Genomic DNA, 72,089 nt, shown 5'->3' with positions numbered 1-72,089 from the left:
AGCTAACGGCATCGAGCGTGAACCCGCAACTTTCTATTCATCCATTAATCACCTCGGGGAGGGACGAAAAATGAGAGAACAAAGAACAGAGAGGCGTAAGTTGAGAGAAAAGTAAGAAAAAGGGTTTTGAGAGAAAAACCGAGCTTGAGTGCTAGAGTGACGTGAGAATCACAAATGAGAAAAGGGTGGGAAACAGTGCCCAGGGAAACTGGCCCCCTCGTGATCTGAGGTCCCCCGTCGTCATTAACGCGTCTGTGTGTCGTGTTTCTTGTTTTATTTACTTTAACCTTTGTTTTAGGTCTCTTCCGAGCGTGTCTCGTTGTGTTTTAGGTCGTGTAGCTTTGTTTGAGTCCTCCCCGCTGTGTCCGGTTGTAGGCTCGATACCCCGGTTGGAAAAACCCTTACTTAATTTCAAAAATCGCTTATGCTCAGAATGTTGTGCCATTCTCTACATTCGATTGTGTTCCAGCTCCGGCTGGTTTCACCTCCATAGTCTGTCTTGTCAGATTGGGCTGTTTGTTCGGAATTTGCTATGTGCAGAATGAGCCGAATGCTGTGTTATGGGCTGTATGCAGTTTAATCCCCAACAGGGTGAGGGCTGTGTGTCCAGAATCAGGCAGTGGGTTGCTTGGGTTATTTTGCTGTTGGCTGTTCAGTTATTTGATTATTACAGTGCAAGTGTTCAATTTGCAGACAACCAATCAATTTCATTTACATTGAGGTGTAATATGGTATGATGCGATGCAAAGTTTGAAATGTAAAGACATACGGATGTAAACACTTTTCAGATAAAAGGCATGTTTCATTTCATCATCTTTTCAAATGTACAAGTTTTGGAAACAAAAATCTGCCTGCGGCAGTACAAGGTAATCTAACTACCAACGAAAGGAAAAGTACAAGAAAAAAGAAAAATAAGCAAAAATCTACATCCATGACAAGCACTCCCGGGGGGGGGGGGGAGGGGCATCAGCCTGTCCTAGTCCTCTTCCTGGACGAAGGTTAGGAGCGTCATTAGCGTCGTCGTCAGAGCCCGAGCTAGAACCGCCTCCGGTCTCCCCCTCCGATGACTCGGACTCCGCCTCTACCTCTGCCTCTGACTCCTCGTCATCATCATCATCCGGGACTGGAGCTCGCGAGCTACTCCCGACATGAGTGCGCCCCGCTTTGGAGCAGGGGAATACTCGGACCTCCTCATCTCTCCCTCGGGCAGGGATGGGAGGTCGAGCTGGAGCACCTCCTGCCATAGGAATCTGGAAAGGAGGCTGAAAAGGTACACAAAAGGGAAATGCATCTGTATGCCGTGGGCAGTTTAACAGTGCAGAATGCAGTGCATGAGTACAGTGTGTGTATGCCGTGAGCAGTTTATCAGTGCAGAATGCAGTGTATGAATACCGTGAGCAGTTTATCAGTGCAAAGTAAAGTGCAGAATGCAGTGTATGCAGTGTATCAGATGCTGTGAGATCAGTGTATCAGGTGTTGTGCCGTGCATCAGTTTATGTAAAGCAGTGTATGAATGGTTTGAGGCCAGTGTCAGAAGAACATACCGGTATGCTGTAGAGGGCTAGGAGGTCAAATGTCCGCTGAAGCATCCCCATCATCGAGGCATTCATCGCCAACGACTGACGGGTGTACTCAGAAGAAGCCTGCAAAAGTATCAGACGCATCAATATTCTGTGGAATATCAAATAAACTGAAATGAAATGACTGTACAAAATGCAGTAATACATACCGGAGGCAAGTCAGCGACGTCGATGAACTCATGACCAGCTGGTGGAGGGGCAAAGGGGACCTGATAGGTCAACCCACCCTGCCCTCGGAAAGTCAGTGCAGCAGGCAGGGCGGGCCAGCCAGCTCCCCATCCTCCCTGAACTCCGCCCCTGCCACGGACTCGGGCCCTCCTCGCAGCCCCTACTCCAACTCCTGCTTCGGCCTCAGCTGCCGATGCCACAGGCCTGGCCCCCTCTGCTCGACAGCCGCCGCTCAGAGGTCGCATCAGGTATGTCTGCACATACTCCCGGTAGTCGTCGATGCCTCTGAAGCCGGCCTCCTCCCAGCCAATGGTGTAATCGTCCATCTGCTCGGTCGTGAGCCTCTCGGTCTCCCTCATGTCCGCAGGAGGGTGAATTAGGACTATCTGCTCAGATAACCCCAGGGTCTGGCGTAGGAAACGCTCACCCAGGTACCAAGCCCGACAGACCGGGCCTTCCAACAAGATCCGGAAACGCGAGGTCTCCTCGGCACCAGCAAACCGACCTCGCGTCGCCGCCGGCAACGGAGCCCACGGCCGCCAAGTGATCTGAAAGTGACAGACAGTTTGTTATCTACTGTTTTTGAAATATGCAGTGGAAAGGAGAAGCTTAAATGAACTGCAAGTAAAGCATACCTCAGCAGGGGTAATGGTGTCGAAGTATCGGCGGAAAAAGCTGAATGTCTCTCGTGGCCTCCGGGTGTATCTCCCGTCAAAGCGCCGTGAGAAGGGGACGACCAGGGGAGTCTCTGTGACTAGTACGGGAGCAAGCCTAGGAAAGTAGGCGTAAACCCACAACTGCAAGATAAATACCAGTGCATTTATCAGATAAAGCAGAATACAGAATAAAGCAGAAATAGCAGCGTCGTGTGTTGTGCAGTGTATTGTGTACAGTGTACAGTGTGAGCAGTGTGCAGTCAGTGTGAAGCAGAATGTATGTGTGTGCCGTGTGTACAGTATACAGCAAATATAAAGCAGACTACAGTGTGTGCAGTGTACAGAGTACAGAAAATATAGGGCAGAAATAAAAAGCGGAGAAGAAGTGTACCTCCCAAGCCCGCCAGTAGCCTCCGAGCAACTGGCCGCTGCCGCGCGAAGCCGAGCTCATGTATCCATAAAGGGTGGCCAGGGCGGCGCCACCCCAATCATAGTGCAAAATGTCCCTGACGTCCACCAGTGCGCTGAGTAAGCAGAGAGGCACGGTGTTCGTCCGGTCGGCGAAGATAGTAGTCCCAAACAGGAACATAAGGAAGCCGCGCGCATACCTCACCGCGTCCTCCTGAGTCATCTCCGCCTCCTCCTCCAACGCGGGCTGGACCCTAAACTGTACCTCGAACCAGGAGTACCGCACGAAGCCTGGACGAGCAAGAGGTGGGGCCTCCCCCAGTAAATGGACCTGAGCGGCGGTCCACTCATCCATGTCGATATCAAAGGGGATCGGATCACCCCCTACCCCGATGCCAGTAAGCATCGAGAAATCGTAAGGGGTCATCGTCATGTCCCCTGCAGCGGAAAAGTGAAACGAATCGGTGGTGTCCTACCATCTCTCCGCCAGAGCGGCAAGGAGAGGTCTGCAGGAAGAAAGCCTAGAGAGTCCTCGGCAGAAGGCGCTAAAGCCCGCTCGATCCACTATACGACGGACCGCGTCAGGGAGCTCGTCGTACCACTCCCGAGCGCCAGTGTTCCCATACCCGCGGATGGTATGGGAATCCTCCTGTAAACAGAAAATAACAATTGCAAGACAACATTCAAAATGCAGTTTTGAAAAAGCAGATGCAGCATGCGTGCAAGTTTGACAGATTCAGACAAATACCGGGTGCCGGTTTGCTTACAGTGAACTACAGCGTGTGATGTGTCAGCGTGTTTGGGTGGTTCTGAGCAGATAAAGCATGTGTGCAAGTTTGTCAGATTTAAACAAATACCGGGTGCCAGTGTGCTTACAGTGAAATACGTGTGATGCGTCGACGTGTTCGGGTGTTTCAGAACAGATATAGCATGTGTACAAATTTAACAGATTCAGACGAATACTGGGTGCCAGTGTGTATGCAGTGAAATACAGTGAGTGCAGTGTGTTTGAGTGATTTGGGGCTAGTGTAGTGTGTGTGCATGTGTCAGTCTCAAGCAGATATCAGTTGTATGTATGTCTACAGTCAACTACGGTGTATAGCATGTCAGATTCAAGCAGTTAAAGAGTACAACTAACTATGGCAGTTTTGTATCCTACATTGCGGAAAGTAAAGCAGAAGAAAGAGAGTTACCTCGGAAACGCTGAAGGAAAGGTGGGAGGTAGGCTCGCGCAGTAGTAGCTCAGGCGCCACGTGCCTCTCGAAGCTCCGGAACTGACGCAGGCCGTCGGGGGGCAGAACATGGATCGCCGGTCGGTAGGTCGCCGGGTAGAACGGGCGCTCGCTCAACGGTAGGAGCTCGACCCCGGGATCCATCTCGTGGTCCGGGGGAGTCCCGCCACGTGGAATGTCGTCCGCCATGTCAAGAGTAATAAGAAAATGGCCGGAAGAAGGAAAACCGGGCTAGAATACGAAGAGTCAACTGAAAGGTCAATTCCCGAGAAGGCCGAAAATGATCGAAAGGGCCGGGATGTGAAAAGGCACGGAAATCAAGAGGAAAGCAAGGGGAACAAACCCCGAAAAGGCAGGAACGCCAAACGAGGCACCGAAACAAAGATGTGTTCGGTTGAAAATGTCCGAAACGCGAAGGGAATCGCGAATCCGACGACAAAACGGGCGTAGAACACGAAGAAACGGGTGAAAAATGAGAGAAAAACACTCTAGAGAGAGAGAGTGAGAGTTTTCGGCGGTGGAGGAAGTGAGAAAATAGGGTTTGAAACCCTATTTTAAAACACCCGAAGTGAAATCTCGAAACTGCCCCGACTCAGCAACTTTATGCCAGTCGGCAATATTTTGTGCCGGCCGGCATTATTTTGTGCCGATGGATTTATTTCACAGCCGGTGGACAGCCGGTGGCCTCCCCTTCCGGCCGGTGGTGTTCCCACAGCCTTGTTTAGGCTATATGAGAAGTTTTTGGTCTTCATAGCTCAAGAAAGTGCAAGAAAGTGCATCTCCGACGCTCAACCGGCCTCCGTTGTGACCTCGGGTCGTGTCTTCTGTGCGTGGCACTCGAATTCGTGCAAGGTGTATTCTTTTTGTATCCTTTTAAATTCAAAAGTTGCCCCGTGTGCATTGCACGCGTTCATCGCACTACTTCGGTGCATCACATCGCGCTGTCATGCGCCTCACAGTTGCATTGTTATGCACATACTACATGCGTTGTAACACGCACCCCTTGCATTGTCATGCACAACTCTCATGCATTGTCATTGCATTTTTATTCCATGCATTGTCATGCATTCCGAAACACGTGCGTTGTTGCGCATTTAAGTCTATTTACATTCCGTGTGGCACGCGTGTCACACTTGGCATCATTTTACATTTCGTGTGGCATGCGTGTCACACTTAGCGTCATTTTACATTCCGTGTGGCATACGTGTCGCACTGAGCATCATTTTGCATCTTGTGAGGCATGTGTGTCTCATTTATATCATTTCGCATCCTATGGGGCATGCGTGTTTCATTTTGTGTCATTTTCATCGGCCTGTGCGCCTCGTTTACATAGAACATGCATTCACTCGCACTATCTTGTGCACTTACACTTTGTATCTCACTAGCACTATCTTGTGCATCTTGTGGTTGTATCTCACTCGCACTATTTTGTGCATTGCATTTCAATCGCGCTGTTTAGCGTATCGCACTGTTTAGTGCATTTCAAATCAATCGCACTGTTTAGCGTATCGCACTATTTAGTGCATTTCAATCGCGCTGTTTAGCGTATCGCACTGTTTAGTGCATTTCAAATCACTCGCGTTGTTTAGTGTATCGCACTGTTTAGTGCATTTCAAATCACTCGCGCTGTTTAGCGTATCGCACTGTTTAGTGCATTTCAATCGCGCTATTTTGCGTATCGCACTATTTTGTGCAACTACATTCGCGCTATTTTGCGCACCTCAATCGCACTGTTTTGTGCAGTTTATCATTCGCGCTATTTTGCGCATTGCACTGTTTTGTGCAGTTTACTTTCGTGCCATTTTGCGCATCGCACTGTTTTGTGCAGTTTACATTTCGCGCTATTTCGTGCACCTCAATCGCACTTTCTTGTGCATTTCAAATCAATCGCACTTTCTTGTGCATTTCAAATCACGTGCACTGTCTTGTGCATTTCAAATCACTCGCGCTTTCTTGCGCATCGCACTGTTTTGTGCAGTTTATCACTCGCGCTCCCTTGCGCATCGCACTGTTTTATGCATCGCATTTCAATCGCACTGTTTAGCGCATCGCACTGTTTTGTGCATCGCATATCACTCGCGCTGTTTAGCGCATCGCACTGTTTTGTGCATTTCAAAATCAATCGCGCTGTTTAGCGCATCGCACTATTTTGTGCATCGCAAATCAATCGCGTTTTTTAGCGCATCGCACTGTCTTGTGCATTTCAAAATCACTCGCGCTATTTTGCGCACCGCATCGCACTGTTTTGTGCACCTTACTTGCATCTCGCATGCATCCTCTTGTGCTATCTTGCGCATCTCACTTGTACTTGTTAGTACATTGCATTGTTTTGAATACAAACCGGCTTCGCGTAGTGTATAAGTCCAATTTTCAAAATTTTGCATTCCGTGTGACATGCGTGTCACACTTGTATCATTCTTGCATCTTATGAGGCATGCGTGTCTCATTTGTTTAATTTTGCATTCTGTGTGGCATACGTGTCACACTTGTATCATTTTGCATCTTATGAGGCACGCGTGTCTCATTTGTTTCATTTTGCATTCTGTGTGACATGCGTGTCACACTTGTATCATTCTTGCATCTTATGAGGCATGCGTGTCTCATTTGTTTAATTTTGCATTCTGTGTGGCATACGTGTCACACTTGTATCATTTTGCATCTTATGAGGCACGCGTGTCTCATTTGTTTCATTTTGCATTTCGTGTGGCATACGTGTCACACTTGTATCATTTTGCATCTTATGAGGCACGCGTGTCTCATTTGTATCATCTTGCATCATGCTTCATTTGCATCGGCATGCGTGTCACATTTCTACTGGTATGTGTGTTGTCATTAGCATTAGCATGCGTGCCTCATTCTTGCATTGTTGTGCATGTTTACGCGGTCTGGCGAGACCTTAAACACGCGCGCTGGTCTGGCGAGACCTTAAACACGCACGGTCTAGGAGACCTTAAATCCTTTGGAGGTGTGAAACCTTCGGTGCATTGTCATGCATACATTTTGCATCCCGGTCTAGGAGACCCTAAATCCTCTGAAGGTGCAATTCCTTTGGTGTTTGTCGTGCCCGAATGACTTTCGGTGGTCTGGTAAAGCCACCTGCCTATGTTTGCGTTGAGTTCCTAGAAGACCAACTGGGACGGTGGAAACTAGAGTTCGAACGGCTAATGCCTAGAACGTAAAGGTTCGGGAGTTCCGAGACTAAAGTCTGGTTTAAATACCCAGAGGTGTATCCTCGGCTTGAAATCTGTATGGAAGCCCCATAGATTGAGGCAGCATGTCAGCGCCTCAGTCCTGGATACTGAACCAACCTAGTATATCGCCCTGTTGGTAAGATAGGGAAAGTTGCAATCATAGTCGTTGCATCATAGTGCATTGTCATGCATTTTCATTATAGCTTGCATGCATCCATTGCATTTTCCCCAGTAGATCGCATCATACTGCATTGTCATGCATTTTGTAAATATCCATTCCATTGCATATTTGTAAATACTGCATCGTAGTTTGCATTCATTCGTTGCATCACCTTCCATCTATGGCTTGCGCCTTTCCATGATTGAGCTTGGTCTGGTATGTGCCCTTACTTTTCACGTTAAAGCACAGTTCTGCATGTGTACGCGCCTATTCCACGTTGGTATGCTGGTTTGAGGGTTACAGCACCTTTTCTGTGTTAGACATGGCTCGTATGCGTACATGCCTTTCCTAGGCAAGATTTGGTTTGGCCCGCGTGCCATATCCATTGCATTGTAGTTTGCATGCATTCATTGCATCACCTTCCATCAATGGCTTGCGCCTTTCCATGATTGAGCTTGGTCTGGTATGTGCCCATACTTCTCGTGTCGAAGCATAGTTCAGTGGACCGTTCTATGTTAGACGTGGCTTGTATGCGTACATGCTTTGCCTAGGCAAGATTTGGTTTGACCCGCGTGCCATATCCATTACCCCCTCCCCAGCATTTTCATTTATATATTACATTGTAGTGTAATTTTTGCATCTGGCATTAGGATTATTGTCCTTTCTCCAGCGGGTTGTTTCCCCACTTATGTCAATCCCCCCCAATACTTGTTCTTGTGTCTGTCTACAATGCTCATAGTCCAGTTGACCGTTCTATGGTAGACAGACTTGTTACCTCCATCAATCTATTTGACATAGGTGTGGTCTCGAACCACTCGTGATTGGATTGTGATTCAATTGCTTTGCATGTAATTTGCATTGTTTCAATTACATTGCATCTTCATTTGCATTGTTTATACGTTGTTTTGTATATATTGCATATCATTTTGCATCCATTCTTGCATTGTCATGTATGTTGCTAACGACATTGTACCTGTTAAGTTTGTTTTCTTTTCAGGCACGATATTGTATGTACGGTTCATTTGAGGCTGGTGCAACCAGACGAGCCGCACAGGTATTATATCCTCCGAGTGAGACGTATTGAGAATTGCATAATTCTCTTACATCCTTTCTGCATTATAGTGTAGTTTGGTGTATGCTGGCTTAAAACTGTCGCATGTTTGCTTCATTACAGTTTTCTTTGCATGATCATAAGTTATGTCCGACTCTGTGCATTGTCTTGCATTTTGCCCCTGCCATCGGGCGCATACCTTGATTGTCTTGCATGTTTGTCTAAGTCTTCGGCCTTGTCAAAAATGGGTCGTCTCTGGGCTTTGACATTCACTCCCGTCATTGTTATGACTTTCGAGTTCTGTCAAAGAGGGGCAACTGTAGACACCCCATTTTTGACAGTCCTCAAGACTTGGACGTCACCGTTTGAACACTCGGTGATCATCCATGTTTGTGTTCGTTTGGAGTTCCCAGAGGCCTCGGCTACGTGCCTTGCCTCAGGATCTCCGAACTCGACCGTTTAGTGTCTGGTTTTGCACCAAACACTGACATCTTGCCTTTGAGAGGTAGGGTAGGGCTTGTAGACCATCCCCACCCACCACCGGCAGTGGCTAGAGGCCACCGGCTGGTTTTTGCTTCCATCGGCACTATAGTTCGCCGGTCGGCATATTTTATTGCTGGTCGGCACTTTTTAGTGCCGGTCGGCACTCAATTTTGCCAAGATGGCATTTTTGGCCGGCCGACTACTGTGCATCTGCTTTTGCAGATATTTTAAGACAGCTGTCTTGCTTTTGCTCCCCTCCATACGTGTATGGAGGGATCTCCCTCTTATGAAGCTTGTCTTGTAAGCTTTACAAGACAAAAGCTTCTATATAGAGAGGGGCTCTCTCTTATTTTTCATGCTTATATTTCCATAATATAACATGATTTTAAATTGGTTTTGGTACTCCATGCATGCTTAGCATAGTTGCAATGTAATGCCTTGTGATCTCTTAACATGTCTTAGGTTGTGTGCCTTTGTTTCTAGCATGTTTTAGGCTTACATTTGTGAAGATTTTGTGCTTATCTTGACATGTTTTAGGTCTGTCCATAAGTGTTTGGGTTGATCTTGGCATGCTTAGTATAGCCCCTTTGCATGTTTGGCTTGTTGGTCTTAAGTGCATAAGTGTGTAGCATGCATCGCTTGTATAATTTTCAATGGTTTGGAATCATTTTCCATGCTATTCCGGTCCCTTAAACATGCTTGCTTGATTGCCTTGAATGCCTCTTTAATGCTTTGGAAGCATGTGTTGCATGCTCCATGTTTTGACTATTATGCATGCCTCTAAATTTGAGCCACTTAGATGCCATCTAAGTAGTCCTTTAGCCTTGTTTTAACATGCTAAAAATTTGTTTTTTAGTTGTTTAATGCATGCCGTGATTGTTATGCTAAATGTGCTTCAAAGCTTCATGACTTGCCTCAAGTATTTGGACCATGCTTGCATGCATTTGCCTATCTTGTTTAACATGATTTGGGCATCATTTTATAGCATGATTTTAGAGCTCATGTTGCATGCTAATTGTCCATGAAATCTCTTTTCGAGTGTGCTTGAATGTTGCTTGTTTAATGCTTGAGGCTTGGACCATAACATGTGTATGTGTGCATGTGTGTTTAGCCTCCATTTTGGGGCATTTTGGCCACTGTTTTAGGACTATTTGGGGCTGCCTAATTCATGCTTAAGTCCATCCTCTATTTGGTTTGCATTCTTACCTTGCATGTTTGCTTGTATGCTTTGCATAAGTACATTGCATTGTTCATGTTGCATGAATGATAACATGCTTAGGTTGCATTCCATCAACATGCATTCCTTGCCCCTTGATTTGGTGATAGGGATTGGGACTTTGGTTTGATTTGGTTTGCACGCATTTGAAATCAAAGTTGCATACTTGGTTCTTTGGGCCATCATGCATGGAAATGCGTGATTGGTGGTCCGAGAATCGAGACACATGCCCCTTTGAGTCATTACCATGATAAGGGACATGATTGGTGCATATATGCCTTGAATTGTGCTGTCATGCTTTGCCTTGCCCTCTGTTGCTGTCATTTGCAGATTCTGCAGGAACACTCTGCCGACCGGCAGTGTAAAGTGCCGACCGGCAATAATTTCTCTGCCGACAGCTTCATTTTGTGCCGGTGGCCACATCCCACTGCCGGTGGAAATTCCATGCAGCCGATGATGTCTCCCAATATCCAAGGAAGCAGTCCTGAGGTTTTGGCAGCCTCCAGAGGAGTGAAGGAAGGAAAACAGAGGCAGCTCATGCATGGCGGCGCATTTCCCGAGGCGATTTACTATTTTCTTAGCTTAATTTAATTTGCTTAATTAATTAGGCAATTTGTAATATTTAATTAGCTTGCGTAGTTAATTAATTTGTAATATTTATTTGGTCCCTCTGAGTGAGGGCAAATCTGTAATAAGTGTGTGTGAGTGGAGTTTATGTCTTCCAATCCCCACTTCTTTCTTCCCTTTTATTTACCTGCTTATGATGGTAGATTAGGGCATCTTTAAAATTAGCGTACCTTATGCTATGCATGCGTGCATTCATGCATTTTTATTGCATACATTAGGCTCGGTACATCATGCTAACTGCATTTGTACTTCAATTCCAATTTGAATACGTGCATCGATTAATCGTATTTTACACGCCATGTTTAGGGTTAGCCGAGCCTATCTAATTGCATCCTGTATGTGTTGCATTAGACAATTTAACATGAACTAGGACACGCATGTTCGCTAACTAGTTTATTATTTTGGCACGGAGTACGATGTAAGTATTTACGCTTTAGCATCTCGCATGCGTGTGAGTGTTGCCATGACAGTATGCTTGCCATGCGGCTAAATGCTTATGTGTTAAACTGCTTACATGCCTGTGGGTGGAGGTTAGGTTGTTTGAGTTGGAAAAACTCGTTGAAATTCGCATTTTAGCCTACTTGCGAGTAGCAAATCCAAAACATTTTCCAAAACAAACGGATATGAAATGCTTATTTCCAAATTAGGAAATCTAGGCTATACTTGTTTGCTGCGCGCATAACATAGTAATTCTAGGTTAATAAATGGAATAAGAACACATAAACGTTTTCAAAATTGGATATCATGGTTAGTAGAGGCCGGTCTTCGGACCGGGCGAAAGGGGGTGCTCATAGCTGACCTTCCCCGATCGTACCCAAGCTCCCGAGCCGAGACAACTCCGGTGATGACAGACATGTGGCCTTCGGCACCGAGTCAGGGTTTCCTAAATTCCCCCAATTTAAAATATTTAGGTGGCGACTCTGTATCTGGCAAAGTAGTCCATGTTTGGCACTACTTTTTCAAAAATCTGTTTCTCAAAACGATTTGCCAGATTTGGACTCTTTGGTTCAGATTAAGAACCGTGACGCAAATCGAGAGTCCGAACTGTAGCAGGGTTCCCTTGCGGACTTGTTACAATACCGGAATGCTGTAGAGGGCCAGGAGATCAAAGGTCCGCTGTAGCATCCCCATCATGGAGGCATTCATCTCCAATGACTGTCGGGTGTACTCAGAAGAAGCCTTCAAAAGTATTAGATGCATCAATATTCTGTGGAATATCAAATAAACTGAAATGAAATGGCTGTACAAAAATGCAGTAATACATACCGGAGGCAAGTCGGGGACACCGACAAACTCGTGATCAGCCGGCGGAGGGGCGAAGGGGATCTGATAGGTCGCCCCACCCTGCCCTCGGAAAGTCAATGAAGTGGGCAGAACAGGCCAACCGGTCCCCCGTCCTCCCTGAACTCCGCCCCTGCCACGGACTCGAGCCCTCTTCGAAGCTCCAGCTCCAGCTCCCGCTCCTGTCCTAACTGCTGGCGCCACGGGCCTGGCTCCCTCAGCTCGACGGTCACCGCTCAGAGACCGCATAATGTACGTCTGCACGTACTTTCTATAGTCGCTGATGCCTCTGAAGCGGGTCGCCTCCCAGCCGATTGAATAATTGGCCATCTGCTCGGTAGTGAGCCTCTCGGTCTCCCTCATATCCTCAGGAGGGTGAATCGGGACTATCTGCTCCGGTAACCCTAGGGTCTGGCGTAGGAAACGCTCACCCAGGTACCAAGCCCGACAAACCGGGCCCTCCAGTAAGATCCGAAAACGCAAGGTCTCCATAGCACCGGCTAATCGGTCCCGAATCGTCGCCGGCAACGGAGCCCAAGGCTGCCAAATGATCTGAAAGTGACATACAGTTTGTTATCTACTGTTATTGAAATAGGCAGTGGAAAGGTGAAGCTTAAATGAACTGCAAGTAAAACATACCTCTGCGGGGGTGATGGTGTCGAAGAAGCGGCGGAAGAAGCTAAATGTCTCTTGTGGCCTCCGGGTGCATCTCCCGTCAAAGCGACGCGAAAAAGGGACGACCGGAGGAGTCTCCGTCTCCGGTACAGGAGCGAGCCTAGGAAAGTAGGCATAAACCCACAACTGCAAGGTAAACACCAGTGCATTTATCAGATAAAGCAAAATATAGAGTAAAAGCAGAAATAGTAGAGCCATATGTTGTGCAGTGTATTGTGCAGAGTGCGCAGTGTGAGCAGTGTACAGTCAGTGTAAAGCAGAGTATGCGTGTGCCGTGTGTACAGTATACAGCAAGTATAAAGCAGACTACAGTGTGTGCAGTGTATAGAGTACAGAAAATATAGGACAGAAATGAAAGGCAGAAAAAGAAATGTACCTCCCAAACACGCCAATAGCCCCCGAGCAACTGTCCGCTGCCGCGAGAAGCTGAGCTCATATATCCGTAGAGAGTGGCCAGAGCGACACTACCCCAGTCGTAATGCAAGATGTCTCTGACGTCCACCAGTGCGCTGAGCAGGCAGAGAGGCACGGTGTTCGCCCGGTCGGTGAAAATGGTCGTCCCAAACAAGAACATGAGGAAGCCGCGTGCGTATCTCTCCACGGCCTCCGGAGTCATCGGGGCTGCATCAACAAGGGTGGGCTGGACCCTGAATTGCACCTCGAACCAGGAATATCAGACGTAGCCAGGACGCGCGAGAGGTGGCACCTCACCAAGCAGATAGATCTGAGCGGCAGTCCACTCGTCCATGTCAGTATCAAAGGGGATCGGATCACCCCCTACCCCGATGCCTGTGAGCATCGAGAAATCATAGGGAGTCATCGTCATGTCTCCCGTCGCAGACAAATGGAACGAGTCGGTGGTGTCCCACCACCTCTCCACTAGAGCGGCGAGCAAGGGCCTGCAGGTCGTGAGTCTGGATAGTCCCCTGCAGAAAGCGCCGAAGCCCGCCTGGTCGACTATGCGACGGACCGCATTGGGAAGCTCGGCATACCAGTCCCGAGCGTCTGGGTTCCCATACCCACGGATGGTATGGGAATCCCCTTGTAAACAGAAAATAACAATTGCAAGGAAACATTCAAAATGCAGTTCTAAGAAGCATATAGATGTAGCATGTGTGCAAGTTTAACAGATTCAAACAAATACCGGGTGCCGGTGTACTTACAGTGAACTACAACGTGTGATGCGTCAGCGTGTTCGGGTGGTTCAGAGTAGATGTAGTACGTGTGCATTTTTCAGACTCAAACAAATACTGGGTGCCGGTGTGCTTACAGTGAACTACAGCGTGTGATGCGTCAGCGTGTTTGGGTGGTTCAGAGCAGATGTAGCATGTGTGCATATTTTCAGACTCAAGCAAATACCGGGTGCCGGTGTACTTACAGTGAACTACAGCGTATGATGCGTCAGCGTGTTTGGGTGGTTCAGAGCAGATGTAGCATGTGTGCATATTTTCAGACTCAAGCAAATACCGGGTGCCGGTGTGCTTACAGTGAACTACAACGTGTGATGCGTCAGCGTGTTCGGGTGGTTCAGTACAGTATAGCATGTGTGTATATTTTCAGACTCAAGTAAATATTGGGTACCAGTGGGTATGCAGTGAAATACAGTGAGCGCCCTGTGTTCGGGTGATTCAGGGCTACTGCAGTGTGTGTGCATGTGTCAGTCTCAAGCAGGTATCAGTTGTACGAATGTTTACAATCAACTACAGTATACAGGGTATCTGAGCTAAAGCAGTTAAAGAGCACAACTAGCTACGACAGTTTTGTATCCTACATTGCAGAAAGTAAAGCAGAGAAAAGAGAGTTACCTCGGAAGCGCCGAAGGACAGGTGAGAGGTAGGCTCACGCAGTAATAGCTCGGGTGGCACGTGCCTCTCGAAGCTCTGAAACTGGCGAAGTCCGTCAGGGGACAGAACATGAATCGCCGGCCGGTAGGTCGCCGGGTCGAACGGGCGCTCGCTCAAAGGTAGGAGCTCGACCCCGGGATCCATCTCGTGATCCGGGGGAGTCCCACCACGTGGAATATCGTCGGCCATGTCAAGAATGGTGAGAAAATAGCCGGAGGGAGGAAAACCGGGCTAGAATATGGAAAGTTAATCGAAAAGTCAACCTCTGAGAAGGTCGAAAATGGCCGAAAAGGCCGGGTTGTGAAAAGGGTACGGAAATCAAGAGGAAAGTGAGGGGAACAAACCCCAAAAAGGTGGGAATGGCAAAAGAGGCACCAAAACAAAGATTTGTTCGGTTGAAAATGTCTGAAACGCGAAGAAAATCGCGAATTCGACGATGAAACGGGCGTAGAACGCGAAGAAACGGAGAAAAGAAGAGAGGAAAACACTCTAGAGAGAGAGGGTGTGGAATTTCGGTGAAGGAGGAAGTGAGAAATAGGGTTTAGAAACCCTATTTTAAAACACCCATGGTGAAATGTCGAATCTGCCCCGACTCAGGAACTTTTTGCCGGTCGGCAACATTTTGTGCCGGCCGGCAGAATATTGTGCCGATGGAATTGAATGATGGTCGGTGGACGGCCGGTGATACATTTTGATGGCCGGTGGGCATCCGGTGACCTCCTACAGTGGTTTTGGAGCCTCCTACACCATTGTCTGAGTTATGTGTGGGGTCCAGGGCCTTTAGTGCTCAAAACAGTGCAAAACAGTGCATTTCCGTCGCTCAACCGGCCTCCGTTGTGACCTTGGATCATGTCTTCCATGCGTGGCACTCGAATTCGTGCAAGGTGTATCCTTTTTATATCCTTTTTGCTTTTACAAAAGCTCAAAAGTTGCCCCATGTGTATCACATATCAATCGCACTGTTTTGTGCATTTCAAATCAATCGCACTATTTTGTGCATTTCAAATCAATCGCACTATCTTGTGCATTTCAAATCAATCGCACTGTTTTGTGCATTTCAAATCAATTGCACTATTTTGTGCATTTCAAATCAATCGCACTGCTTGTGTATTTCAAATCAATCGCACTGTTTTGTGCATTTCAAATCAATCGCACTGTTTTGTGCATTTCAAGTCAATCGCACTGTCTTGTGCATTTCAAATCAATCGCACTGTTTTGTGCATTTCAAGTCGATCGCACTGTCTTGTGCATTTCAAACCATGGCACTGTTTTGTGCATTTGCATTGTCTAACGCATCGCGCTGTTTTGCGCATCTCATTGCATTTTGCATATCTGTTCATTTCATTGCTTGCGTAGACCGCATGTTAAATTCATTACTTGCGTAGACCGCATGACAATTTCATTACCTGCGTAGACCGCATGTTCTGATTGCGTAGACCGCATGATTGTTCAATTTCATTACTTGCGTAGACCGCATGTATTGTTTGCGTAGACCGGATAATTGTTCAATTCCATTACCTGCGTAGACCGCATGTATTGCTTGCGTAGACCGCATGATTGTTCAATTTGATTACCTGCGTAGACCGCATGTTTTGATTGCGTAGACCGCATGATAATTTCATTACTTGCGTAGACCGCATGATAATTTCATTACTTGCGTAGACCGCATGTATTGTTTGCGTAGACCGCATAATTGTTCAATTTCATTACCTGCGTAGACCGCATGTATTGCTTGCGTAGACCGCATAATTGTTCAATTTCATTACTTGCGTAGACCGCATGTATTGTTTGTGTAGACCGCATAATTGTTCAATTTCATTACTTGCGTAGACCGCATGTATTGTTTGCGTAGACCGCATAATTGTTCAATTTCATTACCTTCGTAGACCGCATGTATTGCTTGCGTAGACCGCATAATTGTTCAATTTCATTACTTGCGTAGACCGCATGTATTGTTTGCGTAGACCGCATAATTGTTCAATTCCATTACTTGCGTAGACCGCATGTATTGTTTGCGTAGACCGCATAATTGTTCAATTTCATTACCTGCGTTGACCGCATGTTTTGATTGCGTAGAACGCATGATTGTTCAATTTCATTACTTGCGTAGACCGCATGTATTGTTTGCGTAGACCGCATAATTGTTCAATTCCATTACCTGCGTAGACCGCATGTATTGCTTGCGTAGACCGCATGATTGTTCAATTTCATTACCTGCGTAGACCGCATGATAATTTCATTACTTGCGTAGACCGCATGATAATTTCATTACTTGCGTAGACCGCATGTATTGTTTGCGTAGACCGCATAGTTGTTCAATTTCATTACCTGCGTAGACCGCATGTATTGCTTGCGTAGACCGCATAATTGTTCAATTTCATTACTTGCTTAGACCGCATGTATTGTTTACGTAGACCGCATAATTGTTCAATTTCATTACTTGCGCAGACCGCATGTATTGTTTGCGTAGACCGCATAATTGTTCAATTCCATTACCCGCGTAGACCGCATGTATTGCTTGCGTAGACCGCATAATTGTTCAATTCCATTACCTGCATAGACCGCATGTATTGCTTGCGTAGACCGCATAATTGTTCAATTCCATTACTTGCATAGACCGCATGTATTGCTTGCGTAGACCGCATGCTTGAAACCAATTCCATTACCTGCGTAGACCGCATGTTCTGCTTGCGTAGACCACATGCTCATGATCAATTTCACTAATTGCGTAGACCGCATGCTCATGATCAATTTCCTTGCCCGCGTAGACCGCGTGCTCCACTTACATGTCTGTGCTTACACAGCATTGTTATGCTTCCCACTTGCTTTGCGCTGTCACGCATTTTCAAAATACGTTAACAAACATTGTACTTGTTAAGTTTGTTTTCTTTTCAGGCACAATATTGTATGTACGGTTCATTTGAGGTTGGAGCGACTAGACGAACCGCACAGGTATTAACACGGTCTAGGAGACGTTAAATCCTTGGAAGGTGCAAATCCTTCGGTGTTTGTCGTGCCCGAACGACTTTCGATAGGTTGCATTATACATGTATTTTAAAGCCGCGTGTTGTGACGCATTCCATGCATTTTATACATCATTTGCATTTCAAAAACAAAAAAAAAAACATGCGTTGTTACGCATCATCGTAAATAGTTGCATTGTCATGCATCATTAGAATTTAGTGTACATTGCATTGTAGCTTGCATGCATTCACTGCATCACCTTCCATCTATGGCTTGCGCCTTTCCATGATTGAGCTTGGTCTGGTATGTGCGCATACTTTTCACGTCGAAACATAGTTCAGTGGACCGTTCTATGTTAGACGCGGCTTGTACGCGTACATGCCTTTCCTAGGCAAGATTTGGTTTGGCCGGAGTGGCATTTCCATTGCATTTTAGATCGCATGCATCCACCGCATTACCTCTGCTGACGGCCTGCACCTTTCCATGATTGAGCTTGGTCTAGTATGTGCCCATACTTTTCACGTCGAAACATAGTTCAGTGGACCGTTCTATGTTAGCCGCGGCTCGTTTGTGTACATGCCTTTCCTAGGCAAGATTTGGTTTGGCCCGTGTGCCATATATTGCATTGCAGTTTGCATGCATTCATTGCATCGCCCCCCCACCTATGGCTTGCGCCTTTCCATGTTGAGCTTGGTCTGGTATGTGCCCATACTTCTTGTGTCGAAGCATAATTCAGTGGACCGTTCTATGTTAGACGTGGCTTGTATGTGTACATGCCTTGCCTAGGCAAGATTTGGTTTGGCCCGCGTGCCATATCCATTGCCATCTCCCCAGCATATCCATACATATATTACATTGTAGTGTAATTATCGCATCCGGCATTAGGATCGCAGTCCTTTCTTCAGCGGGTCGTTTCCCCACTTGTGTCAATTCCCCCCCAATACTTGTTCTTGTGTCTACCTACGTTACTCATAGTTCAGTTGACCGTTCTATGGTAGGCGGACTTGTTACCTCCATCAATCTATTTGACATAGGTGTGGTTTTGAACCGCTCATGATTGGATCATGATTCAATTGCTTTGCATATAGTTTGCATTGTTTCAATTACATTGCATCTTCATTTCAATTATTTATACATTGTTTTGTATATATTGCATATCATTTTGCATCCATTTTTGCATTGTTGTGCATATTGCTAACAATATTGTACCTGTTAAGTCTGTTTTCTTTGCAGGCACGATATTGTATGTACGGTTCATTTAAGGCTGGTGCAACCAGACGAGCCGCACAGGTATTGTATCCTCCGAGTGAGAAGTATCGACAATTGCATAATTCTCTTACATCCTTTCTGGATTGTAGTGTAGTATGCTGTATGCTAGCTTAAAGTTGTCGCATGTATGCTTCATTACATCTTTCTTTGCATGATCATAAGTTATGCTTGGCTTCGTGCATTGTCTTGCATTGTGCCCCTGCCTTCGAGTGCATACCTTGTTTGTCTTGCATGTTTGTCTGAGTCTTCGGCCTTGTCAAAAATGGGTCGTCTCTAGGCTTTGACATTCACTCCCGTCATCATTATGACTTTCGAGTTCTGTCAAAGAGGGGCAACTGTAGACACCCCACTTTTGACCGTCCTCAAGACTTGGACGTTACCGTTGGACCATTTGGTGATTATCCATGTTTGTGTTCGTTTGGAGTTCCCGGAGGTCTCGGCTATGCGCCTTGCCTCAGGATCTCCGAACTTGACTGTTCGGTGTCTGGTTTTGCACCAAACACTTGCATTTTGCCTTCGAGGGGCAGGGAATGCCTTGTGAGGCATCCCCACACACCACCGGCCATGGCCAGAGGCCACCGGCTGGTTTTTGCTGCCATCGGCAATGTATATTGCCGGTCGGCACTCCCTTTTGCTAAAATGGCATTTTTGAGCAGCCGACTACTGTTCATCTGCTTTTGCAGATATTTTGTTACAGCTGTCTTGCATTTGGCTCCCCTCCATACATGTGTATGGAGGGATCTCTCTCTTTAGAAGCTTGTCTTGTAAGCTTTACAAGACAAAAAGCTCTATAAGAGGAGCCCTTCTCTCCCTTGCTTAGGGTTAGACACTTTAGAGAGTTTAGACAGCCATATTAGGGTTTTGAGTTCTAGGGTTAGGATCCATACACATTCTATCTCTATACCTCTCTCTTTTTACCTTTGTGTGTGTTTAATTGTGTTTTAGTCCATACTATTGCACACAAACACCTAGTGTTTCACCTTCCTTTGGCTACTGAGGTTCTAAGGGGCTGGTTTTGGTGTTTTGGAGCTGGATTCAAGCCAAGGAGGGCTGTTGGAGCATCATTTGTGAAGGTGATCTATAAGGGTGAGAAACTTCCCTTTTATTCCTCATTTTTGCATCGCTTTTCTACCTATCTTGGAGCTATTTTCGTGCTTATTGTATAAGACAAAAAAGTTATGCTTTTTAGCCCTCTTGATTGTTTATTAAGAGTGTTTTGTGGTTTGGGTTTGTTTGACCCCTCCTACGCCTTGTAAGGCTCCTTTTTGTGCTATTTTTGTGCAAGTTTCGAGACTTTGGTGTTTGGGCCTCTTCACCATTGAAATCTTGAGGGATTTCAGTGGTGGAGATGGTGCCTTGAAGTCTCCAAAAGGGGAAGGCCACCCCCTCTCCTTGTTGTCCTTGAAAGGGACCCTTTTTGGCCTCTTGAGGGAGCATCATGTTAGAGTGTGTATTGATCATGTCTTGGCTGTTTTTCATGCTTATTATGCCATGATATAACCTTGTTGTGCGTTGGTTTTGGTACACCATGCATGCTTAGCATACCTAACTTGTAATGCCACTTTATTGCCTTAACATGCCTTAGGTTGTAAACCTTTGTTCAAGCTTGTTTTAGGTCTAGTTTTGTGAAGCTTCTATGCTTATTTTACCATGCTAGAGGTCTGTCCATAGTTGTTTGGGTAGGCCATGGCATGCATTGTATAGCCCCTTTGCATTTTTGGCTTGTTGGCCTTAAGTATGTGAATGTGTAGCATGCATCCTTGCCTTAATTTAGTGGGTTGGGACCATTTGTCATGTAATTTCAGTCCCTTTGACATGCATGTATGCTTGCCTTGGACACCTCTTTAATGCTTTGAAAGCTTGTGTAGCTGTAGACACCCCATTTTTGACCGTCCTCAAGACTTGGACGTCACCGTTTGAACACTCGGTGATTATCCATGTTTGTGTTCGTTTGGAGTTCCCGGAAGCCTCGGCTCGCGTGCCTTGCCTCAGGATCTCCGAACTCGACCGTTTAGTGTCTGGTTTTGCACCAAACACTTGTGTTTTGCCTTGGAAAGGCAGGGTGAGGCTTGTAAACCATCCCCACCCACCACCGGCATTGGCTAGATGCCACCGGCTGGTTTTTGCTGCCACCGGCAATATAGTTTGCCGGCCGGCACTCTTTGTTGCCGGTCAGCACTCTTTTGTGCCGGTCGGCATTTTTTTTGGCCAAGATGGCATTTTTGCCGGCCGATTGCTGTTCATCTGCTTTTGCAGATATTTTTGGACAGCTGTATTGCTTTTGCTCCCCTCCATACACGTGTATGGAGGGATCTCCCTCTTGCAAAGCTTGTCTTGTAAGCTTTACAAGAGGCATATAGAGAGAAGCCCTCTCTAAGGCAAAAAAGGGGAGGCTTTAGACATTTTTGAGAGAGAAAATACAGAGGAGAGCTCTGGTTTTCTAGGGTTAGGGTTAGACATACACAACCTATCTCTCTTTCCCTCTCATTTTGCACACTAGGTGTTTTGTGTCTCACTATTGCACACAAACACCTAGTGTTTCACCTTCCTCTTGGAGCTGAGGTTCTAAAGAGTGTGTTTTGAAGCTTTGGTGTTGGATTCAAGCTCAAGGAGGCCATTGGAGCATCTTTGTTGAAGAAGGCATCAAGGGTGAGAAACTAGTCCCTTTTTTCCCCATTTTTGCATTGATTTTCTACTAGTCTTAGAGCTGTTTTTGTGATTATTGTATAACATAAAAAAAGTTCTATTTTTAAGCCCTCTTTATTGTTTATTAAGAGTGTTTTGTTGTTTGAGGGTTGTTGACCACCCTTAGGCCTCAAAAGGCCTCATTTTGAGCCATTTTGTGCTAGCTCCGGGATTTTGGTGTTGAGGTCTCTTCACCACTGAAATCTTGAGGGATTTCAGTGGTGAAGATGATGCTTTGATGTCCCAAGAAGGAGAGGGCCACCCCCTCTCCCTGTTGTCCTTGAAAAGGGCATATTTTGGCCTCCTAAGGAAGCCTATGCTTGAGTGTGTGTTGAGCATATTTGGTTTGTTTTTCATGCTTATATATCCATGATATAACATGATTTAAAGTTGGTTTTGGAACTCCATGCATGTTTAGCATAGTTGCCATGTAATGCCTTATTTATGCCTTAATGTGCCTTAGGTTGTTAGCCTTTGTTGGAGCATGTTTTAGGCTTGCATTTGTGAAGTTTATGTGCTTATTTTGCCATGTTTTAGCTCTGTCCATAATCGTTTGGGTTGATCTTTGCATGCATTATATAGCTCCTTTGTATTTGGGCTTGTTGGCCTTGAGTATGTGCATGTGTAGCATGCCATCTTTGCATTGTTTTGGTGATTTGGAATCATCCTACATGCTATTTCAGTCCCATTTCCATGCTTGTTTGATTGCCTTGCATGCCTCTTTAATGCTTTGAAAGCATGTGTTGCAATGCTCCATGTTTTGGCCATGGTGTATGCCTTTGAATTTGGGCCACTTAGATGCCATCTAAGGAGTCCTTTGGCCTTGTTTTAACATGCTAAAAATCTGTTTTTAGTTGTTTAATGCATGCCATGTTTGGTCTTGTTAAAGTGTAGTTCAATGCCTCATTGATTTGCTTTGAACATTTAGGCCTTTTGGTGCATGCTTGGCTTGATTTGTTGCTTGGTTTGGCACCATGTGTTAACATGATTTTAGAGCTTATAATGCATGCTAATTTGTCCATGTTTCCTTCTTTCAAGTGTGCTTGAATGTTGTTTGATTTATGCTTAAGTGTTGGTCCTTATGTGCATGTGTGTGTGCATGCCATTTATCCCTCACCTTTTAGCACAATGGCTACTGTTTTAGGCCTATTTTAGAGTCGCCTAATTCATGTTTAAGTCCATCTTTGCCATCCATTTGCATTGCCATATGTATGCTTGCATGATTGCATAAGTGCTTTGCCATGCCATGTTGCATCCTTAGCTTTTATGCCTAGGTTGCATTGCATCTTGCATGCATTCCTTGTCCCTTGACTTGGGTGATAGGGATTGGGAGTTTTGTTTGATTGGTTTGCATTGCATTTGAAACCAAAGTTGCATACTTGGTTCTTTGGGCCATCATGCATAGAAATGCGTGATTGGTGGTCCGAGAACCGAGGCACATGTCCCTTTGAGTTATCACAATGATAAGAGACATGGTTGATGCATACATGCCTTGAAATATGCTGCCATGCCTTGTTTTGCCCTCTGTTGCTGTGAGTTGCAGGTTCTGCAGGAATACTCTGCCGACCGGCAGTGTAATGTGCCGATCGGCACCATTTTCTCTGCCGACAGCTCCAACTTTGTGCCGATGGCCATACAACACTGCCGGTGGAAATTTCATCTAGCCGGTGATGGTCCCCTCTGTCCAAGGATGTAGTCCTGAGGTTTTGACAACCTCCAGAGGAGGAAAGGGAGGAAAACAGAGGCAGCTTGCGCATGGCGGCACGCTTCTCGAGACGTTTTACTGTTTTCCTAAATTAGTTAATTTGTTAATTAATTAATTTGTAATATTTAATTAGCTTGCGTAGTTAATTAATTTGTAATATTATTTTGGTCCCTCCGAGCGAGGGCAAATCTGTAATAAGTGTGGGTGTGTGTGTGCATGTCTTCCAACCCCCACTTCTTTCTTCCCTTTTATTTACCTGCTTATGATGGTAGATTAGGGCACGTTTAATTTATCATACCTTATGCTATGCATGTGTGCATCCATGCATTTGTATTGCATGCATTAGGCTCGGTACATCATGCTAATTGCATCAATGCTTCAATTCCAAACTGAATATGTGATAATTGTGCATTTTCACATGACATGTCTAGGATTAGCCGAGCCTATCTTAGCAACATTTTGTATGCGATGCATTAGGCACTTAACATGGACTTGGATCATGCATGTTTGCTAACAAGTTCTTTGTTTTGGCACGGAGTACTATGTAAGTATTTCCGCTTTAGAATATCACATGAGTGTGAATATTGCCATGACAGCATGCTTAACATGTGGCTAAATGCTTATGTGTTAAACTGTTTTGAATGCCTGTGGGTGAAGGTTGGATTGTTTGAGTTGGAAGAACTCATTGAAATCTGTGTTTTTTAGCCTACTTGCGAGTAGCAAATTCCAAAGCATTTTCAAACCGAACGGATATGCAATGTTTATTTCCAAATTAGGCAATCTAGTCTATACTTGTTTGCTGCGCGCATAACATAGTAATTCTAGGTTAATAATTGGTTTTAGAACACGTAAAGTTTTCAAAAACGGATATCACGGTTAGTAGAGGCCGATCTTCGGATCGGGCGAGAGGGGGTGCTCATAGCTGACCTTCCCCGATCGTACCCAAGCTCCCGAGCCGAGACAACTCCGGTGATGACGGACATGTGGCCTTCGGCACCGAGTCAGGGTTTCCTAAATTTCCCCATTTTAAAAATATTTAGGTGGCGACTCTGTATCTGGCAAAGCAGTCCATGTTTGGCACTACTTTTTCAAAAAAATCTGTTTTCTCAAACGATTTGCCAGATTTGGACTCTTTGGTTCAGATTAAGAACCGTGACACAAATCGAGTCCGAACTGTAGTAGCGAGGCCCACGCGGGCGCTGTTACAGTTTCTGGCGACTCTGCTGGGGATTTTAGAGAGCTTGACTCGAACTCGTGATATCCTGTTTTGATTTCGCTTATGTGTTTCTTTGCATTGCATGTGCATTGGTGCGCCTAGGAACACAGTGTTTGCCATCTGCCATTCCTAAACGGTTTGCCGGAGGCTTGTCTTGTCAAGGCATGTCCATAAGGCTGACCGGCTATGGGCTCTGACAGTATGGGAACACAAACCCCGATTTTTACCGGGGCGCCCTTTTTGACCATTCGACCTAGTGCATATTCGGAACCATAGTGACCATTCCAAGCTAGGATAGGTCGCTTACCCGATGCTAAGTTGTTTGAAACCGCTGTGTGCTTAGTGAAACCCTAACTCCTGACAAAATAGGACAGGGAAACCCTACCCCAACATAGGGGTGATTGAGCTCTCTTTACTTGCTATGTGCTTTTAGAGTGTATCTCTACAGGAACGCATATACCAGTTTGTGAGTTTGAGTATCGGGCCCGATGGTACCAGAATTAGTATTGTTGAGAATCAGTTATCAGGAATCAGTTATCCGCGGGTATCAGATTCAGTATTTTGGGAACAGAAATTTGGGAATAGTGATCAGCAGTAGGGTACAGTTGTCTGGCTACACCCGTGTTTGATCAGTTTGGGCTGAAATGCTGTATGTTTTTCCTTTCAAGGTTCAGAGAGTTGCAGAGTTGATACAGAATAACCAGTGTCTCCCCCTTGCTGAGGAAAGATTTATGGCGACACAAAGTTCAGAAGAAATTGTGGTTATGACAGCCACACCGGAGCAGGGAACCACTCCGCAGAATGAGGCCAGCATCAGTATGTCATACCCGCCCAGGATGCCCGTTGTGCACCCGGTCTGGACTCCCCAGTTATACCAGGCTCGTGAGCCCACCACCTTCGAATTGATGGGGATGATAGGCGATCTCCAAAGGTCTGTGGCAGACCTCGCCTATGGAATGTCGGCTTCACCGCCAGCGGCACCGTATGCCGGGAATTTTGTACCACAGGAGCCCCCGCTACTGGGGCGGATTGTGATAGAGCTCAGCCAGCCAGAGGTGACTTCCGGCTATAGCCACGACATGCCAGCACCAACCCAGGCCCTCGATCAGGCTCAGGCCAGGGGAAAGGACAAGGCAAAGGTAGACGCCGACCCTATTGAGCAACTGCTGTGGGCAGTCGAGGCTTTGAAGGCCAGAGGGATGAACAAGCAACAAACATCTGCAATAGTGACCAAAGCTGTAGATGATGCATTCCCCGCTCCAACCAAGGGCAGTTCAAGCTAGACAGAAAACCGGGATGGGCCCCGTCATGCCCAGACAATTCCAGTAGCTCCCACCCCTACACCGGGAAAGGTTCAAAAGCCAAGGCAGCGCCAGCTGATCCTTTCGCCAGCGCATCTGGCAAGAATCCTCAAACTGCAAAGTACCTGCCCCGAGGGCGCAGGGTCTTTCATGATCTCCACATGCCTTTGTCTAGGGCATTGCTAATATTGGTGAAGAATGGGCATCTTAAGCCATTGGAGCCCCGGCCACTCCCGAAGAATCTCCCCACCACTCATGATGCTACCTTGTACTGCGCGTACCATCAACAGTCCGGTCACAGTACCGATGGATGTTCCCGCCTTCGTCATGAAGTGCAGGATTTGATTGATAACAAGGTTATCCTACCACCTACCTCAGGCAAGCCCGTCACCACTCAGTTGTTGGATTTCGAGGGCTCAGATACTGCGAGTATGTAAAGTGAACCGCCTGCGGGCAACATTTGGTGTATTTTTGAAGCGTCTGGCACGCATTTTTGAGCATCGGTGAAACCGAGTTTTGTAAATCCTGGCTTGGATATCGAGTCAGTCTTTTGTTTTGAGTCTGTCTCTTTGTCTTGAGTCAGTCTTTTTTGCTTAAGGGTCTGCCTGATTGTATCGAGTCAGTCCCTATTGTATATAATACCCGGTGATTCAGGGGTTGTTGTCCCGAACACCGTCTTGTTTTGTAATTATCTGTTTTTGTTTTGAGTCTGTTTCTGCCGAGGGGCCAGTTGCACCAACAGAGCCGATTGAAACAGCTGTTGCTATCTCAACTTCATGCTTGCTTTCAGCATAAGTGCCAGAGAATTTGAATGGGCTGACAGTACATCTCGCCTGCTCTCCTGTGTGCCAAACTCATTGCATTAACCTAAGTTTTTCAAAAGAAAACAAACCTTTTGAACACTGCGGTGATAAAAACGAAGAGGGAGGAATTCCTCGGCTTTTGCAAAATTTTGATCATTTTGAGAGAAAGAGAGGCGTGCTAAGCCTTTTTATGAATAAAGCCATGCTTGTCGGCGTGAGTACTGAGAAGGACCCTGGCCTGATCCAGATTGGTTCCACACTATCTTCGGCGCGAGCGATTCGTCGCTTCCTTAAAAACTTTCAAAAGCAAATGTTTTACGCGGCCCTGCGAAGACCTGTGTGGAATCGCTCTTGAGATTGCGCAGCCTAGGATCGCTCTCAGCCTCAAGATTCAACCTATTTGTTTTCCGAGTTTGAACCCGTTCAGAATGTTCAGAAAGTTCAACAGACAAACGCCATGAAAGGCCCGTGTGGCCAGTTTTGAGGTAGCCTTCGATCAAGAAGCATCAAAGCCAAATCAGAAGGAGTAGATCTCGCCGGAAGAAGCTCGTAGAGCAACCGGGATGGATTCTCCGCAAATCAGTACAATAGCCGTTCTCCAAGACACAGAGAGGCTTCAATTTAAATAACCATTTGGCATGGACTTGCTACACTTTTACCCTTTGAGAGGCTCGCTGGGCCGAAAACCCGGAAGGGCGACCCAGGCAAAAGTTAGAGCAAGAGAAAAATACAAAAAAAAGAAGCAAAAATACAAAAAGAAGAAGAAAAGAAAAGAAATGAAAAAAGAAAAGAAAAAGACAAAAAATGCAAAAAGGAAAAGAAAAAGAAATAGAAAATAGAAAGAAACTCGCAAGGTCGAAAACCCGCATTGGGCGCCTTGGCAAAAGTGAGAGCCTAAAAAGTGAAGGTTAAAATACCCGAGTGTACCTTAACCGGAACTATGTAAGGCTTGATTCCCATATTTGGGATACGTAGGCAACTTCATCATGAAGTCCAGCCCCCAACGCTTTCATAAGCATCTCAGTCCATGCAATGGTTTCGATTTCATCTCAAAGTCCAGCCGCCAACACCCTCCAAAGGCGACTGTGTCCATATATTTGTTGTGACCGTCTTCGTCATCTCTGTGTCCAAGAGCTCGACCACCGCCAATGAAGACTGTCTGCGGATTGCTGCGGCACTATCCCAAACAAGGGGTAACTTTCCGTTGCCGCGAGCCGCCGTGAGCCGCCATTCAAACTAGGGGCAATTTTCCGTTGCCTCCCACCCCCCTTAAACCAGGGGTAATTTTCCATTGCCTCCGATCCGAGGTTGCGCATCTCGAAGGGTAAGTTCTATGCTTGTTAAGCATCAGCTGTTTGAAAAATAGTTTTTGAAAATTTTTACTGAGGTTGACTATTTTCTCGAAAACTATTCCATTTTCCAAAATCGGACCATTGTCTTGGACCCAAAAGGAAAACTTTCAGTGCTTGCTGCCTGACTTGCATGCTTTTCAAATAAAAAATTGAACAAGTACGTTAATCCGACTCTCATTTTGATCAAAACTGTTTTAGTAGAAAGCAAAAACAAAGAATGGTTAAAATGATGAACTAGGGGCACAGTTGAGCCAGGCGTTCTGTCTTTCCCCCGTCACCGACGTACTTGCCAGAAGAGCGCTCTGCCCGCCAGAAGAAATAGCGGTGAGCTAACGGCATCGGACGTGAACCCGCAACTTCCTGTTCATCCATTAATCACCCCGGGGAGGGATGGAAAATGAGAGATTGAAGAATAGAGAGGTGTAAGTTGAGAGAAAAGTGAGGAAAAGGGTTTTGAGAGAAAATCCGAGCTTGAAAGTCGAGTGATGTGAGGATCACAAATCAGAAAGGGTGGGAAAACAATACCTAGAGTGAACTGGCTCCTCGTGGTCCGAGGTCTCCCATCTTCGTTTACGCGTCTGTGTGTCGTGTCTCTTTCATTTGGGGGTCTCGTCTTTTGTTTTGAGTCTCTTCCGAGCGTGTCTCGTTGTGTTTAGGTTGTGTACCTCTTTGTTTGAGTCCTCCTCGCTGTGTTCAGTGTTGGGCTCGATATCCCGGTTTGAAAAACCCTCATTCGATTTCAAAAAAATCGCTTATGCTTAGAATGCTGTGCCATTCTCTACATTTGAACGCATTTCGACTCCAACCGGTTCCATCTTTGAGGTCCGTCCTGTCAGATTGGGCTGCTTGTTTGAGAATTTGCCGTGTACAGAATGAATCGAATGCTGTGTTATGGGTTGTGTGCAGATTAATCCCTAACAGAGTAAGGGCTGTGTGTTCAAGAATCAGGCAGTGGGTTGCTTGGGTTATTTTGCTGTTGGCTGTTTAGTTATCTGATTATTACAGTACAAGTGTTCAATTTTCAGACAGCCAATCAGTTCCATTTACATTGAGGTGTAACATGATGAGATGCGATGCAATGCATGAAATGTGTAAATGTAAACACTTTTTCAGATAAAAAGTCTGTTTCATTTACTTAGCTTTTCAAATGTACAAGTTTTGGAAACAAAAATCTGCCTGCGGCAGTACAAGGTAATCTATCTACCAACAAAAAGAAAAGTACAAAGAAAGAAAGAAAAGATAGCAAAAATCTGCATCTATGTCCAGCGACTCCAAGGGCTGTCAGTCCGTCCTGGTCCTCTTCCTGGACGAAGGTCCAGGAGCATCATCAGCACCGTCGTCAGAGCCCGAGCTAGAACCGTCTCCGGTCTCCTCCTCCGATGACTCTGCCTCCGCCTCTGACTCCTCGTCATCATCATCGTCCGGGACTGGAGCTCACGAGCTACTCCCGACGTGAGTACGCCCTCCCCTGGTACGGGGAAATATCCTGCCCTCCTCATCTCTCCTCCGAGCAGGGACAGAAGGTCTAGCTGGAGCACCTCCTGCCATGGGAATCTGGAAAGGAGGCTAAAAAAGTACACAAAAAGGGAAATGCATCAGTACACTGTGAACAGTTTAAAGGTGCAGAATGCAGTGTATGAGTACAGTGTAAGAGTGCCGTGAGCAGTTTAGCAATGCAGAATGCAGTGTGTGAATACAGTGTAAGAATGCCGTGAGCAGTTTATCAGTACAGGGTACGGTGCAGAATGCAGTGTATGCAGTGTTTAGATACTGTGAGATCAGTGTATCAGGTGTTGTGCCGTGCATCAGATTATGTAAAGCAGTGTATGAATGATTTGAGGCCAGTGTCAGAAGGACATACCGGTATGTTGTAGACGGCTAGAAGGTCAAATGTCCGCTGGAGCATCCCCATCATCGAGGCATTCATCGCCAACGACTGACGGGTGTACTCAGAAGAAGCCTGCAAAGGTATCAGATGCATTAGTATTCTGTGGAATATCAAGTAAACTGAAATGAAATAACTGTACGAAGTGCAGTGATACATACCGGAGGTAGATCGGGGACATCGATGAACTCGTGACCAGCCGGTGGAGGGGCGAAGGGAATCTGATAGGTCGACCCACCCTGCCCCTGGAAAGTCAGTACAGCGGGCAGGGCAGGCCAGCCAGCTCCTCGTCCTCCCCACACTCCGCCCCTGCCACGGACACGGGCCCTCCTCGAGGATCCAGCCCCTGCTCCTGCTCCGGTCCCAGCCGCCGATGCTACAGGCCTGGCCCCCTCTGCTCGACGACCGCTCAGGGGGCGCATCAGGTACGTCCGCACGTACTCCTGATAGTCTCCAGTGCCTCGGAAGCCGGCCTCCTCCCAGCCGATGGAGTAATCATCCAGCTGCTCAGGGGTCAGCCCCTCGGTCTCCCTCATCTCTGCAGGAGGGTGAGCCGGGACTATCTGCTCAGGTAACCCGCGGGTCTGGCGTAGAAAAAGCTCCCCCAGGTACCAAGCCCGACAGACCGGGCCCTCAAGAAAAATCCGGAAACGCGAGGTCTCCTCAGCACCAGGGAACCGACCCCGCATCGCCGACGACAGCGAAGCCCATGGCCGCCATGTGATCTGAACGTAATAGACAGTTTGTTATCTACTGTTATTGAAACATGCAGTGGGAAAGCGAAGCTAAACGAACTGAAAATAAAGCATACCTCGGCCGGGGTAATGGTATCGAAATATCGGCGGAAGAAGCCGAATGTCTCCCGTGGTGGCCGGGTGCATCTCCCGTCGAAGCGACTCGAGAACGGGACAGCCGGAGGAGGCTCCGCGACTGGCACAGGTGCAAGCCTAGGGAAGTAGACGTAAACCCACAGCTGCAAAATAGATGTCAGTATGACCATCAGATAAAGCAGGATATACAGAATAAAGCAGAAATGACAGAGCCGTGTGTTGAGCCGTGTATTGTGTGCAGTGCACAGTGTGAGCAGTGTACAGTAAGTGTAAAGCAGAATGTATGTGTGTTCCGTGTGTACAGTATACAGTGAGTGTAAAGCAGACCGCAGTGTGTGCAGTGTACAGAGTACGGAAAGTACGAGACAGGAGTGAAAAAATCAGAGAAGAAATGTACCTCCCAAGCCCGCCAGTAGCCTCCGAGGAGCTGGCCGCTGCCGCGAGAAGCTGAGCTCATGTATCCGTGTAGGGTGGCCAGAGCAGCACCACCCCAGTCATAGTGCAAGATGTCCCGGACGTCCACCAGTGCGCTGAGAAGACAGAGAGGCACGGTGTTCGCCCGGTCGGCGAAGATGGTAGTCCCGAACAAGAACATGAGGAAGCCGCGAGCATACCTCTCCTCGTCCTCTGGGGTCATCTGCACCTCCTCCAATGCGGGCTGGACCCGAAACTGTGTCTCGAACCAGGAGTATCGGACGAAGCCTGGACGAGCTAGCGGTGGGGCCTCCCCCAGTAGATGGACCTGAGCGGCGGTCCACTCATCCATGTCGGTGACGAAAGGGATCGGATCCCCCCCTACCCCGATGCCTATGAGCATCGAGAAGTCATAAGGGGTCATCGTCATGTCCCCTGTAGCAGAAAAATGGAAAGAATCGGTGGTGTCCCACCACCTCTCCGCCAAAGCAGCAAGGAGAGGTCTGCATGTGGAGAGCCTAGAGAGCCCTCGGCAGAAGGTGCCGAAGCCCGCTCGGTCCACGATGCGCTGGACCGCATCAGGGAGCTCGTCATACCACTCCCGCGCACCAGTATTCCCATACCCGCGAATGGTATGGGAACCCTCCTGCAAACAGAAAATGACAATTGCAAGACAACATTCAAAATGTAATTTTGAAAAGACAGATATGGCATGTATGCAAGTTTGTCAAATTCAGGCAAATACCGGGTGCCGGTGTGCTTACAGTAAAATACGTGTGCTGTGTCAGCGTGTTTGGGTGTTTCAGAACAGATGTGGCATGTATGCAAGTTTGACAGATTCAGACAAATACTGGGTGCCAGTGTGTAGGCAGCAGAATACAGTGAGTGCCGTGTGTTTGGGTGATTCAGGGCTAGTGCAGTGTGTGTGCATGTGTCAGTCTCAAGCAGATATCAGTTGTATGTATGTTTACAGTCAACTACGGTCTACGGCATATCAGATTTCAGCAATTAAAGAATACAGCTAACTATGGCAGTTTTGTATCCTACATTGCAAAAAGTAAAGCAGAAAGAAGAGAGTTACCTCGGAAGTGCCGAATGAAAGGTGGGAGGTAGGCTCGCGTAGTAGTAGCTCAAGGGCCGCGTACCTCTCAAAGCTCCGGAACTGACGCAGGCCGTCTGGGGGCAGAACGTGGATCGCCGGCCGGTAGGTCGCCGGGTCGAACGGGCGCTCGCTCAGTGGTAAGAGCTCGACCCCGGGATCCATCTCGTGGTCCGGGGGAGTCCCGCCACGTGGAATGTCGTCCGCCATGAAGAGAGTGGTGTGAAAATGGCCGGAAAAGGGAAAACCGAGCCGGAATGCGAAGAGTCAACTGAAAAGTCAACTCCCGAGAGGGTCGGAAATGGCCGGGAAGGGCGGAATGTGAAGAGGCACGGAAATGAAGAGCAAAGTGAGGGGAACAAACCCCGAAAAGGCTAGAACGCCAAACGAGGCACCGAAACGAAAATGTGATCGGTGGAAAACGTCCGAAACGCGAAGAGAAACGCGAATCCGACGACAGAACGGGCGTAGAACGCGAAGAAATGGACGAAAAAGGAGAGGGAAAAGCTCTAGAGAGAGAGTATGGGGATTTTCGGCGTGAGAGAAATGAGGAAATAGGGCTTGAAGCCCTATTTTATAACACTCGAGGTGAAAAGTCAAAACTGCCCCGCATCAGCAACTGTTTGCCGGTCGGCAATGTTTTGTGCCGGTCGGCAATGTTTTGTGCCGGTCGGCACTTTTTTGTGCCGATGGAATTGTTCAGCCGGTGGCCTCCCCTTTCGGCCGGTGGGGTTCCCACAGCCTTGTTTAGGCCATATGAGAAGTTCGTGGTCTTCATAGCTCAAGAAAGTGCAAGAAAGTGCATCTCCGACATTCAACCGGCCTCCGTTTTGACCGCAGACCGTGTCTCCAGTGCGTGGCGCTCGAATTCGTGCAAGGTGTATCCTTTTTGTATCCTTTTGAATTCAAAAGTTACCCCATGTGTGTTGCACAAGTTCATCACACTACTTCGATGCATTACATCGCGCTGTCGTGCGTCACACATTTGCATTGTTATGCACGTGTTACATGCGTTGCAACACGCACCCCTTTGCATTGTCGTGCATATTTCTCATGCATCATCATTGCATTTAAATTCCATGCATTGTCATGCATTCTGGAATACGTGCGTTGTTGTGCATTTAAGCCCATTTACATTCCGTGTGGCATGCATGTCGCACTTAGCATTGCACTGTTTTGTGCATTCCAAACTGTCGCACTGTTTTGTGCATTTCAAATCGTCGCACTGTTTTGTGCATTGCATTCCGTTGCGCGGTTTTGCGCATCTCATTACATTACCTGCGTAGACCGCATGTTTGTAATCAATTCTTTACTTGCGTAGACCGCATGTTCATTACAATACTTGCGTAGACCGCATGTCAATTCTTTCCTTGCGTAGACTGCATGATAATTCTTTACTTGCGTAGACTGCATCTTAATTCTTTACTTGCGTAGACCGCATGTTATTTCTCTCTTTGCGTAGACCGCATGATAATTTCTTTACTTGCGTAGACCGCATGTTAATTCTTTCCTTGCGTAGACCGCATAATTGTTCAATTCCTTTACTTGCGTAGACCGCATCTTAATTCTTTACTTGCGTAGACCGCATGTTAATTCTTTCCATGCGTAGACCGCATGTCAATCTTTTACTTGCGTAGACCGCATGCTTAATTCCATTACCTGCGTAGAACGCATGTTTTGATTGCGTAGACCGCATGTTTAATTTCATTACCTGCGTAGACCGCATGTTTTGATTGCGTAGACCGCATGTTATTTCCAATACCTGCGTAGACCGCATGTCTTGATTGCGTAGACCGCATGTTTAAATTTCAATACTTGCGTAGACCGCATGTTTTGATTGCGTAGACCGCATGTTTAATTCCAATACCTGCGTGGACCGCATGTTTTGATTGCGTAGATCGCATGTTTAAATTTCTCTACCTGCGTAGACCGCATGTTTTGATTGCGTAGACCGCATGTTTAATTTCATTACTTGCGTAGACCGCATGTTTTGATTGCGTAGACCGCATGCTTAATTCCATTACTTGCGTAGACCGCATGTTTTGATTGCGTAGACCGCATGCTTAATTCCATTACCTGCGTAGACCGTATGTTTTGATTGCGTAGACCGCATGTTTAATTTCAATACCTGCGTAGACCGCATGTTTTGATTGCGTAGACCGCATGTTTAATTTCATTACCTGCGTAGACCGCATCTTTTGATTGCGTAGACCGCATGTTATTTCCAATACCTGCGTAGACCGCATGTCTTGATTTGCGTAGACCGCATGTTTAATTCCATTACTTGCGTAGACCGTATGTTTTGACTGCGTAGACCGCATGTTTCAACTGCGTAGACCGCATTATCAGTTTCATCACCTGCGTAGACCGCATGTTTCAACTGCGTAGACCGCATATTTGCTAAATATCATCGCCTGCGTAGACCGCATGTTCATGATCAATTTTGTTGATTGCGTAGACCGCATGCTCCACTTACATGTTTGTATTTCCACAGCATTGTCATGCTCCCCGCTTGCTTTGCGCTGTCACGCATTTCGAGTACACCACATTTGCATTGTCATGCATGTTTCTAACCATATTGCACCTGTTAAGTTTAATTTCTTTTCAGGCACAATATTGTATGTACGGTTCATTTGCAGCTGGTGCAACCGGACGAGCCGCACAGGTATTGTATCTCCCGAGTGAGACGTATTGAGAATTCCATAATTCTCTTACATCCTTTCTGCATTGTAGTGTAGTTTGGTATGCTAGCTTAAAACTGTCACATGTTTGCTTCGTTACAGCTTTCTTTGCATGATCAAAAGTATGCTCGGCTTCGTGCATTGTCTTGCATTTTGCCCCTGCCTCCGGGCACATATCTTATTTGTCTTGTTTGTTTGTCTAAGTCTTCGGCCTTGTCAAAAATGGGTCGTCTCTGGGCTTTGACATTCACTCCCGTCATTGTTATGACTTTCGAGTTCTGTCAAAGAGGGGCAACTGTAGACACCCCATTTTTGACCGTCCTCAAGACTTGGACGTCACCGTTTGAACACTCGGTGATTATCCATGTTTGTGTTCGTTTGGAGTTCCCGGAAGCCTCGGCTCGCGTGCCTTGCCTCAGGATCTCCGAACTCGACCGTTTAGTGTCTGGTTTTGCACCAAACACTTGTGTTTTGCCTTGGAAAGGCAGGGTGAGGCTTGTAGACCATCCCCACCCACCACCGGCATTGGCTAGATGCCACCGGCTGGTTTTTGCTGCCACCGGCAATATAGTTTGCCGGCCGGCACTCTTTGTTGCCGGTCAGCACTCTTTTGTGCCGGTCGGCATTTTTTTTGGCCAAGATGGCATTTTTGCCGGCCGATTGCTGTTCATCTGCTTTTGCAGATATTTTTGGACAGCTGTATTGCTTTTGCTCCCCTCCATACACGTGTATGGAGGGATCTCCCTCTTGCAAAGCTTGTCTTGTAAGCTTTACAAGAGGCATATAGAGAGAAGCCCTCTCTAAGGCAAAAAAGGGGAGGCTTTAGACATTTTTGAGAGAGAAAATACAGAGGAGAGCTCTGGTTTTCTAGGGTTAGGGTTAGACATACACAACCTATCTCTCTTTCCCTCTCATTTTGCACACTAGGTGTTTTGTGTCTCACTATTGCACACAAACACCTAGTGTTTCACCTTCCTCTTGGAGCTGAGGTTCTAAAGAGTGTGTTTTGAAGCTTTGGTGTTGGATTCAAGCTCAAGGAGGCCATTGGAGCATCTTTGTTGAAGAAGGCATCAAGGGTGAGAAACTAGTCCCTTTTCCCCCCATTTTTGCATTGATGTTCTACTAGTCTTAGAGCTATTTTTGTGATTATTGTATAACATAAAAAAAGTTCTATTTTTAAGCCCTCTTTATTGTTTATTAAGAGTGTTTTGTTGTTTGAGGGTTGTTGACCACCCTTAGGCCTCAAAAGGCCTCATTTTGAGCCATTTTGTGCTAGCTCCGGGATTTTGGTGTTGAGGTCTCTTCACCACTGAAATCTTGAGGGATTTCAGTGGTGAAGATGATGCTTTGAAGTCCCAAGAAGGAGAGGGCCACCCCCTCTCCTTGTTGTCCTTGAAAAGGGCATATTTTGGCCTCCTAAGGAAGCCTATGCTTGAGTGTGTGTTGAGCATGTTTGGTTTGTTTTTCATGCTTATATATCCATGATATAACATGATTTAAAGTTGGTTTTGGAACTCCATGCATGTTTAGCATAGTTGCCTTGTAATGCCTTATTTATGCCTTAATGTGCCTTAGGTTGTTAGCCTTTGTTGGAGCATGTTTTAGGCTTGCATTTGTGAAGTTTATGTGCTTATTTTGCCATGTTTTAGCTCTGTCCATAATCGTTTGGGTTGATCTTTGCATGCATTATATAGCTCCTTTGTATTTGGGCTTGTTGGCCTTGAGTATGTGCATGTGTAGCATGCCATCTTTGCATTGTTTTGGTGATTTGGAATCATCCTACATGCTATTTCAGTCCCATTTCCATGCTTGTTTGATTGCCTTGCATGCCTCTTTAATGCTTTGAAAGCATGTGTTGCAATGCTCCATGTTTTGGCCATGGTGTATGCCTTCGAATTTGGGCCACTTAGATGCCATCTAAGGAGTCCTTTGGCCTTGTTTTAACATGCTAAAAATCTGTTTTTAGTTATTTAATGCATGCCATGTTTGGTCTTGTTAAAGTGTAGTTCAATGCCTCATTGATTTGCTTTGAACATTTAGGCCTTTTGGTGCATGCTTGGCTTGATTTGTTGCTTGGTTTGGCACCATGTGTTAGCATGATTTTAGAGCTTATAATGCATGCTAATTTGTCCATGTTTCCTTCTTTCAAGTGTGCTTGAATGTTGTTTGATTTATGCTTAAGTGTTGGTCCTTATGTGCATGTGTGTGTGCATGCCATTTAGCCCTCACCTTTTAGCACAATGGCTACTATTTTAGGCCTATTTTAGAGTCGCCTAATTCATGTTTAAGTCCATCTTTGCCATCCATTTGCATTGCCACATGTATGCTTGCATGATTGCATAAGTGCTTTGCCATGCCATGTTGCATCCTTAGCTTTTATGCCTAGGTTGCATTGCATCTTGCATGCATTCCTTGTCCCTTGACTTGGGTGATAGGGATTGGGAGTTTTGTTTGATTGGTTTGCATTGCATTTGAAACCAAAGTTGCATACTTGGTTCTTTGGGCCATCATGCATAGAAATGCGTGATTGGTGGTCCGAGAACCGAGGCACATGTCCCTTTGAGTTATCACAATGATAAGAGACATGGTTGATGCATACATGCCTTGAAATATGCTGCCATGCCTTGTTTTGCCCTCTGTTGCTGTGAGTTGCAGGTTCTGCAGGAATACTCTGCCGACTGGCAGTGTAATGTGCCGACCGGCACCATTTTCTCTGCCGACAGCTCCAACTTTGTGCCGATGGCCATACAACACTGCCGGTGGAAATTTCATCTAGCCGGTGATGATCCCCTCTGTCCAAGGATGTAGTCCTGAGGTTTTGACAACCTCCAGAGGAGGAAAGGGAGGAAAACAGAGGCAGCTTGCGCATGGCGGCGCGCTTCTCGAGACGTTTTACTGTTTTCCTAAATTAGTTAATTTGTTAATTAATTAATTTGTAATATTTAATTAGCTTGCGTAGTTAATTAATTTGTAATATTATTTTGGTCCCTCCGAGCGAGGGCAAATCTGTAATAAGTGTGGGTGTGTGTGTGCATGTCTTCCAACCCCCACTTCTTTCTTCCCTTTTATTTACCTGCTTATGATGGTAGATTAGGGCACGTTTAATTTAGCATACCTTATGCTATGCATGTGTGCATCCATGCATTTGTATTGCATGCATTAGGCTCGGTACATCATGCTAATTGCATCAATGCTTCAATTCCAAACTGAATATGTGATAATTGTGCATTTTCACATGACATGTCTAGGATTAGCCGAGCCTATCTTAGCAACATTTTGTATGCGATGCATTAGGCACTTAACATGGACTTGGATCATGCATGTTTTGCTAACAAGTTCTTTGTTTTGGCACGGAGTACTATGTAAGTATTTCCGCTTTAGCATATCACATGAGTGTGAATATTGCCATGACAGCATGCTTAACATGTGGCTAAATGCTTATGTGTTAAACTGTTTTGAATGCCTGTGGGTGAAGGTTGGATTGTTTGAGTTGGAAGAACTCATTGAAATCCGTGTTTTTTAGCCTACTTGCGAGTAGCAAATTCCAAAGCATTTTCAAACCGAACGGATATGCAATGTTTATTTCCAAATTAGGCAATCTAGTCTATACTTGTTTGCTGCGCGCATAACATAGTAATTCTAGGTTAATAATTGGTTTTAGAACACGTAAAGTTTTCAAAAACGGATATCACGGTTAGTAGAGGCCGATCTTCGGATCGGGCGAGAGGGGGTGCTCATAGCTGACCTTCCCCGATCATACCCAAGCTCCCGAGCCGAGAAAACTCCGGTGATGACGGACATGTGGCCTTCGGCACCGAGTCAGGGTTTCCTAAATTTCCCCATTTTAAAAACATTTAGGTGGCGACTCTGTATCTGGCAAAGCAGTCCATGTTTGGCACTACTTTTTCAAAAAAATCTGTTTTCTCAAACGATTTGCCAGATTTGGACTCTTTGGTTCAGATTAAGAACCGTGACACAAATCGAGTCCGAACTGTAGTAGCGAGGCCCACGCGGGCGCTGTTACAGTAGCATGTTCCATGTTTTGGCCATTGTACATGCCTTTGAATTTGAGCCACTTAGATGCCATCTAGGGGGCCCCCTTTGCATGGTCTAGGTCTGCCTTGAACCTATTTTAAGTCCTCTTAGCCTTGTGAGGCTTGGTTGACTTGTTCTTAGCATGTATTAGTGGTTATTTTGCTATGGCATACCATTGTTTTTACTTCCTTTGGTCACTCCATGCATGGTTAATACACTTGTAGTGTAAATCACACAAACTAGCTTTGTATGCTTTATGAAGTAGCATGTCATTCTAGCTTGTTTTCTTTCCATTTCAACATGTTTTTGGTGATGTTTTGCCATGTCATGACTCTGTTTTGGTTTGGTTTTGTTGGCCCTTGCATGCTCCATACACTTGTAGTGTAGTTCCATGAAATAGCCTAACATGCATCATGTTGTGACATGTCATTCTAGCATGCTTTTGGCTTAACTTCATGAAGCTTTTGCCCATGTTTGAACATGATTTAGCTCTGATTTTGGTTGTTCTGGCCATGCATGACTTGCTTTGTATAGCTATAGTTCAACCTAGATTGTTAGCTTTGTACACCAAGTCCACTAGCATGCTCTACTTGGCTTATTTGAATGATTTGGCATCATTTATTATGTGATTTCAGTCCATGTAGTGTGGCCATGCATCCACGTTTATCACTTATTCAATGCGTTGGAGGGTTTCCCCTTTTATGCCTTAACATGAACCATGGCGTATGCCTTCATGCCTTAGCTTGTGAGCCATCATTTTAGTGCTTATTTGGGGTTATTTTGCAATGATATAACTCTATTTTTTATTGCTTAAGTCATTCCATGCTTGGTCTTAATAGGTGTAGTGTAATCCGCCTTGTTTGCCTTGCATTCACCATGCTTCATGCCCTTCATGCTAGCATCTTTTGGCTTCCTTCCACGCATGTTTTAGACTCATTCTAACACATACTAGGACTGTTTTGGGTCACCTTGGTCACATGCTTCATGTTTTGTATATTTGTAGTACAAATGCTCTTGCTTGCCTCAAGCTTTGAGCACCATTGCATGCTTCATTTGTGTTGTGTACATGATTTGGCCTCACTTAACATGACATTTTAGAGCATATAGGATTGCCATGTTCCCACTTCTTTCACTCTTTAAATGTCTTTAAGTGTTGTGCATTATGGCCTTGTTATGGCATTAGCTTGGATGGTTGCATGCCTAGGCCTTTAGGCCCTCATCTTAGCACGTTTAGGTCCTTGTTGTGACCTACTTGAGTGTTGTCCATGATTAGTTCATGCATTTGTGCCATGTATTGCATGCCTCCTTTGTGTTGCTCTTTGCTAGCTTTCATGGCTTAGGACCCTAGCACGCTTTACTTATGTTGTTTGAATGATTTGGCATCATTTTTTGCTTCATTTCAGTGCACTTAGTGTTGTTACACTTCCACTTTTGTCACTCATCGAGCACTCTTGAGAGTTGTGCTCTTTGGCCTGTTTGATGGCTAATGCATTGTGCATGCATGCCTTGCTTTATGTGCCTTCATTTCATCACCAATGGCCATTGATTTGGGCATGACTGAGGTTTACCCTTTTTAGTTTAAGTCCATTGAACATGCCATGTATATTACATTGAGCATGCCATGCTTGGTATATTACATAAGTTGCCTTTGTTGCATTGCATTGTGCATGCATGCATTACATTATGCTTAAGAACCTTATGAATGCCTTGTATTGAGTATGCCATCTAGTTCTTAGCATTTAGCGTTGTATGTGCTAGTTGTTACACGCTTTAGGATTGTGCATGCCATTAGCCTTGTTAGGTTGTTCATATTGCATTGTATGTTTGCATGCTTAAGTCGTATTGCGTACTTGCATGTTTGAGTCGCATTGTGTATGCCATGCTTTCTTGTATTGTATTTGGAATAGGTGTTAGTCCAAACACAGGAAGCGGGGGACGTTTCATACTTAAACTGATGAAACGTGCCTTAATTCCCGGTCGCCGACGCTCTTGATCATAAATGATAGAGTTTTAGGCTTTATGTGTTTACTTGGGCATTCATTTTCATATTGAATTGTGCAACTTCGCCTCTCGGCCATCACACATGGAAATGCGCGATTGGTGGCCTGAGGGTCGAGAACCACACCCCCTTGAGTTCATCACATGATAGGGAGGGTGGTTGTGCACACATATCTTGCAAATACATTGCCATGCCCTTTCTTGCTCTCTGTTGCAGCAAATTCCAGTTCAGCAGCAACAACTGGCCGGCCAGCCAGAAAAAGTAGCTGGCCGATCACTTTTCTGGTTTTTCAACAGCCAAAAGTGGTCAGCAGGTGTTTCTAGGGACCAAAAGTGGTCGGCCACTCTTCCATAGGGTTCCCAAGGTAGAGTTTCAGCTTTCTGGAGCTTGGTGCAAGTTTCTGAGAACAAATGAAAACATAGGCAAATCGGGGCATCGCATTGGATTTCCAAACGAGGGGACCGAGCATGCATGCATTCCTCTCCCTCCGAGGCTCCTGCTCTTGTTGCTTTCCTTAGCTGCCATGCTTATATAGCTAGCTTTTGCTTTGGTTTGTACCCTTTAATTAGTTAATGCGTTAGCTATTCAATTTATTTTGTAATAATTAGTTAACTAGGATTAGTTAATTAATTTGTTGTGTAATAATTAGTTTAATTATCTTAGATTAGCTAGTTAGCTTCTTATTCGGTCCCTCCTTCGAGAGGGCGCATTGTTGTAATAAGCGTGCTTATGTGTGATGTATGTCTTCCAAACCCCCATTTCTTTCTCCCTTTTACTTAACCGCTTACGATGGTTAGTATTAGGGCACGTTTCATTTAGCATACCTTATGCTTTGCATGCGTGCATCCATTCATCTGTTTTGCATGCACCGAGCTCGGCGCATCATACTAACTGCATTGTATTTCAATTCCAATTTGAATACATGTACCAAGTTGCATTTCACATGACACTCTTAGGATAGCCGAGCCTATCTTAGTTGCGTTGTTGCATGTGTTGTATTAGCCATTTTAACATGAACTAGGATCATGCATGATTTCTAACTAGTTCCTTGTTTTGGCTCGGAGTACACTGTGAGTGTTTACGCTTTAGCATACTGCATGTGTGTTAATGTTACCATAAAAGCATTCTTGCCATGAAGCTATTTGCTTACGTGATTAATTGCCTGAATGCCTATGGGTGAAGGTTGGATTACTTGAATTGGAACAATTCATTAAAATCCGTATTTTAGCCTACTTACGAGTGGCAAACTTCAAACCATTTTCCAAACAAACGGATATGCGCTGCTTTGTTCCAAATTAGGCGATCTAGTCTATACTTGTGTGTTATGCGCATCACATAGTAATTCTAGCTAATTAATCAGAATAAGAACACATGTGTTTTCAAAAACAAGATATCATGCTTGGTATAGGCCGATCTTTGATAGGGCGAGCGGGGGTGCTCATTAAATGACCTTCCCCAATCGTACCCAAGTTCCTGAGCCGAGGCAACTTTGGTGATGATAGACACGTGGCCTTTGGCACGAGTCAGGGTTTCCTAAATTTTTCCAAAATAAAATATTTAGGTGGCGACTCTGTATCTGACAAAGCAGTCCATGTTTGGCGCTTCTTTATAAAAATCAGTTTTCCAAAACGATTTGCCGAATTTGGACTCTTTGGTGATTTATCAGTCTCACATCGCACATTGTGAGATTAGATTCAGAACCGTGACATTTGAGTCCGAGCTGTGGTAAGCCCTAAAATGAACGAGATGGGATTCCTCCCGGGGTGTTCGCGGCGCGTCCATAGTTTCTGGCGACTCTGTTGGGGAGTTAGTGAACTTGACTCGAACTCATGATATCTTGTTTTGTCTACACTTATGTGTTTCTTTGCATTGCATTTGCATTGGTGCGCCTAGGACACCGTGTTTGCCGTATGCTATTCCTGAACGATTTTTCGGAGGCTTGCTTTGAGAAGTGTGCCATAAGGCTGACCGATTGCGCGCTCTGCCACGACGGGAACACAAACCTCGATTTTTATCGGGGCACCCTTTTTGACCATTCAACCTAGTGCATATTCGGAATCCATAGTGACTATTCCAAACTAGGACAGGTTGTTTTACCCGATTATAGGTTGTTTGAAACCCCTGTGTGTGTAGTGAAACCCTACCTTCTGACAAAATAGGACAGGGAAACCTTGCCCCGACATAGGGGTGTTTTGGCTCTCATTTGCTTGCTATGTGCTGTCAGAGTGTGTCTCTACAGGTTACACGTATCAGTATGCAAGTCTGGGTATCAGGCCTGAGGGCATTAGTATTTTGAGAATCAGTTATATCTGTGGGTATCAGATTCAGTTTTGGGGCAGCTATTTGGGTAACAACGATAAGTGTTTGAGAATAGTGTGCTTTAGCTCGCAAATATCAACTGTGTGTTGTGTTTATTTAAAGTTATTATGCTGTCCACTTTTCTGGTCGTTTATTTATTTATTATGCTTTATTTATCTTTTTGCAAGGTAGTTTAGCACAATTGCATCTGACCAAGCAAATATTCCCCGAGCACTCTGGGTTAAAGGTCGAAGACTTAATCGATCTAGGGATTTGATAGACGGACAAACAGTGTTTCTTTCTTTAACCCCGGTTGCTAGGTGGAGGTCAAGAAGGCGCAGTGTATCAGTACAGAGGTTGTCAGATCAGCGGTCCTTGAACAATCAGGCTGAGGTCTCAGTTCCTACTGCTGAGTCAGATATACCGTTCGTTCAGTTAGATCAAGACAATATGGCAGGTTTGGAAGAGATGATGCATCAGCTCTAGGAAAGTATGAAAACCATGCAGCAGGATGCTGCTCGTCGGGCAGAAGTATCTGCACGTCAAGCCGAGGTAGTAACCCAACAGGCAGATTTAATTGCCAGACTACAGTAGCAAACCGGAGCATCTGCTTCGCACACAACTCCTCCCCCACCCAGAGTTCCAATACTTGGGGAGATGCCAAATGTCCAGGAAGATACGGACATCCCAACAGGGCTTGCTCCGGCCCCAGTCCTACCCCAACTATCTAAAACACCCACCAACCTAGTGGATTCGCTGTTTGAGTTTGAGGTAAATCCAACAGTGTTAAAGGTAAGCAAGCTTGAAAAGCTGTTCAAGAAATCCCAGGGCATGAAATCCATTCCAGATATAGAGGATGGGTATACCGACTCGGCCGTGACGTTGCCAGATCGGTTTAAAATGCCACACATCGACCGCTTTGATGGGTCTGGGGATCCCATGGTGCACTTGTGGTTGTTTTCAGATATCCTTAGGCCAATGGGCCTTTCCAGATTGTAGAAGCTTTCTTTGTTCGGCCGGACCCTGTCAGGTGTAGCGGCCATTTGGTACGCAAAATTGGAAGACTCCGTTAAGAGGAGTTGGCAGGAGATGGATGAGGCCTTCATAGCTCAATATTCCTATAATACACAGATCGAGGTCACAACTCACGACCTTGAGACTACCAAGAAAGAACCAAAGGAGAGCTTCTCCAACTTCATAACCTGTTGGAGGGCCAAGGCCTCGATGATGACCATCTGGCCCATTGACAAAGATCAGATACGGATGGTTGTGCGCAACCTCCAGCCCAAGCTCAAGCAGAAGATGATAGTTCTCACCCTTCCCACCTTTGGGGACCTACATGAGATTATGAGATTGGGGTGCAGATCGAGGATGCAATGAAACAAGGTCTGATTGACCCTGAAAGAGAGCAGCCCAAGAGGGCATTCAACCGTGGTACAAATGCCGGCACAAGTAGTGCTGCAGCTGGCAGAACTTCAGATGTCGGAATGGTCACCACCACCCTTCTCAAAACCCTCACAGCAACCCCATTCACTGGTGCGTCCGATAGTAGCTCACAACCAGCTAGATATGCGCCCAGAGGCCAAAGAACCTTCACCCCACTATACATGCCCCTATCCAAAGCTTTAGGGGTCTTGATCAAGAAAGGGCACTTGAAACCCCTAGAGCCACGGCCATTGCCAAATACACTTCCTCCTTCCCATAACCTGGCAAGGTATTGTGCCTATCACTAACAGCATGGTCATGACACCGACCAGTGCTTTAGACTACGTCATGATATCCAAGATCTCGTTGACAATAAGGTGATCGCACCCCCGGAAAAACCAAACGTCACAACCAACCCACTCCCACCACATAACCAAGCTCCACCTCCTAAACGCATTAACCTAATCCAAACTAGGGTTATGTCATACGACCCCAGCATATATATCACCCCTTCTCACCTACCCAAGCCGGAGGTGTTCATTCCAGAAAGCACGGATTTGTGCATGTTGGACATCTCCCAAACCCAACCCGAGCCAGTGGTGGTGACTATCGAAGATAGAACCGGGATGATTACGGGAACAGACAAAAATGATTATTCAGGGCCTGAGGGGTCTGCGAGATATGTGTACGACCCAAGCGGTTACATTACACCAATAGGGCATTCTAAGTCAACGGTGGAACTACCAGCCGGGGCAGAGATCTGTGTCATTCGAGAGGATGGACCTAATCAGGGGCTAGATGACCTAGTGAAATTGGAAGAGGACATAGCCAACCTTCAATTCTTCAATGAACAGGATTTGGGGGACGTCACTGTAAACTGGTTTGATTTAGAGGGGTCAGCAGAAGCTACCAGGTGGCTCAATGACGAGCCAGATGCTATTGAAGAATTTCAGCCAGACCAGGGGCAATCAGGGGTTGGAATATCACCAGCAGTGGCCGAAATGGCCGGGGATTAGGAGCAACCACCGGAGAGCACCAGTTTTAAGAATTTTGTTCAGGATCAGAGCATTTCTAGTACAGAGGATATTGAATAGCAGGCAGCGCTAAAGCAGTTTGAGCAGGAAAAGATCGAAGATTTGGAGAAGCCTCGCAAGGCCAAAGCCCCCGTGGAGTTAAAATGTGATGTGGGCACGGGAATGGAATGTGCTGTGCGCACAGGAACAGTTGTGATAAAACCGGATAGTTGCTTGTCAATGGCTGATGGCATGTGGTGGGTAGAGGATAACCTATGTCTTGCCTACACAGACGAGGATTGAGGGAACAACCGACCGGATGATACCTGGTATATTGGAGAAATTGATTACATGACTAGGAGTGGAGGGTATTTCAAGCCTCCACGCCTAGATCAACCAGAGGCGTCCGGAAGGGACACGGAGGTGGAGAAGCAGAAAGAAAAGTTACTCAAAGAGGAGGCTGTTATGAAACAGCTTAAGAAGATACAAGCAGACATCTCTATCTGGGGATTGCTTATGGCTTCAAGGGTACACAGACAAGCTATCCTTTCTACAATGGACAGGGCTAAACTTTCGATCAATGTGCCTGAGCAGCTGGTAGGATTGTTTTTTCTGGGAGGAGCTTCCCCGATGATGACCTTCACCGACAAGGAGTTGCCGCCTGAGGGCGCAAACCATAACAAACCACTCTACATCTCTGTGGAGTATAGAGACAAATGGGTACCAGTGGTTCTTGTCGATACAGGATCCGCCATCAACGTATGTCCATCAAGGACGGCATATGCAATCGGGTTGAAGCCCAGGGACTTCGTACCTACTGCCCAGGTGATTCGGGCATACGACAACACAAGCAGAGAAGTGATAGGGACTGTGCAGGTTCAGACTATGGTCGGTCAAGGACAACACGATATTGACTTCCATGTCTTGGACGTTCCCGCAACCTTTAATCTACTCTTGGGGAGGCCGTGGCTGCACTAGGTGAAGGAAGTCTCTTCCACCCTCCATCAGATGTTGAAATACCCCCACAGGAAGGGGGTGGCCATTGCTTTTGGGAATTCGTCAATAAATCAACCGCCAGAGGTGTCTATACCAGTACTGGAGATCGAACATGGCGTGGAGGATGTGTTCCTGTCAGGGTTCACCCTAACCGAGGCCCGGGTTGTACAGAACATTCTGGCTATTGATGTGGGGCTCTATGTCAGCGCGCAATCATTGTATCTCATGAACAAGTTACAGCACATCCCTGGGATGGGATTAGGGCGCAGTGGCCGGAAATGCGTTGCAGTATCGGCCGGAGTGCCGCATAACCCACATACCTTTGGTCTGGGTTATCTGCCCACCAAAGAGGATTGGGTGAGAAAGGGAAAAGAAATGGTCGGAAGGGCCAGAGCTAAGTAGATGGGAAGGCATTTTGAGTTGATGCACCGACCAATCCGGGGTACCCTAAACGGACGCTTTGTCCGGGAGGGGGAGGACTTCCCGTTCTGCGGCTTCCCAGAGCCATGGTTGAATACAGAGAGGCGACGCTTGCCGGATTTTGAGATCTTCTTCGACTTACAATTGTCTGGGGATGACGTTGCCGAGGAGCAAACAGACCCAACAGCTGAAGCTAAGCAGTGCAAAGAGGAGGTTTCTGAGGAAGCAGAGATTGAAATGGGCGTACCACTGGCTTGTCTACTTTCAGATCCTTCGATCGTACATGAGTGCTTGGGGAATGACCTCTCAATGTTCATGATTAGGAATGAAACGACTGCAAGCCCATCTTCAAATATTTTGGATGCATCCATTGCACCCTCCCTCGTTTGGCAATACGAGGAAGGCTTCTTATAGAGCAACACCGGATCAAGTAGTGAGCCGGAATCTGATTCCACCGAGTCTTGTGAGTCGGAATCAGGTTCCAGCTCGTCTGAGTCCGGTATTCCTAGGAGTGATAACCCGGATACCACAGTCCTGTCTAAGTTGTCTTTTTCTTTTTCCATTGAGTCTGTTGTAACAGAGGAAACAGGCGACTTGGAAGTACTTAATGAGAATGATGCGGCTGTGGCCTTCGATTACTTTTCTGTGCCCTTAATTTATTGCATGAATCAGGATTTTCAAAATTTTGATGAAAACGACGAGGAAGAAATTCCTCCGATTTTGAAATATTTGCTTGATCAAGAGCAGGAGAGATTTGTTAAACCCTTGGTTGATGAAATCACCCAAATTAACGTTGGTACTGAGACGCACCCGCGGCTGGTCCAGATCGAGTCCACGTTGTCTTCAGAGGAGCGCGAGTGCTTAGTCGCTTTATTAAAAGATTTCAAAGATGTTTTCGCGTGGTCCTACGAAAACATGCTTGGAATCGATCCTGAGATTGTACAGCACCGGATCCCTCTTGACCCTAAGGCCCGACCTGTCAAACAGAAACTCAGAAGGATCCGCCCGGACTAGGCTCTCAAGATCAAAGAAGAGGTCACCAAGCAAATTGATGTAGGGTTGCTACTGGTATCTGAATACCCAACTTGGTTGGCCAACATAGTTCCAGTGCCAAAGAAGGATGGCATAATTCGAGTATGTGTGGACTTCAGAGATTTGAACAAAGCCAGTACGAAGGACGACTTCCCTCTGCCGCATATCGATGAGTTAGTGGGTTTTACTGTTGGGCATGCGCTGCTCTCTTTCATGGATGGGTTTTCTGGCTACAATCAGATATTGTTGGCACCCGAAGACCAGGAGAAGACTGCTTTTACCACCCCGTGGGGGACTTATTGTTATAGGGTGATGTCGTTTGGGCTGAAGAACGCTGGAGCTACGTATCAACGGGCTGCGACCACAATATTGCATGACATGATCCACAAGGAGGTTGAGGTGTATGTGGATGACATGATTATCAAGTCGAAAGAAAGAGATGGCCACTACACTGCCTTGCAAAAATTCTTTCAACGGATCAGAGAGTATAGGCTGTGACTGAATCCTCAAAAGTATACATTCAGTGTTACAACAAGGAAAATGCTGGGGTTCTTGATCACACAGAGAGGTATCGAGGTCGATCCTTCCAAAATCAAGGCCATCTTAGAAATGCCACCACCAAGGACTGAAAAGGAGGTGCAAGGCTTTCTGGGTAAAGTGCAATTCATAAGACGGTTTATTTCAAAATTAACCTTGACTTGTGAACCACTCTTTGGTCTCCTGAAGAAAGGAACGAAGTTTCAATAGGACGGCCGATGCCAAGCAGCTTTTGAACAGATCAAACAATATTTACAGAACTCACCTGTGTTGTCACCGCCTGTGCCAGGAAAACCGTTGATTTTGTACCTTTCAGTGACTGAAACTACAATTGGCTGCATGCTCGCGCAAGAGTTTGAGGACAAAATAGAGAGGGCTATCTACTATCTGAGAAAGAAAATGCTAGAGTATGAGACCCGCTACACCCTGCTGGAGAAGGGTTGCCTGGCCTTGGTATGGGCTACTAGGAAGCTGCGGCACTACCTATTAGCTCACTCCGTAATACTGGTTTCGAGATTAGATCCCATCAAATATCTTTTCGAGAAACCAGCGCTTATGGGTAGGCTAGCCCTTTGGTTGCTTCTGCTTTCTGAATTCGATTTGAAGAATGTGACGCGCAAGTCAGTAAAAGGGAGAGTGGTAGCGGAGTTCCTAGCCGATCACCCAGTTGAAGGGGATGAAGCAGTTGAGTACCTATTCCCAGGTAAGGCCATTCTGCATATCGAAGACGAAACTTGGACGATGTATTTTGACGGAGCGTCAAACCAATATGGGTATGGGATAGGGGTGTTGTTGATAGCGCCCTATAATTCCCGTATACCTTTAGCATTCAAACTCCGATTCAAAGTCTCGAACAATGAAGCAGAGTATGAGGCATGCATTGCTGGTTTAGAAGCCGCCCTAGAACTAGGGGCAAAATGGTTGGACGTCATCGGGGAGTCGAACCTTGTTGTATCTCAAGCTAAAGGGGATTGGAAAGTCAAAGAAGAAAAGATGAAAATCTATCACCAAGCCTTGGACGTGCTAATTCCTTGGTTTGAGAAACTAAATTTCGCCCCTATGTTAAGAGAGAACAACAGGTTCGCAGATTCACTAGCAACTCTATCTTCCATGATAGACATCCCTTTCGGAGTCCGGATGCGTCCGATCATCATCGAACAGAAATTTGTGCCGGCCTACGAGCTGCTTGTTGCCATAGATGAAGTACAAGATGAGAATCCTTGGTATTACGACGTCTGGAACTTCTTAGAAAAAGAGGCGTATCTACCAGGAGCAAATGCCAAAGATAAGAGGGCAATTAGAAGAATGGCTGCTTAGTTCATCATCTGCGAGGGTAAATTGTACAAGAGAGGTCATCTCGGGATGCATAAGCTGTGTGTTGATGCCAAAGAATCGAAGCACCTGATGGAGGCCATCCATGGAGGAGAGTGCGGAGCGCACATGAACGGGGTAATGCTAGCCCGGAAGATCCTTAGACAAGGTTACTATTGGTCCACCATGGAGGAGGATTGTATTGGCTTTGTCCGGCGATGCCACAAATGTCAGATCCATGCCAACCGCATGAACATTCCACCATCAAAGCTGTACAACATGACTTCACAATGGACATTTTCAATCTGAAGGATTGATGTGATCGGGGCTGTCACTCCGAAGGGGTCCAATGGGCATGAGTTCATTCTGGTAGCGATAGACTACTTTACGAAGTGGGTTGAGGCCCAGTCTTATGCAGTGTTGAAGGCTTCGCATGTCGCAAAGTTCATCAGGAACAATATAATATATTGCAACAAGGTCCCGAACGAGATTATTTCAGATAATGGTTCCCACTTCAAGAAGGAGGTGGCCGACTTGTTGGATAAGTATAACGTCGCTTTTCACAAGTCATCTACATATCGGCCACAAACCCAAAAATGTGAGCTGCATCTTCACCAAAATTTCAAAAGATATGAGCTGCGTGTTCACCAAAATTTGAGCTGCGTGTTCAAAATTTCAAAAGATGTGAGCTGTGTGTTCACCAAAAAATTTGAGCTGCGTGTTCAAAAATTTCAAAAAATGTGAGCTGCGTGTTCACCACAAAAAGTTTGAGCTGCGTGTTCAAAACTTGAAAAATGTGAGCTGCGTGTTCACCACAAAAAGTATGAGCTGCGTGTTCAAAAATTCAAAACTTTGAGCTGCGTGTTCAAATTTCAAAAATGTGAGCGGCATGTTCACAACAAAAGTATGAGCTGCGTGTTCAGAAATTCAAAAGTTTGTGTTGTATGTTCAAAATGCAAAAGTGTACTGTGTTGTGAGCTGTGTGCCGATCAAACAGAATGTTGTGTTATGGACTACGTGTTCAGATTGAGCAGTGTTATGAGCTGTGTGCCGATTAAATAGAATGCTGTGTTATGGACTGCGTGTTCAGATTGAGCAGTGTTATGAGTTGTGTGCCAACCAAACGGAATGCTGTGTTATGGACTGTATGTTCAGATTGAACTGTGTTATGAGTTGTGTGCCGATCAAACAGAATGTTGTGTTATGGACTGTGTGTTCAGATTGAGCAGTGTTATGAGCTGTGTGCCCAAATATGCTGTGCACCCAAATATGCTGTGTGCTCAAATATGCTATATGCCCAAATGAGACGTGTGCCAAATTAGCGGAATGCTGAGTATAAAGTGTGTATGTAAATATGCAAAGAAGTGCAAAATACATCACAGAAAATGTGCAAATGAAGTACGCACCTCATGCACGTCATAAGATAGATGAGACTCCGGCTCCTGCAGCAGCAGGTCTGTAGATGCCCGCCGCGCAAAGTCCGTGAAGTGGTAGAAAGTGCTAGGAGGAAGGATATGCTCCTCCGGGTCGTACCCCTCAGGGTCGAATGGCCGTATCCTCAGAGGCAACGGTATGATGTCGGGCTCGTCCTCTGGATATGGAAAGCCTCCGCCATACGGAATATCGTCGGCCATATGAAGAAATCTGCAAAAGATGCAAAAACGAGCGAAATAAGCCAAAATCGCAAAAAGTCAACTCTCGGGGAGAGAAAAAATCAACAAAAGTCAACGCTCGAGAAAAGGTGCTAAACTTTGAGACGAACATACCTTAAGTGATGAAAATGGAGAAAGAGGCTACGAAAACAAATTTTAATCGGTTCAAATCGAAGAAAATTAAAAGTTTTCGCGAAACAACTTCGCGTGGGGCGTTGGAAAACGCATATAAAGTGCAGACCTGAGAGAGAAAAGGGTCTAGGGAGCAAGAAGAATGTATTTCGGCCTTGGAGGTGTGATACAAACTGATTTGGAGTTGTGTACTTAAAGAATCGAAGCTTAAAAGACCAAACTGCCCCGGAATTCTGTAAACTGGTCGGCTAGCCAATTTTTCTGGTCGGCCGACCACTTTGGTGATCAACAACTGGTCAGCCAACTTCCTAGGTGGTCAGCCATCCCTCCTGGGTGGTTTCCAAGGTCCCTTTGTTCTCTCTATGTGTTTTGATAATGATTGGAGTCCTCGGCTCTGAAAAATTACAAGAAAAGTACACTTTTTGGCTCAAACATGTCCCCGCGGGAACTTCAATTGAAGTCTTCGATGCGTAGCTCATCGTTTACTCGTCAAGAGCAAGGTGTATCCTTTTTGAGCATGTTGTGACCCCTCCAAGAGGTAAATCGGGGGTTACGTTTGAATTACGCTTTTCTCTTTCGATATTTCCTTTTAAACACACATTTGAAGTTGCGCATTTCTTTTGCATTACCTTGCACTTTCCACACGCGTTGTCACGCATGTTTCACCTGCATTGTTATGCACACCACATGTGGCTTTGTTATAGTCTCACTACTTGTGTTGGCACGCTTGTTTCGGCTGCATTGTTTTGCATCCATACTGCATTGTTATGCGTCACGCTTAGGTTGCATTGTCATGCATCCCTCGACTTGCGTTATTATGCACTTTTCACTTGTATTGCTATGCATGTTTCTAACAATATTGTACCTGTTGAGTTTCTCTCTTTTGCAAGCACGATATTGTATGTACGGTTTATTTGATGCTGGCACGACCAGACGAACCCGACCGTATTATATTCTCCGCGTAAGACGTAGTGAGAACTGTATAATTTTCTTACATCCTTTCTGCATGTAATGTAGTTTGTTTTTTATTCGCTTGCTTAAACTGTTGCATTTATTGTGTATAATTGCATCGTTATAGCCTTCTTTGCATGATCATAAGTTATGTTCGGCATCTGGCATGTCCCTTGCATTTTGCCCATGCCTGCGGGCACATTTCTTTGTTATCTTGCATGTTTGTCTAAGTCTTCGGCCTTGTCAAAAATGGGTCATCTCTGGGCTTTGACATTCACTTCCGTCACTTATGACTTTCGAGTTCTGTCAAAGAGGGGCAACTGTAGACACCCCATTTTTGACCGACCTTAAGACTCAGACGTCATTGTTTGAGCTCTCGGTGATGGTGCATGTTGTGCTCATTTAGAGGCTTCGGAGTTTTGGCTGAGATCCTTGTCTCTGGGCCTCTGAACTGTTTGTGCTTTGACTCGGTTTACGGACCAAGTCTTGTTTTCCCTTCCGAGAGGGAGGGAGCGGTCTTGTAGACCATCTCTCTATGGTCGTAGACTACTTTTCGTGGTTATAGGCCACTTTTCCCGTTTGGAGACTAGTTTCCGATTTTTAGAGCCTTTGGCCGCGCGCCTTGTCTCTGGACCGCTTAACATTCTCCGTTTGGCGTGGCTTTTGAACCACACCTTGTTGCCTCTGCCTAGAGGAACATTGTGGTCCGGGAGACCGCTTTTGTGGTTGCATACAACTTTTGGTGCTCGTCAGCTAGTTTTCGGGGCTTTCGGTCGCGTGCTTTGCCTCCCGATTTCTCGTCTTGCATCTGCTTTGGTTTGTTTTTGGTACAAGCCTTGTTTTCCTTGTTTGGAATGTGGTACAAGGGTGGGAGACTAGTATTTCTCCTGGCCGACCACTTTTACTAGCATGGCGAACACTTCAAGTGGTCGCCTGCTTTTTGGCACCTTTTTGGAGATATTTTAGGACAGCTGGCATAGCTGGAGAGCATTTGAGCCATCCTCCATACACGTGTATGGAGGGATGGCATTCAAGGTTTGCTTCTCCAAGAAGCTTTGGCTTTCCTCTTCTATAAGAGGGAGGCTTCTCCTCCCTCCTCCAGGTTCAGAAAATTGCCCTTAGAGAGATATATATATAGTTTTGTATCTATCTTGCTTGGTTCTTCATTTTTGTGCTTCAAAAGTGTAGATTTGTCTTAGTTTAATACACAAACACACACTCAAACATCTTCCTCTGGTTGCTGAGGTGCCAAGTGGTTGTTTTTGGTGTTCTTGGGTTGCCTTGTGCTTGAAAAACCTGCTGGAGTTGCTGTTGTAAAGAGGGTCTTCAAGGGTGAGCTTTTGACCTTTAAATCTCCCTTTTTTGCTTAAGCTTTTAGCCTATCTTGCATGTTGTTTTAAGCTTAGCTCATAACTGATAAAAGTTCTTTTTTTGCATGCTTAAAAAGTTTGTTTGAGATCACTTTTGTGTTTGGGGTTGCCTACCCCCTCTTAGGCCTTGTTTGGCCTTGTTTTTGAGCCTTTTTTGTGAGCTTCGGGACCACCTTGTATTGGCCTTCTCACCACTCCTTGTGTCATAAGGTCCTAAGAAAGAGAGGGTCATCCCCTCTACTTGTGTCTTCTTTACATGCCTTAATATGCCTCATGTTTGAGCACCTTTACTAAGCTTGTGTTAGCTTGTTCTTAGCATGTATTAGTGGTTATTTTGCTATGGCATACTACTGTTTTTACTTGCTTTGGTCACTCTATGCATGGTTAATACACTTGTAGTGTAAATCACACAAACTAACTTTGTATGCTTTATGAAGTAGCATGTCATTCTAGCTTGTTTTCTTTCCATTTCAGCATGTTTTTGGTGATGTTTTTCCATGTCATGACTCTGTTTTGGTTTGGTTTGGTTGGCCCTTGCATGCTCCATACACTTGTACTGTAGTTCCATGAAATAGCCTAACATGCATCACGTTGTGACCTGTCATTCTAGCATGCTTTTGGCTTAACTTCATGAAGCTTTTGTCCATGTTTTAACATGCGTTAGCTCTGATTTTGGTTGTTTTGGCCATGCATGACTTGTTTTGTATAGCTATAATTCAACCTAGCTTGTTAGCTTTGTACACCAAGTCCACTCGCATGCTCTACTTGGCTTATTTGAATGATTTGGCATCATTTATTATGTGATTTCAGTCCATGTAGTGTGGCCATGCATCCACATTTATCACTCATTCAATGCATTGGACGGTTTCCCTCTTTATGCCTTAACATGAACCATGGCGTATGCGTTCATGCCTTAGCTTGCGAACCATCATTTCAGTGCTTATTTGGGGTTATTTTGCCGTGATATAACTCTGATTTTTATTGCTTAAGTCATTCCATGCTTGGTCTTAATAGGTGTAGTGTAATCTGCCTTACTTGCCTTGCATTCACCATGCTTCATGCCCTTCATGCTAGCTTGTTTTGGCTTCCTTCCATGGATGTTTTAGACTCATTCTAACATGTACTAGGACTGTTTTGGGTCGCCTTGGTCACATGCTTCATGTTTTGTATAGTTGTAGTACAAATGCTCTTGTTTGCCTCAAGCTTTGTGCACCATTGCATGCTTCATTTGTGTTGTGTACATGATTTGGCCTCACTTAACATGACATTTCAGAGCATATAAGACTGCCATGTTCCCACTTCTTTCACTTTTTAAATGTCTTTAAGTGTTGTGCATTATGGCCTTGTTATGGCCTTAGCTTGCATGCCTAGGCCTTTGGGCCCTCATCTTAGCACATTTAGGTCCTTGTTGTGACCTACTTGAGCTCTGCCCATGCTTAGTTCATGCATTTGTGCCATGTATTGCATGCCTCCTTTGTGTTGCTCTTTGCTAGCTTTCATGCCTTAGGACCCTAGCATGCTTTACTTATGTTGTTTGAATGATTTGGCATCATTTCTTGCTTCATTTCAGTGCACTTAGTGTTGTTACACTTCCACTTTTGTCACTCATCGAGCACTCTTGAGAGTTGTGCTCTTTCGCCTCTTTGATGGTTAATGCATTGTGCATGCATGCCTTGCTTTATGTGCCTTCATTTCATCACCAATGGCCACTGATTTGGGCATGTAATAACCCGATCCTCGTATCTGTTTCTGGTATATTTTCAGTTCGTTATTCTGTGCATTTAAATGCTTACTGTGAAATTTTATGTGAAATTTAGTTTCATTAAGTGAATCCTATGATCTGTATGATAAGGAAAATTATCTGTCACACTTAAGATGTTTAAATTAGAAATTGAGAGCCTTAGAGGCTTAATAATCCGAAATTCACTTCACATTTGAGATCAGCATAATTTTTAAGTCATAATATGATTTTCTGTGAAATTTCAATTTAGAATGATTAAACTGATTAATTTTCGTCCTTATTCACTTTTAATATATATATGTCCATATTCTCTAACCCTTTGACTTAGAGAGCCATTACTAAAACTATTTCCTGAGAAGAAAATTAGAGAAAAGAAGGGTTTGAAAGGGGGAAAAGAAGTTCAACAAGAAGGAATTTGGGAAAATTTAGAGAGTTGCAGGGAATTCAACTTAAGGTATGTTTAATCCCTTCTTCTTGATCCCTCTCTTTGAATTTAGTAGGAATTCCTCCATATTGTTGTATCAAATGCTTACTAGAGTTGTTGTGTCTTGTGTTGCATTAATTTGGAATTGTAGTGTGGATTTAACATCATGCTTGAGTTTATCTACATAAATAAATGGTGGTATATGTGTGTATGTGTGTGTATATGAGTATGGATGGTAGTTAGAAATCTCTGGAATTAAGTTAGGTTGTGAGTTTAAGATTAAAGATTTGGTTATATTTGGATTGATACATGTTTATAGTCTTTATTTACATGTTTTTGAACCATACTTTATCAATTAAAGGGCTATTTGGAGCCTTATACAAGCGTACCAAAAATGGGGTTTTGTTGGGAAAACTTCGGACTACACTGCCAGAATCGCCGCACGTGCGGGGATCACTGCCGCACGTGTGGGGCTCATAGCCGCACGTGCGGCCCATGCTGCAAAATATTGTTTGCTCTGTTTTACGTGCTTAACCCTCTGGTATTTTTGGAATTTGTGTTTGATTCCCTTTAGATGCTTGTAAATTCATTCGAAGTAAAATGAAACAGGAAATGAATTAAGAAAGAAAAGAAATTAATGTATAAGTTGTGTACAGGAGAGCATAACCCGAGAAGGACAAGCACTCCGCTATAGCACTGTGAGTAATAGTACTACAAATGTACATTATTTACCGTTAATACTTCTCATTATTAACATTCTGTTTTCCGTGAGCAATGATATGTGGATTGGGAATTAGTGTGAACCTGTGTGGTCATTGAAAGATTTGGCATACATCGCTGTGATCCAGAGATTATTCTGTATTCCGATTGTGGATAATGATTATCGGTAATGTGCTATACCCTAGGAATGATCCATAATTCTGCATAAGAATTTCATACCAACTATTCATATAATGGAATTAGTTAACAAAAAGAGTTCGTGGGAGTACACTCCGCTTGTCAGGAATATGATATGCTGAATGGGAACATGATATCCCGAGTACCCTAATAAGGATTCCTATAGTCTGTTGGGAATACATGTCTTACAACATAAGTGTTTGCCTATAATGGATGACCATAATTGGGATTGCTTACTGGTGAAAGGCATTATTAACGTTCTGTTATCTGTACATTACCTGTATTGATTTATAGTAAACAAACGAAACAATGATGTTCCTGTATTCCGAATCATTCTGTTTTGTCAATGATGAATCAAGACTGTTACGAGGTAAATTATTCCGTTCTTATTGATTATACTGTAATGATATTTGTGACGTCTATCAAGGAGTGTTGTTAATGTTCTGACATACGTAAGATGATTATGCCCATTTGTAATAACCTATGAAATGATTTATGTACACTATTCTGTGACGATCTTCTTATGAATTTGGGATTATTATGTTCGGTTTATTCGTTCTGTTTAGGCATCATGCCTTGTTAATTCATTTCGTTTATGAGGTGATATAGTATGAATTGTTTGGTTTTTAAAACTTATTGAGTTCTGGTATGGAACAAAGTGTTATACGGAACTAAGTGCTACACTTTGGTGGGAGCCACCTCTAGAATTCGTGCGAGCCACCTCTTGAGTCCATACATATATGAATTGGACTTAAAGCCGTTCCGTTATTTCTAGGCCGCTAGGCCGTTCTGTTATTTCTGGGCCGTTAGGCCGTTCTGTTATTTCTGAGCCGCTAGGCCGTTCCGTTATTTCTGGGCCGCTAGGCCTTTCTGTTATTTCTGAGCTGCTAGGCCGTTTTGTTATTTCTGGCCGCTAGGCCGTTCTGTTATTTCTGGGCCAATGGCCGTTCTGTGTATTACTGGGCTTAAAATCACTTTGTTAAGGAAATTGGGCCATGGCCATTCTAGAAATGACTACAGAATGTAATTAACCATATGCCTCCATAGTTATATGCTTTGTTATTTAAATTAACCACAACATTATGTATGTGCTATTATTCACTGAGTTTTACTCACTCTGTATTTTGTCTGTTTCTGTAGGTAATTAACTGGAAAGCCAGTCCCAACCCTTGAGACTTGTCTATCTCTTGTCAACCTCGGTGTGTCCAGGCACTTAAGATGGAACCCGTGCATTTTGTAAAGCTTTAACTGGGTTTTCGGTTTATGCTTTAATTGTCTGCCTATGGTTGAATGTAAATAACCCCTTTCTTCTTTACTACTTTTGTATGAATGTGAATGACGGCAACTAAAGCTCGGGTATATGCTTCCTGTGTATTATCTATCTAATGTAATGGCTGGGTTCTGGCATAGTAGTGGTAGCTCAATGGATGATGTTTTATGTTATTATATTTTATTAATGCTTCCGTTCAGGCCCCATATCTTATGCACATCAAGTTAAGTGTCCGTTTCTGAAGTAGTCATGCGCAAACTTGTAGTGGCGGGTTTGGGGTGTGACAGGGCATGATTGAGGTCTACCCCTTTTAGTTAAGTCCATTGAACATGCCATGTATATTACAATGAGCATGCCATGCTTGGTATATTACATAAGTTGCCCTTGTTGCATTGCATTGTGCATGCATGCATTACAGTATGCTTAAGAACCTTACGAATGCCTTGCATTGAGTATGCCATCTAGTTCTTAGCATTTAGCGTTGTATATGCTAGTTGTTACACGCTTTAGCATTGTGCATGCCATTACCATTGTTAGGTTGTTCGTCTTGCATTGCATGTTTGCATGCTTAAGTCGTATTGCATACTTGCATGTTTGAGTCGTATTGTGTATGCCATGCTTGCTTGCCTTGTGTTTGGAATAGGTGTTAGTCTAAACACAGGAAACGGGGGATGTTTCATACTTAAAGTGATGAAACGTGCCTTAATTCCCGGTCGCCGACACTCTTGATCATACATGATAGAGTTTTAGGCTTTATGTGTTTACTTGTGCATTCATTTTCATATTGAATTGTGCAACTTCGCTTCTTGGCCATCACTCATGGACATGCGCGAATGGTGGCCCGAGCGTCGAGAACCACACCCCCTTGAGTTCATCACATGATAGGGAGGGTGGTTGTGCACACATATCTTGCAAATACATTGCCATGCCCTTTCTTGCTCTCTGTTGCTGCAAATTGCAGTTCAGCAGCCACAACTGGCCGGCCAGCCAGAAAAAGTAGTTGGCCAACCACTTTTCTAGTTTTTCAACAACCAAAAGTGGTCGGCAGGTGTTTCTAGGGACCAAAAGTGGTTGGCCACCCTCCCACAGGGTTCCCAAGTTGGAGTTTTAGCTTTCTGGAGCTTGGTGCAAGTTTCTGAGAACAAACGAAAACAGAGGCAAATCGGGGCATCGCATTGGATTTCCGAATGAGGCGACCGAGCATGCATGCATTCCTCTCCCTCCGAGGCTCCTGCTTTTATTGCTGCCATGCTTAGATGGCTACCTTTTGCTTTGGTTTGTACCCTTTAATTAGTTAATGTGTTAGCTATTCAATATGTTTTGTAATAATTAGTTAACTAGGATTAGTTAATTAATTTATTGTGTAATAATTAGTTTAATTAGCTTAGATTAACTAGTTAGCTTCTTATTTGGTCCCTCCTTCGAGAGGGCGCATTGTTGTAATAAGCGTGCGTGTGTGTGATGCATGTCTTCCAAACCCCCATTCCTTTCTCCCTTTTACTTAACCGCTTACGATGGTTAGTTTTAGGGCACGTTTCATTTAGCATACTTTATGCTTTGCATGCGTGCATACATTCATCTATTTTGCATGCACCGGGCTCGGCGCATCATACTAACTGCATTGTATTTTAATTCTAATTTGAACACATGTACTAAGTTGCATTTCACATGACACTCTTAGGATAACCGAGCCTTTCTTAGTTGCATTGTTGCATGTGTTGCATTAGCCATTTTAACATGAACTAGGATCATGCATGATTTCTAACTAGTTCCTTGTTTTGGCTCGGAGTACACTGTGAGTGTTTATGCTTTAGCATACTGCATGTGTGTTAATGTTGCCATAAAAGCATGCTTGCCATGAGGCTATTTGCTTACGTGATTAATTGTCTGAATGCCTGTGGGTGAAGGTTGCATTACTTGAATTGGAACAATTCATTGAAATACTCATTTTAGCCTACTTACAAGTAGCAAACTTCAAACCATTTTCCAAACAAACGGATATGCGATGCTTTGTTCCAAATTAGGCGATCTAGTTTATACTTGTGTGTTGTGCGCATCACATAGTAATTCTAGCTAATTAATCGAAATAAAAACACATGTGTTTTCAAAAACAAGATATCATGCTTAGTACAGGCCGATCTTTGATCGGGCGAGCGGGGGTGCTCATTAAATGACCTTCCCCAATCGTACCCAAGTTCCTGAGCCGAGGCAACTTTGGTGATGACGGACACGTGGCCTTTGGCACGAGTCAGGGTTTCCTAAATTTCCCCAAAATAAAATATTTAGATGGCGACTCTGTATGTGGCAAAGCAGTACATGTTTCGCACTTCTTTATAAAAATTAGTTTCCCAAAACGATTTGCCAGATTTGGACTCTTTGGTTATTTATCGGTCTCACATCGCACATTGTGAGATTAGATTCAGAACCGTGACATTTGAGTCCGAGTTGTGGTATGCCCCAAAATGAACGAGACGGGATTCCTCCTGGGGCGTTCGGGGCGCGTCCACAGTTTTCTGGCGACTCTGCTGGGGAGTTATAGAACTTGACTCAAACTCATGATATCTTGTTTTGTCTACACTTATATGCTTCTTTGCATTGCATTTGCATTGGTGCGCCTAGGACACCGTGTTTTCCGTATGCTATTCCTGAACGGTTTGCCGGAGGCTCACTTTGAGAAGTGTTCCATAAGGCTGACCGGTCGCGGGCTCTGTCACGACGGGAACACAAACCTCGATTTTTACCGGGGCACCCTGTAAGCTTTTAATAAAAAAATGAAAAGAATATTTGACCAATCTAATCAGGCAAGCACAGCGGCTCAAGAGCCTATGCTAATTTTTTTAATTTTTTTTATTTTAACCATTTATAATTTGGAAAATTAGTGAAACATTCCTCTCTAACTTTGTATAGTAGGAGAGGTCTAAGATATTTTTTTTTTTAGTTAAGGTCTTTCAATGAAATTTCTCGGTGAAAAGTGAAATTTCTTTGTGTCGAGGTTGAAATTTTTCTGAGTTGGACAAAGTTTCTCTGAGTCGGGTGAAATTTCTCTAAATCAAATTTTCTCTGTACAATGTTGAGGGATCTTAACTACTATGAAAATATTGTATGTCATTTATCTTATAAAATCTTAATATCCGGGACCTTAAAAAAAATTTCCCTTTATAATTTCTTGCACTGCAATTTTATTTTTTGTATGTATTAAATTTTTTTATTTAAAATTCATAACAATATCTCTACCCTTCACAATCAAAATAGTTTTGATAAAGAGGCCTTAATTTTATACGAGGATGAAATAGTTGTAATCTATGCCTATTATATAAAAAAAACTCAATCATACAAGGTGAATTGAATCTAACCGGGTGTACTCAACTCATGAGTCTAACATTTTAACTTCTGCAAATTTCAATTGGTTCTTGACATTTGCTTCATCTCAACAAATGGACAAACCAATCGAAGGGCACCACCTCTCACTCCTAGAAGTTGCATCTTAATTCGATGCCCCTTAGCCAGCTGGTGGAGGAGAGCACCACCAACTTCCCAGCTAATAAGAAATGACCGAGGGGTTATGTTTTCAAGCTCATCTTGAACTGTGCTTTGGATATATATTTTTATAGGCAATAATACTATAGATCATGAAAAATATTTCATGAAATCATGAAGATTTTTCATCTCTTGATTAGTGTGTGATTAGTGTGTGGTGTTTTATTGTATGGGTAATCTAAATGTGGAGAATCTTTCATGACCATCTTCATGATATTTTATAGGAGATTTTTGTGTAACTCAGAATAAGTGGACTTATCATCGAATAGATCCTATGATAATTAATGACATTTTCTATAAAATGTTATTACAAATGTCATTAATTGTTAATTTTCAACGACAATTCAAAAAATTTGTCATAAAAAACGTTACTAAATCAACGTAACTAATTTTTAACTTTAAACAAAATTTTGAAAAATTCATCACATAAAAATGTCACTAATTATAAGTTTTAAAACAATTAACAATAATTATGACAAAAAAAGGTCATTGATTGTCAATTTTTAATGACATGCAAAAATGCGTCACAAAAAAATATTCTTAACGACGATTTTATTAAGACTAACTTTCAATAGGATTTATTGAGAATTAAGTTCAATTATTAAGACCTATTAATAATTTATCCTATATTTTTAAAAGTAGAATAATCTTTCTGTCACAATGAGACGAAGACTTGCGGTTTCGGCAGATAGAGCCATTGTCCTAAATCAAAATAAAATAAAATAAAATTAACAATTACGGTTGACCACTACAGTGACTTTCCCCATAGACACAAGCTTGCAACACACTTACCTTTTTCTTTTCTCCTTCACTACAACAAAAAACACAAACGGCGACTAAAAAAAAAAAATTCGTCGCTGAAAGTGCATGAAATGGCGACTAAAATGGAATTAGTCGCCGAAAAGCAGGTTTTTAGCGACTAAAAGGGTTTAGTCGCCGAACAGCGTGTTTTTAGCGACTAAAAGGAAGTTTTGTCGCCTAATATACGGTTTTCAGTGACTAAAGTTTGTTTAGTAGCCAAAAGTCACGGTTTTTAGCGACTAAAATAATTTAGTAGCGAAAAGGTAGGGTTTTGGCGACTAAAAACAGGTTTAGTCGCTGATTATAGCAGTTTTGCCGACTAAAAGCAATTTAGTCGCTGAAAGTGGAGGTTTTGCCGACGAAAATCCATTTTAGTCGCTGAAAGTAGTGGTTTTGGCGACTACGAAATTTCTGTTTAGTCGCCAAAAGTGCTGATTTTTAATTGAGAACTTATTTTTTTAGCGACAAATAAATAATTAGTAGCCCAAAATAATACAATTAGCGACTAAAAAATGGTTTTAGTCGCCAAAAGTCGCCTAATTTTTTTTTATTAAATAATTTATTTTTTGACAAAAATTATATTGAATTAAAAAAATTATATTTATAAATATTATTTTGTATTAATTGCGGTTAATATAGTATATAAATAATATATATTGCATATATGATCATGTGATGATGTACTGGCATAGTGGAGGGAGTGTTGTGCAAAGGGTTTGGCGTGTGCAAAGGGACGTCGCAAGTTCGAAACCTGTTGGGAGCAACGGAGGCGAAATTTTTTTTTTTTCTGAAAATACTTTCAGCGACTAAAGTGAATGGTCGCCAAAGGTATTAATAATAAAATAAAAATGAACTATTGGCGACTAAAAGTTTAGTCGGCAAAGGTATAATTTCCAATACATAAATTGACTATTGGCGACGAAATATTTAGTCGCTGAAGACATATATATTGGCGACTAACAGTGTTTTAGTCGCCAAAGGCATTCACGACCGTTTATTGGCGACAACACGGGTGACTAAACTTTTTTGTCGGGAAAAGTGAAATTTTGACATTTGGCGACTAAAATCGGACCTTTGGCGACTAAAAATTTAGTCGCCAAAGGTGTATTTTAAATCTATTATGACACAAGCTTGTTGCATCCTTAAATCTGTTATGAATAGTCTAGATGTAAGTTATTTATTGTCTATTTGTATATCAATAGCATGTGCATTTTAGATTTTTAAGTCTCATATGTTAGATGCAAGCTTGGTGTAGTTCCTTCCCATAGATTGGTTTCTGATTTTTTAACTTCTTTTTCTCTTTTGTTTTTTCTTTTTCATTTTGTGTTACACCTCTCTTCACTAACTTCCTCACGGTTAAGTCCAATTTTTTCCCCTTTTTCTTATTGGACTAGGCTCCCTATCAATCTATGTATAATTCTATACTATTCATTATGTAATTAATAATATTTTTTCTTCTACCTTTGTTTCTTTTATGTAAACGTTTTATAATAACTTGTACATGCAATATGTTGTGCAAAATATCATCTAATTTGCTAAACTTGCTCAATTCGCACCGATTCATCTACTAGCTATGGATGAAATTTTAAAAATTATAATCTCCTTTCGAAATCGCTCCGCTATAATTAATACATAATTTTTTTAACCTCCAATGAAATATCAAAATAAAAATGAGTAAAAGAGAAATTTAAGATGTGAAATTTGTTACAAATTAATAATTATATATATGAAAAATATTACATAAAATTATTTTATGTTATATATATAACATAAAATAAATTGAAACTATTCCAAACTGCTTAAAAGGAAATTTTGTACAATTTTTGAATATGTTCAAGTGGTGGCATTCATTGTACAAAGGAAATTAAAAATAAAAAAAAAAGCAAACGAAAATGAGTAAAAGTGAATTAAAAGCGCCATTTTATTACAATGCACATTTTCCAATTTAATTCTTAGCACTACTAAAAACTGGACTTTTTGCGACGGTCGCAAACGTCGCAAAAGGTTCATATATCATGACAAAATGTATTTGCGACGGTTACAAACCGTCGCATTCTTGTAGCGACGGCTAATCAATAGTTTTTGCGACGGTTTCGCCGGACACAAAAAAAGGGGAAAAAATGGCATTTTTAGTGACGATGTTGATTGCCGTCGCAAAAAACCTTTTTTAGCGACGGTATTTGCCGTTGCAAAATGTATTATTAGTGACGGTCTAAAACGTCGCCAAAAAAGTAGTATTAAGTTAATATCGTATTGGCAACAAAATAAACCATCGCAAAAGATTTATTTGCGACAGTTGAAACCATCCCAAAAGATTGGAACTAATATGTATATGCAACAGGTTAACCCGTCGCTAATAAAATATAAGGAAATGAGAATTACATTAGTGACGGTTTATTATTGTGGCAATAAAATTATGTTTTATAAAATCGTATTTTATTAAATATTTCCTATACAAATTATAATATTTTTTAAAATACATCCACATCCACATCCAAATTCACATTCAAAAAATCATATACCAAGAATAATACATGTACCTTGTAACAATTGTCAGTCAAATATTATTTACAAAATATGTAAAATAACCTCTAACAATACTAATAAATTTTGAAATTCAAGAACTCAAATTTTTAGTATCGACAATAGAAATAAAAAAATAAAAAAAATAAAAAAATAAAAACAGATATAATGTAGCTCGTTTTGATTCAATAGTAAGCTCCCATATCGATATGCGAAGATATCACGTACTCAAAAGGTTTGTATCTGCAAAAAGAAACAAAAAAGAAAAACAAATCATCACTTACAACATAATTATTTTCAAACTTACAGAAAATGTAAAACATTTGAATTTTTTTTTCAAAAAATAAATAAATAAATAAAATTGTAAACTCTAATATCGATATGCGAAGATATCATCACGTACTCAAAAGGGTTGCACCTGCAAAAAAAAATCAAAAAAAAAAAAATCATTTACAATATAATTAATTTGAAGCTTACAGAAAATGTAAAACATTTGATATTTATTTCAATAAATAAATAAATAAGATTGTAACATGTTAATGCTGTTCGTCCCAGTGAATGGATCGGGCAGGTCCAAGCTCCTCAAGCCCGCGTCCAAATGATCAAGTCCACCGGATAACCTGCAGGCAAGTTCAACGGGGAACGGGGTAGTCCCCCAGTGAACTCTCCGACGAGCAAGTTAGGAAGAGAAATAATGTGTAGAGGGAGAGATTAGAGATAGAAAGCTTAACCTTTTTCTTGTCTACAACGTTCTCTTATATCCTTTGGCAATCATTTTGCTGTCCCTTCCGACCTGCTCTCCTTGCCGAAAGACTATGCTGTAGCTTACCTTGCTCAGGGTAAGGGGGTCCTGTACCGGCGGAGAGGTGTTGTCGTAATAAATGCTGTGATGGGCTGCATTAATGGTGATGTGCAGTGGCAATAACTTTGCAGATCTTTGTCTGCTGATGTGGCTCGTCCTTTGCCCGCCATGTGCCTGAATGCCGTTGGTTCTTGATGCCATATTGGATTCCAGCTGTTCTGGACTCCATCGGCTGGGTTATGCATTGGGCCCCGAATGATGGGCTCGGGTTGCTTATAGTGGTTCATGGCCTTTGTGGGCCTGTCCATGTCAGTAGTCCCCCATTCCCGAGTGCAGCTTCAGACCAGCGAAGGGAATATGTATGAGGAAGACGAGTCTGACCGGGATGGGCGGTTGAGTTGGTGAGCAGAGCGTAAGATGGTCCGACCGTGGGGAGGGCTGATCGCGCGAAGGCCGAGCGGAGGGCCGACCGGGAGGAGATGCGACCGCGCGGGAAGGCCGAGCTAAAGGGCTGACCGTGAAGAGGGGCGACCCCGCGAGAAGGCCGGCCGACCGTGGGGAGGGCTGATCGCACGAAGGCCGAGCGGAGGGCTGACCGGGAGGAGATGCTACCGCGCGGGAAGGCCGAGCTAAAGGGCCGACCGTGAAAAGGGGTGACCGCGCAAGAAGACTGAGCGGATTGGCGCGGGGCTCAAGGGGCGGCGTGGCAAGTGATGATTTGAAGTAGAAAAGACAGGGTAAGAGGAGTGGACAGTGCATCGTGGTCGTACACGTGGCCACATCCCGTAGGGGGGGAAGATTAGGCGTTGGATCAGAAACGAAACGTTAGGTCATTTTGGGTGTTGAAAAGACAGTTTTGGCGGATTATTTTGAAACGTTTTCAAATTGGCGAAAATTAATTGGGACCCTTGGAATACGGGCAAACCGTGGGCTTTTGGCATTATTTGATTCACCTACTTGTGTATGAAAAATCAAAATATTCCAAGTGTGAATTCCTTTGTTGCTCACAATACACCTCTGCAACACTTTTTCAATTTCCTTGTTCCTACCGCCGAAGCGATTCGCAAACATACCACAGAAATGGCTGATGAAGGGAATGAGATTGTCAGGGTGGACCTCCTTGGAGATGACGATGCTGTGGAGCTAGCGGCGCAGTATATGACAGATAGGGTGGGGGAGTCGGTGGTACGACCCAACGGTTCCACCATGATAGCAGCTCCAAAGCCAATCAGCCAGGCGGAACCAGATCATTGGCATACGAAGGCTGACAAATCCACGATTACTGGGGCGGAGTTGGAGGCTATCCGCGAAAAATACCAGATCCTTGGGGAAGTGGAGCTATTGCTGCCGACATCAACGGAAAGGCCATCTGACGCCAGGCCAGGAGAGTTTTCTCTCTATGAGGAAGCTCTGAAGGGTGGACTGAGGTTACCATTGCCGCAAGTGGTGGTGGATGTGCTCAACCATCTGGAGGTAGCACCGGGGCAACTAATGCCCAACGCATGGAAGATCCTACTGGCCTGCGCGAGTGCGTGGCCGAAAGCGAATGGAGGGGAAGCTATGACAGTGGACGAATTCTTTGCATGTTATAAGGCCTCGGGGTAGCAGGAGACATGGGTCACTCTGCAGCCATCAGTGGGGAGAGGGTTGGTGGCGGGGCTACTGTCGTCAATCAAGGAGTGGCGACCACGATGGTTCTACGCGTCTGCCAATGGGGGGCTTGGAGTGCGCATCGTTTGGAAAGTACCCATCAGGTCGGTGGAGTCAAAATTGGGGGCAGCTGCGGAGGGAAGGGTGAAGAGGGTAAAGGAGTGCAGAGAGAGAGAAAAGGCCAAATGGGACGAGCTCGTTCAGCCGTTGGCATTGTTTGAGGCGGGGTTGGGGCCAAAGCCAAGTAGTGGGGACCTCAGCCGAGCGGAGTTGGAGGCGAGGAGAAGGGCTCAGGAGGCGGAGGATCAGACCATTCTTGCTAAAGCCCGACAATTCAAAGAGTCCCAGGCCGACCGACTACTAAAACCGATTGCGAGGGAGAGGATTCGACCTCGCCCCAAACCCTTTGGAGAGAAAAACTTGGGCGATTTTGTGCCGCGGCCGCCACCAATAGACCCTTTGAAGGAGAGGTCCTTGAAGGAGATGGAGGCGTTGGGCGTGGGCAAGAAGAAGAAGAGAGTGAGTCGGAGTGAGGAAGTGCCTGCCCAGAAGAGGAGGAGGGAGACGAGTGTAAAGGAAACCCGTGCGGCCGAGGGGGCTGAAGGGGGAGAAGTGGAGGGGGCCCTAGGAAGGGTAGGTGGCCCAGAAGTGGTAGATGTTGCCACAAAGGTCATGGAGGTGGTGCCAGTGGTGGCGGCGATCGCCGCAGGGGTCGCAAAGGCCGCCCGGGAAAGGCAAGTGGAGGATGAGGCTGCTGGCCCTGGGCCAAGGAGGAAGGGACAACCCCAGGGGCGTCTTGCACCTCAAGAAGGAGTAGTCGGTGCAACCACGGCGATCTACCATGCTCGTGCGGTGGCAGGGCGGCTGGAGGGAGAAGAAGGCCCAGCCAGGGCAGGGGCATACCACCTTGTAGGGATTGTAGAAGAGGAAGGCTTGCGCTCGGCCTCCAGATTCAACGAGGCTGAACTGCTAAGGGGGTTATACTCCATTCAAATAGAGGTAACCACCTTAGCAGGGGCCCTGCTGAGGAAGGCGGGGGCTGCCAAACACAAGGCAGATGAGGCCAAGGCTCAGCTTGCAAAGTTAAAGAAGAAGAGTACAAGTTGGGAGAGTGCCTACACTGAGCTGCAAGCGGTTAAGGCGGAGCTGGAGGACACACGCCGCCAGGTTGTGTCGCTCGAGTTCCAACTTGCTGGCGAGCAGAAGAAGTTGGACGAGGCCCAAAGAGCCTGCGCCGTCGCGGTCGAGCGACATGAAGAGGCTATGAGCAGTAATGAGGAGCTGGTCAGGCAAAAGGATGAGGCAGATAACAAAGTGGGCGATCTCCAGAGGGAACTGGAGGGCGAGCACGCCAAGGCAGTGGAGGAGAAAGGGAGGCTTCAGAGGGAGTTGGAAGCAGAGAGAGTGCAGGTGACGGCGGAGAAGGAGAGCCTGAAGAAGGAGTTGAAGGCAGAAAAGGCGAAGACGTTGTCAGAAAGGGCGGCCCTGCAGAAAGAGCTGGACGAAGAGAGGGCAAAGACAGCCTCTTAAAGGGCGGCTTATCCCGATCTGTGCGTCGCAACAGTGGAGCAATTCAAAGGGTCTGCCGAATTTCAGACGACGGTTGATGCCGCGATCGCGAGTAGCCTGGCTAGGCAGGAATCTGGGGGGGCGGGCCCATCGAGGATGACCGCTGGAGGCAGAACTGAAGTAGAAGTTATTGAGAGCTTCCAGCAGTCAGACTTTTATAAGCACAAAATGGCTGAGTATTGGGACAATGGCTGGAAGATGTTCAAACGTAGAGCTGAAGAGCTGTTCCCAGACTTAGACCTTAGTAGTGTAACAATTGGTGAAGACGATGTGGCCCAAACCCCCCTGGATGAAGGCATTGAAGAAGAAGACCTCCTCTCCAGTGAGGAGGAGTAACTGGGGAGGAAGGAGAAAAAGATAGTTTGTTGTTTTGTTTTTTTTTTTCCTTTTGAATTGCTGTAATGAACTTTTGTACATGAATTGCTATAATGAACTTTTGTACAAAGTTGTGAACGAATAAAATTTCAGTTGTGTTTGTTATTTGATTATTTCTACTTGTGGATCTTAGATAAATGAGGCGTGGGCGAAGTGTGTGTAGAACTCCTTGTTAATAAGAGTGAAATTGAAGCTTGTAATAAGGACTCAATGCAGAGTGAAGTTAAAAATTCCACAATGCAGAGTGAAATTTAAAATGTAATAAAATGATAGGCCTGAGAAAGTTAAATGTAATAAAATGATAGTGGAATTTAAGAACTCCACAATGCAGAGTGGAATTTAAAGTGTAATAAAATGATAGGCCTGAGAAAGTTAAATGTAATAAAATGATAGTGGAATTTAAGAACTCCACAATGCATAGTGGAATTTAAAATGTAATAAAATGATAAGAACGTCTTTGGAATTTTGACTAAGCAAAGAGTGGTGTGAAGACTTGGACCTGGAATTGTGACTAAGTGTGTTAGTGAATTCCATAAGTATGAAGTTTTGCATGGGTGGTTTTGACCGAGCCCTACATGTTAGGTCTGGACGAGTGCTTCACGCTCAGTCTGGATGGAGCTTTTAGCGCTCAGTCCGGCAGAGGGTGCGAACGGTCGAACTGCCCGAGGCGGCTCATGCTCAGTCTGGCTGAGGCTTTTAGTGCTCAGTCTGTCTGAGGCTTTTAGTATTCAGTGTGGCTGAGGCTTTAAATGCTCTGTCTGGCAGAGGCTTTTAGTGTTCAGTCTGGCTGAGGCTTTAACTGCTCAGTCTAGCTGAGGCTTTAAGTGCTCTGTCTGGCAGAGGCTTTTAGTGCTTAGTCTGGCTAAGGCTTTAAGTGCTCTGTCTGGCTGAGGCTTTTAATGTTTAGTCTGGCTGAGGCTTTAAGTGCTCAGTCTGGCTGAGGCTTTAAGTGCTCTGTCTGGCAGAGGCTTTTAGTGCTCAGTCTGGCTGAGGCTTTTAGTGCTCAGTCTGGCAGAGGCTTTTAGTGCTCTGTCTGGCTGAGGCTTTAAGTGCTCAGTCTGGCTGAGGCTTTAAGTGCTCAGTCTGGCTGAGGCTTTTAATGCTGCAAATAAGAATGTTACTGAGACAACATATAGATAACTGAGATATATAATCAAGAAGTTACATTGGATGGGGGAATATCAGGAATGTGTGAATTTCCCCAAAAGAAAATACAATAACTGAGCAATACAAAAATAGAAGCTTATTGAAAGTAACGTTTAAGGTGTTCGGCGTTCCATGGGTGGGGGAGGTCTCGACCTTCCATGTCCTGAAGTCAGTAAGTGCCTGGTCAGGGTCGGGCTTTCACAATGTAAGGTCCCTCCCACTTGGTTGCCAATTTACCCTCGGTTGGATTTTTGGTAGCAAGAGTTGCTTCTCTCAAGACAAGATCCTCTAAAGCGAACTCCCTTGGCTTTCACAATGTAAGGTCCCTCCCACTTGGACCTTGCAGTCATAGTGTGTTCTCATTTTCTGTTGGTATGAGGCCAGTCGGACAGCGGTGGTCTCTTTGAGTTCTTCAATTAGGTCGAGGTCAGCCTGATGGAGTTCTTCGATTAGTGCTGGATCCGGATATGAAACCTTGGGAGTAGGCAAACAGACTTCTACTGGGAGAACCGCCTCAGTGCCGTATGTTAAGCGGAAAGGGGTTTCCCCAGTGGGAGTCCGAGCTATAGTTCGATAAGCCTAGAGTACATTCGGTAGCTCCTTAACCCAAAGTCCCTTAGCAGCTTCTAGCTTAGTTTTGATGATCTTCAGGAGAGAGCGGTTGGTGACCTCAACTTGGCCATTGGCCTGGGGATGGCCAGGGGATGAGAAACAAGGTTGAATCTGGAGGTCGGCACAGAACTTCCTGTACTTGGCGTTGTCAAATTGTTTACCGTTGTCGGAGATGATGGCCTGAGGAATGCCAAATCTGCAAACAATCGACTGCCAGATGAACTTGGTTGTGTTCCGCTCGGTAATGGTAGCAAGGGGTTCTGCCTCTACCCACTTGGTGAAGTAATCAATTGCAACGATCGCGAACTTGGTCTGGCCTTGGCCAGTAGGGAGTGGACCGACCAAGTCGATCCCCCATTTGGCGAACGGATAAGGGCTGCAAAGTTTGATCAACTCTGTAGGGGGTGCATGGGGGATGTTGGCAAAACGTTGACACTTATCACATTTGAGCACGAAATCGGTCGCATCGCGATGAAGAGTGGGCCAGAAATAACTAGTACGGAGTATCTTGTGGGCTAGAGACTTGCCGCCCGAGTGATTGCCGCAGATGCCCTCATGAATTTCTTGTATCACATAAGTTGCTTGAGTCAGATTGAGGCACCGCAGATAGGGGCGTGAGAAACCACGTTTGTACAAGATGCCATCGACGAGGATGTAATTAGAAAATCGTGCCCTGACTTTGGCAGCTTGCTGGTCGTCATCTGGAAGTTCCCCCGTTGTCAGAAATCGAAAGATGTCCGACGCCCAAGGGATGGGCTCATTTTGGAGGAATTGTACTTCATGCTGGTCGGGGGA

Source organism: Camellia sinensis, chromosome 10 (genome assembly GCF_055761805.1).
Source record: "Camellia sinensis isolate YWXY chromosome 10, ASM5576180v1, whole genome shotgun sequence".
NCBI classification, from domain to species: domain Eukaryota; kingdom Viridiplantae; phylum Streptophyta; class Magnoliopsida; order Ericales; family Theaceae; genus Camellia; species Camellia sinensis.
Note: the sequence above shows the minus strand (reverse complement) of the source record.